The sequence below is a fragment of the Tachypleus tridentatus genome, chromosome 3 (genome assembly GCF_004210375.1).
Source record: "Tachypleus tridentatus isolate NWPU-2018 chromosome 3, ASM421037v1, whole genome shotgun sequence".
NCBI lineage: Eukaryota > Metazoa > Arthropoda > Merostomata > Xiphosura > Limulidae > Tachypleus > Tachypleus tridentatus.
In genome coordinates, this window is record NC_134827.1 from 76140073 (window position 1) to 76212161 (window position 72089).

At 33.7% G+C, this 72089-nt stretch overlaps 1 protein-coding gene and 1 long non-coding RNA gene across 3 annotated transcripts in view; one reads left to right on the forward strand and one right to left on the reverse strand.

Annotated features, from left to right (window-relative positions):
* Nucleotides 1-8595: 8595 nt before the first annotated feature.
* On the reverse strand, nt 8596-58168 carry LOC143247234 (S1 RNA-binding domain-containing protein 1-like). Its single transcript, XM_076494946.1, has 19 exons — nt 58108-58168; nt 55391-55565; nt 54917-55143; nt 52072-52189; nt 36666-36813; nt 36078-36174; nt 34556-34712; nt 32847-33052; nt 31884-32041; nt 17636-17723; nt 16686-16793; nt 15586-15677; nt 13865-13947; nt 12490-12596; nt 12064-12255; nt 11705-11845; nt 10823-10908; nt 10406-10504; nt 8596-8978 (listed from the first exon to the last, which is right to left on the reverse strand). The coding sequence occupies exons 2-19, from the start codon at nt 55544-55546 to the stop codon at nt 8722-8724; spliced, it is 2520 nt and encodes an 839-aa protein (XP_076351061.1). The 5' UTR covers nt 55547-55565; nt 58108-58168; the 3' UTR covers nt 8596-8721.
* Nucleotides 58169-63999: 5831 nt separating this feature from the next.
* LOC143247235 (uncharacterized) overlaps nt 64000-72089 on the forward strand; it is a 12376-nt gene continuing 4286 nt past the window's right edge. Inside the window, exons 1-4 of one of the 2 annotated variants that reach the window (XR_013026444.1) lie at nt 64000-64295; nt 64977-65163; nt 66112-66177; nt 67621-72089. The exon at nt 67621-72089 is cut by the window's right edge and continues 4286 nt beyond it. This is a non-coding gene — a long non-coding RNA (uncharacterized LOC143247235). Of the gene's footprint in view, nt 64296-64407; nt 64637-64976; nt 65164-66111; nt 66178-67620 lie in introns of those variants that run through there. The other variant, XR_013026445.1, reaches the window with a different exon arrangement.

Here is a 72089-nt window from a genome sequence, read left to right on the forward strand (position 1 = left end):
TGAGGGATGCGCGACCCCTAAATGCTTCGCGATTGAAATGAAACTTTGTCTATGTTCTTTTCTCATGCAGTCGCACAACTGAGCAAAAAAATTGGGACATTTTACTTTTTATCTTTTATCCGCTGACGCACCCTACTATGCAGATATAGAAGTTGGAACACAAGGGTGCGTAATCTAGATTATTGCAGTTAAAAAAAATGGTATTATCTAATCCTTGACTTTGCACTACATAATAGTGCATATGGTCAAAGCTTTTGGTTACTTTAAATAATATATATTATTCTTATCTTTCAATTACAGATGGACTGTTTGGAAGTCCTCTATTAATAGGTCTGGCATGGCCAAGCGCGTAAGGCGTGCGACTCGTAATCCGAGGGTCGCGGGTTCGCGCCCTCGTCGCGCTAAACATGCTCGCCCTCCCAGCCGTGGGGGTGTATAATGTGACGATCAATCCCACTATTCGTTGGTAAAAGAGTAGCCCAAGAGTTGGCGGTGGGTGGTGATGACTAGCTGCCTTCCCTCTAGTCTTACACTGCTAAATTAGGGACGGCTAGCACAGATAGCCCTCGTGTAGCTTTGTGCGAAATTCCAAAACAACAAAAACAACAGCCTCTATTAATATTAGTATAGTTTGTTTGTTTGTTTTTGAATTTCGCGCAAAGCTACACGAGGGCTATCTGAATGCTGATAAGCCTGAAACTTTTCTAAGATAAACGAATAAAGATTCTTTATTTCTTTGTAACTTTTTAATATTACTTTATTAAGAACTAGGATGTTGAGTACATATGTCCAACCGATCAACTTGTGCACAGTATGATATTATTATCATAAAGTGTTAAATTAGTTGAGAATCGATTGACGCTTCATCATTTCTCTTCAGATTTGTTAGATTGATTGCAGTTAAAAATACTACGAATTAACTTCTAAACAACTCCTACCTCAACACTATTTCACTGCAGGTATTTATATCAACTCCCACAAAGCTGACACATTCTACTACAACTTCGTCCAGTGCCGACTTAAGCAAGGCCTCCGTAATGTCGTGCTGTGGATGAAACAGGAGCATATAAGAAAACAGGGTAAACAAAGCATCCTCTTGGAGTAAACCTTTAAACTTTCATCTTCAGGTCCAAAGAGCAAAATGTACATGATTCACATATTATTCACTTTTTTACAAAATTACGTTTTGGGTTTTTGTTTTGAATTTCGTGCAAAGCTACTCGAGGGCTATCTGCGCCAGCCGTTCCTAATGTAGCAGTGTAAGACTAGAGGGAAGGCAGCTAATCATCACCACCCACCGCCAACTCTTTTACCAACAAATAGTGGGATTGATCGTAACATTATTATGTTTACACGGGTGAAAGGGCGAGTATGTTTGGTGCAACGGGGATTCGAACCCGCGACCCTCAGATCACGAGTCGAACTCCTCAAACCACCTGGCCTTGCTGGGCCCAAAGGTATAGTAGCAGATTAATGAAACTGAAAGAAACTACAATGGATAGTTAAGCCTCGAGTTGAATCTTCAGGAGATGAGCCAACATCATACAGATAGATAAGAACACTGAAATGGATGGCAGCTTGGTGTAGAGGATGATGTTTGAAAGTCTTCACGTCCCCTGAAGAAGGAAGAGTTTTGAAACATTGTCTTTACACTTGTATTGTTTCTAGCAATCACCACCCATTCCACGAATAGTCTGCCCATAAAATCTATCATAGAAATCATATGAATGTATTTTTTTTGCAGTTTGGCATCATGAAAATGTAGAGCTAACCTCTAAGGACTTTGATATTACAAAATATTTATCAAATGATGCAGTACAAACCCTTCTTTGGTATAGAAAAATGGTTTAGAAGGTACAAGGACAAGCTCTGAATATATTAAATGATGTAGTACAAACCCTTCTTTGGTATAGAGAAATGGTTTAGAAAGTACAAGGACAAGCTCTGAACATATTAAACAATGTAGTACAAACCCTTCTTTTGTATAGAGAAATGGTTTAGAAGGTACAAGGACAAGCTCTGAATATATTAAATGATGTAGTACAAACCCTTCTTTGGTATAGAGAAATGGTTTAAAAGGTACAAGGACAAGCTCTGAATATATTAAATGATGTAGTACAAACCCTTCTCTGGTATAGAAAAATGGTTTAGAAGGTACAAGGACAAGCTCTAAATACATTAAATGATGTAGTACAAACCCTTCTTTGGTATAGAGAAATGGTTTAGAAGGTTTGTTTGTAGTGTAAGACTAGAGGGCAGCTAGTCATCACCACCCACTGCCAACTCTTGGGCTACTCTTTTACCAACGTAAAGTGGGATTGACCTTCAAGTTATAACGCCCCCCACGGCTGAAAGGGCGAGCATGTTTGGCGCGACGAGGATGCAAACCCTCAGCCCTGAGAGTACCAGTCGCATACCTTAACATGCTTGGTCATGCCGGGCCTGGTTTAGAAGGTACAAGGACAAGCTCTTAATATATTAAATAATGTAGTACAAATCCTTCTTTGGTATAGAGGAATGGTTTAGAAGGTACAAGGACAAGCTCTGACTATATTAAATGGTGTAGTCCAAAACCTTTTCTGGTATAGAGAAATGATTTAGAAGGTACAAGGACAAGCTCTGACAATATTAAATGGTGTAGGGCAAACCCTTTCCTGGTATACAGAAATGGTTTCTGGATGTACAATGACAAGTTCTGAATATCCAGTGCAAGAATTAACAGGTGTTCCAGAATTATCATTACGTCTGAAGAACCAATCATTGCTGGAAAGTAACAGTTCAAAGACTGTTTTCTCATGTTACAGTGTATTGTATTTTAATGAAAGTTGAGAGAGAAATTTGAGTTATTATGGGATATATCAATTTTTGGATTCCTATGTGACATTGAAGTAAATAACAAAATGAACTAGAAAAATCATGCAGGACTTTAGTTGTAGTGCAGTCTAGCATTGAAATGAAATCCTGTTTTTTAGCACTGTAAGTCTGTAAAATTATTGCTTCCACACTGGACTTATTTCTTGGTAAAAGTTTCAATATAACCATCTTATGACAATAGTACTGTGAAGAATATTGCATAAAATTGTGCTTTTCTACCTTTAGATGTTTATTTAGCTTTACTTGTCAAGCTTTACTTGTGCAGTTTCTTTACAACAATTTCATATTTGTAAAACAAAGTAGTAGTTCTAGTCATGTGTCAACCTGAGAACCTGGAGCGTCATTCGATTGAATTTGAGACTACCACAGTTATAACTGTATGAAAATAATAATTGTGACAAACCTACTTTTGTCTAATATTATAAACTTATGTATGAAGTTTACCAAATAAGTTGGTTTTACTTATTGTTCAGTAGTCAAATAATACATTTCCACACATTTGATTTTGTTCAATATATGCACATAACAAATTGAGTATCATATCTATGCTATAGCCATCCCCCATTTTGAGCTGATGAACTAGATGAAAGGCAGTTAAGTCAACTTCATCAGGCAGCTCCTGCACTACTTCTTACTAACAAATAATGTGATTGAACAATTTGTTCTAACACTCTTCCAGCTTAAAAGCAAGCACACTAACCCTTCAATGTGTTTGGTTTTCTTATTTCAAAGCCACATCCAGCTATCTGCTGTGTCCACTGAGGGTTTTCGAACCCTTGATTTTAGCATTGTAAATCCATAGACTTACAGCTGTCCCAATGAGGGACACTAACCCTAAGCCTTGCACAGTTGACAGATCAGAGGTTTACTATCCTTAAGAATTTAATTACAACAAAATGATAATATCCTTTTGATACAGTAGAAACTGTTCAAAAATCAGTTTATCATCTGTTATTTTAGTAAACTACATTGTAAAACAAACAAAAACGTTCACTTTTTGAACTAGTAAACAGTTATTGATGTCTTTGTTTTTTCCCTTTCAAAGGTGTACAAGTTTTCTTCTTTGAATGCAGTCTTGAAGCAAATATCTGTGTTGTTGCATAAAAAAATACATAATCTAACCCTTAACTATATTACTTCAAGTAATATTAATATTGACCAAAAGTTTTCAAAACAAAATTGCATTAAGTATAATTTCCAGAGCTAACAAGTCAGTGAATTTGTAAATGGTTCAAACCTTGCAATACAAGAAAGACAAATACACTGGTTTACAAAGAACAAAGAATTCTTGATTTATGGGTTAAACTTTAATCCCAGTTGGTAGAGTGTTTGGATAAATTAAGAGATTGTGGATAATGAAACAAAAGTACCACAAAATAAATGTTAAATGCACTTTGTTTCTCAAATGGTCAGTAAACTAATTTTTAAGAAATAAGAAAAGTTGCTAGTATCTATTGGTAATAAAATTAATAACCTTTGTCATCTTGTGTGCCAGCCAATAAAACAGAAATAAGCACAAGTTAACACTATTTTCATTAGTAACACACTGAATCAGTCATTAAATTAGCTAACCTCTGGACATGACCATAGAATAAAATTAGCATGACCACCACTGTCTGCTGAATGTTTGGATTACTGTATCAGAGATGCCAACTATTTAAAATGACTGAGTATAATGATTGTAGACAGAGCCCTTTGTGGCTACTAGGCCTGACCAATGTCTCTAAGCTGTTTATAATTATATTATTATTATTATGACTGTTATTATTTATTACTGCTATAGATTGCTCATTTATGACTGTGTTTTGTGTATTTAATAAATAAATTTAAAAAAAAATATTTTTAAATTATGTCTTTTATTTAGTTCAGAGTAACAAACATACTGGTAAAACAACATTGAACATGCATAAACAGTAAGCAGAAAAAGCTTTTGTGTAAGGACTAGTTTATATCATGTTTACGACACTTATTGTAATAGTTTTGCAGCCTTTGCTTTCATGAGAATGTTTCTGGATGGTTGGGAGTTATAACAACATTGTCCATTTGACTGCATACACATCTTGTGCATCATAATACTGCTCAAAACTGAGATGCTCAAGTTAGGTCTGAACTTGCTTTTTTTTTTAGTCACTAAACTAAATATCTTTTCAGTATCAGCATTAGAATGGAAGATTATAAGAATTCCAAGCATAACCCTACACAGAATGTCATACTTCTGGTTGCCATTTCCATCCTTAACTGTAGACAGCTGAACCCAAAACTTGTCAACATTCAACTGAAGGACAGTTTCTGAGAAAGTATCAACTTAACAGTTCAAATATTGCCCTTCCAACTTGTCAATAGTGTTGTGTTCATGTGTATTGACAAGGACAGGATACCTGCCTGTGAAAAAGTGTAGAGAAGAGAAATCTTTGCTGACTTTCAGTTTTGGATCAGCAACCTCTGTGTGAATCAGAAGTTCATCATTTAGAGGGAAATGTTTCATCATGTAATTTGTAGCTGCAATAAAGTGTTTCTTGACACTGGTGTAGAAGCTGATCAGGTCCAGGTCCTTTATATATTTAACAATGTATTCTTTGGCAGCATTTCCAGTAGAAACTGCCTCATCAGATTTGTGTAAGGATTCATTGTTGTAGTCAAGTTCAGTAATATTGCCTTCAAGATATTCTAGCTTTTTGTGTCTGACAAGTATATTTTTAACTTGTGTAACCAGAGTTCTATGCATAATGTGTATGCAAGGTTCTTCTCTTTGCAATATCAAGTTGGCTTGCTCAAATAGAGGTATTGCAGACTGAAGAAAAAGACAAAATAACAAGTTCATTTTGTTGTCCAAGAAAACTGTTAACTTATCTAACTTGCTCTGCTCATAACGTTTCTTGGTTACTTCCTTGCTAGCTTTTGTTTTCTTCTCTTTTTTCATTGATTGTCTCTTCTTTAGTTTAAGGTTCAGACTGCCTAAACATATATTCAGTTATATTAAATGTTTCTTTTTCTGCTTTCGGAGACTGTTGTCTTGTGTCCCTTTGTGGCTGAGAGAATATCCTTACTGTTAAAGTCTTGCTGCCTGACTGAGCTGCACATTTAGATCCTTTTGAATCTACTTTTTCCTTTTCACAGTGAAAATACTCCTTCAATGGCTTCCACATGTCCAATATTCTGTTGAGGCACACCCCAAGTGATAGTCATCTTGTGTTAACAACTTGTAGAATTTTTCTTGTTTCTTTGTCATACAATCCTTGAAACTCTTTGAAATGTTTTCTGCCAGCACTTTTGTCCAGAAAATAGTAGATATCTATCAATATATCAGAAACTGAGCAGGGCAGTTCTCTGGAAGTTTTCTGGGCAGCAATATTCATGAGGTGACAAACACAGCCCATGAAGTAAATGCTAGGTTGTCGTCTTGAGATGTGTCCCGTCACACCTTTACCTATACCGTACATAACTGAGGCATTGTCTGAAGAAAAACTAAGACAGTTTTCCCATGGAATTTTCCTCTTTGTCAGTTTGTGGTCCAAAAGCTTGAAAATATTCTCTCCCATTGAAGCTTCTTTCCATTCCACCATTGTTAAAAGAAAACAATTTTTCCAAGCAAAGGGTCAAGATATCGTACAACCACTGAATACAGTTCTGAGTCATTCATGTCTGTGGATCCATCTGTGGCTAAACTGTAAACACTGTTAATAAGTATGCTTGAAATCATTTTGTCATCTTCACAACCCAACATTTGTACAATGGCTGTAGTTTTGGTTCTAGCACAGCCATATTTTTTCGCTATATCAGAGTCTGGGAACATTTTTCTGAATAGATGTCCTGCATGATTGGCTACAGCTAGGGATAAATTATGAGCAATGATGAATTGCATGAACATCACTTCTGCATTTATGGTTTCATATTCTGAATTCTTACTCATAAATGTCGTTATCTACATCGTTTTTGTCTTTGCTTCAGCCTTTTGTTGGTGAGATGCCGATTTTGTATGTCTGGAACAATCATTTATCCTGCCATGCACCACAAATGCCTTTTAAGATCATATTTCTAAGTGTGTAAAAGAAGTATTACCAAACCTGCACTAAATAAACCTGATAGAGGTAACTATGTTTTCATAGTAAATATATGTAATTATGTTAGAAAGGTCTTCATTATTATAAAGAATCTGAGTAGTTTACACTAACAGAGGTCCACATAGTTATTATAGTTACATTTCACAAGTCAAACAGTGGTATATAGTTAGGGATCATTTTTTTGGGGGGGTAGCTTTGATACAGCATCTTTACACACAGCCTTGTGTCATTTGTGGTATACCTCAACCAACAACGTGGATATAATGAATTCACATTAGAAAAGCAAGTGAATTCAGATCTCCCATTTTCAGACACTAAAATCAGGAATGGTAAATGTTTGAAGTTGACTTTTATCACAAAAATATCTTAAACAGTTTATATTTTAATTCTGAAGTGTTTGTTCTAATTATGTTTAAAAATATCTTAGGCTTCATTCTAATTTCCACAGGGTTTTTTAGGTGTACAGTAATGTTGTGTGCTATCAAAATGAATTCATGAAAACCAAAGTGGTATTGCTGAAAAATGGCTTTCCATAAATAGTGTAATAAGGAAATAAAGTACCAATGTTGTACTTTATAACAGTGTTTACCTTCCTTTGTTCTACTGTACCTAGAAAGAAATACCAGTAACTTAAAGAAAAGTGTATAAAAATGTCATCCACAAGTGGATATAAGAATTATTTTAAACCCACAACTAAGAATACAGGATAGAATTCCTTCTCTTGAAAAACACGTTTCCTATGTGTATTACTGTTCTTAATGTATGGAATGTAGGTACAACTGCTTGAACCTTTGAAACATAAAACTACTGGATAGATAATGGTAAACTGTTTTGTCCATCTAAATTCTAAGGTTTATGTAATTTTAGTGGTCAACCAACACTTCAAAATAATGGAATGTAATAGAAATGAGGAAAAATTTAGAATAAAGGAGTCATTATACAGTAAACTGTCAATCAAGTCTTAATATAAACCAGGGTGTTGTGCTGTTAAATTTGAAATTGCAAGTCATTATTTTAAAATTTTGAATGAGATTTATGAAGTCCATACTGTAAATGAAAAAATCTCTATTTTGCAAATACCACACTAAACTGAAGATACTGTCAGCCTGAAGAGTTGATTATGTAATACACTGGATAACCAGACCCTTAAGATTTAGGCATAAGCATCCATCATTTACAACTGCTGACTGGAGAAAAGTCGAACATTTATCACCACCACCCACTACCTGCATGGACCATCTCAAATTCCTAACTGTTGACCAGAGGGAAGTCAGTCAGTTACCACTGCATCTCAAAATGGCTGTTATGGGTTTTAGAACTTTTATTAAAATAAAGTACAGAACAACATTTCAATATTCTTAAGTTAATCTGTTAACCTGAAGATGATCAAAGAAGGTTGAAACTTTGTTCTCTACTTTATTTTAATGTCGCTTAGAGATACATTTTTACTTCAAGTGGATTTCTGGTCATCACAAATCAGTTACAATTACCCACTGCTCATATTATTACCCTTAACAGCAGAATTGACTACCACTTTCAGAATGCCATCACAATAGCCCGTAACACTACCCACTGGGATAAGCCAACTTTTAACATAAAGAATAAAAATAAATCTACTTTAATAAAGACAAAATCAGAATAAAATGAGCATCACAATAAATGTGGATAATATAATTTTATAAAAACAATATCTTACAACAAACTCAACAGAATAACTATTGTACAATAAGGCATGTGTCACAAAATTAAAACTGAAAATATTCACTAAGTTGGTCAAAAAACAGGATCAACATGGTTGAGTGAGCACTAAACCTATCCTTCCTTTCTTAATGTCAAGATTCACAACCTTAACAGTCACCCGATCTCCTAGAGCAACATTTTTATTACGTAGGTTACTGACATGAATCATACCATCTTTCCCCACACCCAAATCTACAAAGGCTCCAAAGTGAGTGACACTCTTAACACGACCAGTCAGTACCTGACCAGTCTGAAGTTGATCCAAGGACATGACACCTCTTCTGAACACCGGCTTTTCAAATTCTGAAAAAGAAAAGCATATTTGTAAGTGCAGTTTTCTAGTCAGTAAACAGAAATGAAAAATCCTATAACGACAGTGTTACAAATGTGAACACTGTAAACACTTTTAACTGTTTTGGAAAACCATATTAACTGAAAAATTTCAATGTCTTTAATAATAATAATAATAAAAAAAACTACCCAACAAGCTATCTACCTTCTACTCGATACACTTATTGAAGCCAAATGTTTAGTGTTATAAGCCTTTAGTCTTACCACTGAACCACCAGAGGGAAAATTGTAAACATTTTCGTTTAAATCTTAACTGTTTTTATTTTATTTAATATCAAAGATTACTACTCCATATAATTTTATCATACAATGTATTAGATTATGGTTGAAAATGTATTTAATAGTAAAGGAATGTAGATGGTATTTAAATCATTTCGAATAATAGATTGTAGTTTTTTCTGTGCATGACATACATGTAACTTGTTATTTATGTAACTGGTAACTATTTTTCTCTGGGTGTTGTTGACATTACTTTTAATTTAACAACTGTGTTTTTGTCATTTTCCAAAAACAGAATTAAAATCACAAATTAATAATTTTTGCTGGTGAAGTACAACTTATAATCAGGTGTGTTTGTCATGAGACAGTAAGTAGTCTTAAATATGGTATATTTAAATATTACATTTTTTGAAATGGTCTGGTGGTAATGTTACTTGACTTGTAATTCATACATTGTAGGTTCGAATCCAATCATCAAACATGAACATACTTTCAGCCATGAAACATTAGCATGTCATGGTCAGTGTCACAATCCATTGGTACAGTAGTGGATGTTGTTGTCTAGCCAGCTTCCTTCTAGTCTTATCACTTCATAATAAAGACAGCTATCACAAATAACCATCTCTAGTCTTATCACTTCATAATAAAGACAGCTATTACAAATAACCATCTCTAGTCTTATCACTTCATAATAAAGACAGCTATCACAAATAACCATCTCTAGTCTTATCACTTCATAATAAAGACAGCTATCACAAATAACCATCTCTAGTCTTATCACTTCATAATAAAGACAGCTATCACAAATAACAATCAAGCAGCTTTCCATAAAATTCCACAAAACAAATTTTTTTTTATTCAGTCCTTTACAGTTTTTAAGAAAATTACAGTAAAACAAAAACCCAACCACACTACGTCTATCATATCCATTGATGATAGTACTAATACACCTTGGTTTATGAGGCTGGCTAGGATATCTCAACCAAAGTAATGGACACGATAGATACAGTGTAGTTGAAATACCACTGTATGGCCTTCTTTTCAGAGAATTATAAAGAACCGATTAAATAATGTAGTGTTTTAATATATAAAACGCTAATAATATTGTCTAATGACATCTATAACTGATTGTAAAAGTTAATCTTATTTTCACAACTTACCTGATCTTATATCATACTCAGGAGGTTGTTTTAAAGCTTCAGTTATTAACTGCATTGTTGGAACAGGAACTCCAATTTCTTCAGCTAAGCAGTTAATCCCTAGATTGAAAAAAAATAATATCAGAATCAGATTAAAGTCTCTAAGCCTTTTTAACATTAAATTATTTGGTAAACTCCAAGTTGATGATATCATAATTGTTACAAGCAAAGAATGAGAGTGAATAAAGTGTTTTCTAATAACATACACAAAGTATAGGAGTAAATAAAGTGTTTTTTATTAATATACACAAAGTATTATTTTGTTCTAAACAGGTCCTGTAAAATGTGAGATAAACACATTCATATGTTATAAAACAAATATAATTAATTCTTCATTAACTCTACACCAGCTACAGTCAATAGTTTAATTTTTTTTACCTTTATTTTTAAGAGACTGCTCCACTTTGGTAACTAAATTATTTTGTCCAATTTCATCTTTTGTTGCAGAAATTGATACTAAAAACCTTCAAAGAAAAATCACAGTTTTACATATGGTATCACTATTAAATGTAACTAGACTCAACAAATCAACTGTTTTTGAAAGATCTACTGCTCGACATACAACATTTTCATTTACATTCATAACTTTTAGTAAAAACTGGATTTTAGAATTATATTAACACAACTGTCGAAAAAGCAAATAAGAAAACAACCAAACTTCTTATGAAGCAATAAACAGAAAAAAGTTAACAAACATGATTAGCTGAAAAATAATAAAAACAGATATGAGAGATATCCTTGATATATATATAGTTAGTGAAAGAAACAGTTGTGGGGATATCTTTGATTTATATAGTTAGTGAAAACAACAGATATGGAAGATGCCCTTGATCTATATAGTTAGTGAAAGAAACAGTTGTGGGGATATCCTTAATACATATAGTTAGTGAAAACAACAGATTTGGGGGATGTACTTGATACATATAGTTAGTAAAGAAAACGTTGTATGCAAAATACAACAATGTCCAACTAATCAGAGGTTGTGATCAATAATCTAGTGCTTGAATTTGATTTGATGTGTTTGTGGGGTAGAATGGGATTCCCTCACAAAAAACCCTAAGCAGGCACCAAATTGGGTTGGCACTATGCCCAAGAGGGGATCTGATAAGGGAAAGCTTGTAAAAGGTACAATGGCTAGAGTTGGCTACAAAACTACATAAAACCTACAGATGTTTTTAATTTGTTACCCAAATATCTGTAGTAAAAACAATTATTTTTTTACAGTAACCTTTTATAAAGGTCAAATGTAGTACATTTTACCTCTCAGTTTCAGCATATGATTCTGGATGGATTACAGTTGAATCCAGTGGGTTTGGTTCACACATAACATCTACCTTAGATTTCTTGTTACATTTCTTTGTGCCACCTGCGAGTTTTCTTTTCTTTGAGGTGCCTACAGCTCTGAAATATACAAGTTTTAAAACTGAAATTTTAGTGAAGTTTGCAAGCTGTGAGCATAATTTTAATTCTTTTTTTAAATAACTAACTGAAAAACGAATACTTTGAATTATAGAATAACACTGTTTTCATCTATTTCAAATTCACCATAACTCACTCTTAACTTTTAGTTATTTAGAATAACCCAAATTTCTTTGAAAAGTACCATATTTGTAACTTACTCAGGTTCTTCTTTCAAACAGGAATCTATTGATGTCTGAGGCATGATCTTAACAAAACCTGCACACTGTTCAAATGATTTGGGACCAAAACCTTTCACCAGTGTTAACTGCTGCCGGTTCTGGAAAGGGCCATTTTTTTCCCGCCATTCTATAATGTTACGAGCTTTGGATGTTGATAAGCCTGAAACTTTTCTAAGACAAAAGAAGAAAGATTCTTTATTTCTTTGTAATATTTTAATATTACTTTATTAAGAACTGGTATGTTGAGTACATATATCCAACTGATCAACTTGTACACAGTATGATATTATTATCATAAAGTGTTAAATAAGTCAAGAATTGATACACGCTTCACCATTTCTCTTCAGATTTGTTAGATTGATTGCAGTTAAAAGTATTACAAATTAACTTCTAAACAACTCCTACCTCAACACTATTTCACTGCAGGTATTTATATCAACTCCCACAAAGCTGACGCATTCTACTACAACTTCGTCCAGTGCCGACTTAAGCAAGGCCTCCGTAATGTCGTGCTGTGGATGAAACAGGAGCGTATAAGAAAACAGGGTAAACAAAGCATCCTCTTGGAGTAAACCTTTAAACTTTCATCTTCAGGTCCAAAGAGCAAAATGTACATGATTCATACATTAATCACTTTTTGGGTTTTTGTTTTGAATTTCGTGCAAAGCTACTTGAGGGCTATCTGCATTAGCCGTCCTTAATTTAGCAGTGTAAGACAGCTAATCATCATAACTTACTGCCAACTCTTGGGCTACTCTTTTATCAATGAAGAGTGGGATTGAGCACCATGGCTGAAAGGGTGATCATGTTAATTGTGATGAGGATTTGAACCTGGGCCACTCAGATTACGAGTCGGGCGCCTTAACCACCTGGCCATGCCGGGCCTCACGTTTTGAGAAAATTTTTTTTTTTTTATAAATGTAAAAAATATTTCTGGGTGAACTATACAGTATCCAATATATATTGTTTTACTTTACTTTCAAGATGCATTTTTTAATAATTACTACACATCTTTTTACAATTCTAAATAATGAATGTATGTACTTTTTTATATAACATTAAGTGACTGATACTTCAAGGAGACACCCATGTGCATCTACTGTGTTATTTATACTGTGTCAGAGATGTAAAAACTTCTCGTAAAAATGTAGTTATTTTTTGTGTTTTTGCTTATTTATACGTAATTTTAAGGAACATAGGAAGAGGAGGGAAGGATGCTGATCCAATAAATATTTTAAAATAAGGGAAATGCACTATGATAAATGATGTTTTGGCTAAATGCATTTCAAAAACAAGAAGAGGTTTTTTTCAAAGTACATTCTGGTAATTCTATTTCACATTTAACACCAACAATAAAATTTATTATACACATCATAATTAAAAATTAACTAATAGGATTATAAATTCTAGTCTAGTTCAATAAATAGGCATAACTCATGGGTTATTCCAAAATTAAGAAATCTTAACATATTTAATCAAACTAAGCTGTGCAAAAAGATTAAAACTATAACTTCTTTGACAGATGGTAAACATTAAAAGTCTACATGTTTTGGTAGCTATATGATGCTATCACTAGAAGTAAACATGTACACGAGAAGCAGGTACTTCTATAGAGGGAGGTTTAATTTACTGTGAACTTTAAGGGTGGCATTAATATTATACTGGCCAATCCCAAGATACCTAAAACTAACAAACCTGATACTGGCCAATTGCAAAACAGTTCTAACACTGACAAACATGATACTGGCCAATCACAAGATGGCTAACACTAAAAAAAAACCTGATATTGGCCAATCCCAAGATGCTTTGGTTCAACCTTCACATACTCAAGCAGTGGATCTTGCAGTCTTCTAGCAATAGCAACTACAAAGAAAAAAGTTCAAATTAATGTATGCAAAAAGAAATATAAAAGGAGGAAGATAATTTAAAAATATACAAAAAAAAAGAACCACATATCTGTAATTGAATATATTTCATTTTATTTAAAAAATGATTAAATCATTCCCTACTCTGTAAAGTTTTCTTTTGGAGATGAGTTCCAAAATATATCAGAATTTTTTTTTCTGTGTTTGATAGTCTGTGCTTATAGATTAATAAAACAAAATTGCTTTTATCATCTGTTATATTTCTGCACAAAATATACTCAATGGATAAATGTTACCTATCTAGATTTATACGTGATATATACATTTTTCCAATAAGACTACAGTAAACAACAGGAATGCTTCTCTCCAGTATTGATCAAACATAATTCAGAATAAATTCGATAGATCAGCACAAACTGTATTCCCAGTGCCATCTATAATACATGATAACACAAAGAAATTTGGGCAGATAATTAAAAATATAAGAAATAGTTTGAAATCCGGAGGGCATCCAAGTTATCTCAGGCAAATCATGAAGAGGGTTACACAAGCTTCTGACAAAAAGTATAAAACTTATTTAATAATAATAATTAAAAGCTTAAACTGTTTTACACTCAGCATATTAGGAATTTATATATGTTATTACTTAAAGAAACATATTTATAGCTCTTGTTCTTCAAAGTCTCAAAAGAGAAGAAGCATACCTGACAAGCAGGTCTTCCCTTCCAAATGGCTAACTTTAATTGATGCATAAAGTTATCTCACTTACTGCTGTAGCAACTACATGTATAAGTACATGCCCAATGGTCACAGACTTCCAAATCAAGTCTGCAAACACTTGTAGAACAAGCCAATTTTAAAAAGGAGTGTTCCTGGAGTCTATTAAAAACAGCTAGTAATATATCCTATGTAAACTTTATACAAAGGACATAACATTCCATGGTTGAAACTCTGTTTTTTAACTGAAAGAAAGGTCCTATTCTAACAGTAGGCTTAAATGCACACCAATTTCTGAGTTGTGGTTACATGAATATTAAATTTAATTAAATATTTTCCTTTTGTAATTTCTCGAATAATACTAATGTAAGGAACCAATGTCCACCATAGATTTTAGTGCTGTAGGTCTATAAACTTATTACTGACCCCCCTTATTACTGATTAAAGATAATTACTCTCGTTAAGAAGAAAAACAACATAACCAGCTATCTGTGCTCTGCCCACTCTATGTATAAAAACCCAATTGTTTAACATTATAAATCTTTAGACTTACCACTTAATCACTGGAGAACAATTTGGAGAGTCAAATTTATGGAGTTTTTTTACTTTTCAAATTTGAAATAAAAACTCACTAATTATGCTGGAATAAACTTTATAACTACAGGGAACACTGTAACAACTGCTGACCAAATATTTGGTAACATCAGTTCTAAGTAATAAGTTGAACATTATAACATCCATGAGCTGTTTTATTCAGAAACAACAATTCTAAATAATACAGTGAACATGTTTATTCTATTTTACTTACTTTATAATCAAATCTAAAGATTGCAATGAAATACTTTCTGAATCTTGTGTAGTTCATATAATTTTCAAAGAAAGAAGTTTATGACAATGAAACTAAACAAACTATACTTACCAGCACTCCTGAGGTTTGGATCGAGACTTGAAAACTCCATTTCAGCATCTTTGGTTACGCTGTAGATTGATACTCCACTTTCATTCACAATGCTGGAATATCACAATAATTTTACTTTATCTAAAATCTGAAAGGAGACAATATGTATTACTCTGTCAAGCAGGTGAAAGCAATGTTATTTAATATAAGTGTTAAGTTTATCATACGTCTTATAAAGCTGTGTTTTAATACAGATTCTTGTGTGGTAGAAGTAGCCAGTGGTACAGTTAACAAGCAGACTGACTCACAGGTGTGCCTAATTACATGTTGTACTGTTGTAACTATATCATAATTCATTTTAATGCCTTAAAACATTATACAAGTCACCTTGGATAAAGGCATTAGTCACACGACTAAATAACAACTTGTTATTACTTGTGGTCTTTACTTATTCAATCACTTTGAATTTTTTGTGCTGTTTAATATTAGATTTATTTTCTTAATATTTATTCGGCAAGATTGGTTATTTTAAAAGGTTGTATACAAATGTGATATCTTTATATCCAAATCCTACAACACTGTACATGCTAAAACTCTAACTATCACTCAAAAAAGAAGAAAGACATTCTAGATCTCAGTCACTAGTTAGATAAAACAGGAATAACAGTTATGTTGAATTCCAATTCTGATTAACTGACAGTATTCATTTTAATTTTAACATGGGATAAAAATGGGCATTTCTGGTGAAATGAAATGTTTCGTACTGGAATTAAAGAAAGCATCTCTTACAAACCTGTATTTTTAAAATGTGCATTTAAACTGTATGCTAGTCCACACTGACATGTTGAGTAATAAAGTATGGTTATTCTTACATTGGTTTGAACACAAATTCTAATAAAGAAGCATTCTAAATGTAACCCTAATTATTAGCAGCTGAGCACCAAAGGACTGAGTTTCTACACCTAATAAAACAACACTTCCTTACCCAAAGACATCTAGTTAGAAAAGAAAGCAGTTTTAGAATTCCTGTCTGTAATTCAAATTCATCAGAAAACAATAAGCTGAAACAAATTTCAAGTTAATTTAGATGTAATAATGAATGTGCCATCAATTTTACTTACCAGTACATTACATCTAAGGGAGCAAATACTCTGTTTTGAATTAATGAAGAAAGAAATTCTTCAGTTTCTCGACAAGCTGTGCCATTACCGAGAGCTATGGTTTCACACCTGGAATGTGACAAAAGAAAACCAGGTGAAGAATCTGAGATAAACCAATATAAATTATTAACATTTTCAGATAGCTGTGTTCAATTACAGGTGACCAAGGATTTAGTTAAATACATGTTCTATTATTAGGTTGGATCTTTTGGAATATTTGGTAAACATAATGCAAACTTCAGTCCACTTAATGATAACAAATTCATTTATTTCTTCAATAATGTTTGCTACAAGCTATACTTACTGGTAGGCCTTACTTCACAAACAACATTTCTACAGAAATTCCAAAACTAAAGCAGGCCTAACTTCTTTGCAAAAATTTCCTCACTAATGATTGATATTAAAATGGGGTAACCTAGCAAACCATTATCCTAAGGAAACAAGAATATTAGAGTTATAGCCCAAAATACTTAAGAAATACTGATTTTGCTACATTTAAGTAACACGCAATGAACTATTCTTGTCACACACACACATGCATATATCTTATCTGTTTGCACAGTTAAAGTCATAAACATTTGTGCTCTGTTCTCTTCCTACAGTTAAGTCAGTATCATCCCGTACATTTCCATGAAGCTACTTTTCAAACATAATACAATGGATAAAAGACAGGAAATATAAGAATAAACAAATGTTTATAATGATCATAAAATAATTCTTTTCAAATAATTAGTCAAGTACAAGGATATCCATTTATAAACCTAACAGATGAATTTTTCTATTTTTAACAAACTGTAATTTTGGGACTTTTTTTATTGAGTTTACTGAGTAAAAATAAAAGTACACACATTTCATAAATAATTTTACACTAACTATGAATTATATAAAATAATGTTTGAAAGAGCATATACCTATGAGTTAACAATATGTTCTGAAGTACTGTTTTACTTTCTTTTGCCGACCTTTGTGGATGGATAACATTTGTTTCTAAAAGATCTCCTAAAGCAAAAATCAGAAGAAAAAAAATTAAAATTGAAAATATTGTTTATACGTATGTAATATTAAATGGAATGAAAACTCAACACATTTTCTGTATAATTGAAAAACAGTATTGTTCATGACTCTTTACATGACATACTACCAAATTCTTAAATTTATTCAATTATATCACAAAAAATTAAGAAATACACAACAGGTTCTATTAAATTAAATATTAGGTTACAATATAATGATTCATTTAAATAGTTTATAAGAATTTTTTTCTATTTAAAAGAAAAAAGTGAAATAGTTTTCATAATTTTTTAAAAAAGTGTTAATGTTTTATGTATATGTATAATACTGGCAGGTCAACAAATGAAATCTGATGTTTTATGTATATGTATAATACTGGCAGGTCAGCAAATGAAATCTGATGTTTTTGTATATGTATAATACTGGCAGGTCAACAAATGAAATCTGATGTTTTATGTATATGTATAATACTGGCAGGTCAACAAATGAAATCTGATGTTTTATGTATATGTATAATACTGGCAGGTCACCAAATGAAATCTGATGTTTTATGTATATGTATAATACTGGCAGGTCAGCAAATGAAATCTGATGTTTTATGTATATGTATAATACTGGCAGGTCAACAAATGAAATCTGATGTTTTATGTATATGTATAATACTGGCAGGTCAGCAAATGAAATCTGATGTTTTATGTATATGTATAATACTGGCAGGTCAGCAAATGAAATCTGATGTTTTATGTATATGTATAATACTGGCAGGTCAGCAAATGAAATCTGATGTTTTATGTATATGTATAATACTGGCAGGTCAACAAATGAAATCTGATGTTTTATGTATATGTATAATACTGGCAGGTCACCAAATGAAATCTGATGTTTTTTCTATATGTATAATACTGGCAGGTCAGCAAATGAAATCTGATGTTTTATGTATATGTATAATACTGGCAGGTCAGCAAATGAAATCTGATGTTTTATGTATATGTATAATACTGGCAGGTCAGCAAATGAAATCTGATGTTTTTGTATATGTATAATACTGGCAGGTCAGCAAATGAAATCTGATGTTTTATGTATATGTATAATACTGGCAGGTCACCAAATGAAATCTGATGATTTATGTATATGTATAATACTGGCAGGTCAGGAAATGAAATCTGATGTTTTATGTATATGTATAATACTGGCAGGTCACCAAATGAAATCTGATGTTTTATGTATATGTATAATACTGGCAGGTCAGCAAATGAAATCTGATGTTTTATGTATATGTATAATACTGGCAGGTCAACAAATGAAATCTGATGTTTTATGTATATGTATAATACAGGCACGTCAACAAATGAAATCTGATGATTTGTGTATATGTATAATACTGGCAGGTCACCAAATGAAATCTGATGTTTTATGTATATGTATAATACTGGCAGGTCAACAAATGAAATCTGATGTTATATGTATATGTATAATACTGGCAGGTAAACAAATGAAATCTGATGTTTTATGTATATGTATAATACTGGCAGGTCAGCAAATGAAATCTGATGTTTTATGTATATGTATAATACTGGCAGGTCAGCAAATGAAATCTGATGTTTTATGTATATGTATAATACTGGCAGGTCAGCAAATGAAATCTGATGTTTTATGTATATGTATAATACTGGCAGGTCAACAAATGAAATCTGATGTTTTATGTATATGTATAATACTGGCAGGTCACCAAATGAAATCTGATGTTTTATGTATATGTATAATACTGGCAGGTCAACAAATGAAATCTGATGTTTTATGTATATGTATAATACTGGCAGGTCAACAAATGAAATCTGATGTTTTATGTATATGTATAATACTGGTAGGTCAGCAAATGAAATCTGATGTTTTATGTATATGTATAATACTGGCAGGTCAGTAAATGAAATCTGATGTTTTATGTATATGTATAATACTGGTAGGTCAGCAAATGAAATCTGATGTTTTATGTATATGTATAATACTGGCAGGTCACCAAATGAAATCTGATGTTTTATGTATATGTATAATACTGGCAGGTCACCAAATGAAATCTGATGTTTTATGTATATGTATAATACTGGCAGGTCACCAAATGAAATCTGATGTTTTATGTATATGTATAATACTGGCAGGTCACCAAATGAAATCTGATGTTTTATGTATATGTATAATACTGGCAGGTCAGCAAATGAAATCTGATGTTTTATGTATATGTATAATACTGGCAGGTCAGCAAATGAAATCTGATGTTTTATGTATATGTATAATACTGGCAGGTCAACAAATGAAATCTGATGTTTTATGTATATGTATAATACTGGCAGGTCAGCAAATGAAATCTGATGTTTTATGTATATGTATAATACTGGCAGGTCACCAAATGAAATCTGATGTTTTATGTATATGTATAATACTGGCAGGTCACCAAATGAAATCTGATGTTTTATGTATATGTATAATACTGGCAGGTCAACAAATGAAATCTGATGTTTTATGTATATGTATAATACTGGCAGGTCACCAAATGAAATCTGATGTTTTATGTATATGTATAATACTGGCAGGTCAACAAATGAAATCTGATGTTTTATGCATATGTATAATACTGGCAGGTCACCAAATGAAATCTGATGTTTTATGCATATGTATAATACTGGCAGGTCACCAAATGAAATCTGATGTTTTATGTATATGTGAAATCTGATGTTTTATGTATATGTATAATACTGGCAGGTCACCAAATGAAATCTGATGTTTTATGTATATGTATAATACTGGCAGGTCAACAAATGAAATCTGATGTTTTATGTATATGTATAATACTGGCAGGTCAACAAATGAAATCTGATGTTTTATGTATATGTATAATACTGGCAGGTCAACAAATGAAATCTGATGTTTTATGTATATGTATAATACTGGCAGGTCACCAAATGAAATCTGATGTTTTATGTATATGTATAATACTGGCAGGTCACCAAATGAAATCTGATGTTTTATGTATATGTATAATACTGGGAGGTCAGTAAATGAAATCTGATGTTTTATGTATATGTATAATACTGGCAGGTCACCAAATGAAATCTGATGTTTTATGTATATGTATAATACTGGCAGGTCAACAAATGAAATCTGATGTTTTATGTATATGTATAATACTGGCAGGTCACCAAATGAAATCTGATGTTTTATGTATATGTATAATACTGGCAGGTCACCAAATGAAATCTGATGTTTTATGTATATGTATAATACTGGCAGGTCAACAAATGAAATCTGATGTTTTATGTATATGTATAATACTGGCAGGTCAGCAAATGAAATCTGATGTTTTATGTATATGTATAATACTGGCAGGTCAGCAAATGAAATCTGATGTTTTATGTATATGTATAATACTGGCAGGTCAACAAATGAAATCTGATGTTTTATGTATATGTATAATACTGGCAGGTCAGCAAATGAAATCTGATGTTTTATGTATATGTATAATACTGGCAGGTCAGCAAATGAAATCTGATGTTTTATGTATATGTATAATACTGGCAGGTCAACAAATGAAATCTGATGTTTTATGTATATGTATAATACTGGCAGGTCAACAAATGAAATCTGATGTTTTATGTATATGTATAATACTGGCAGGTCAACAAATGAAATCTGATGTTTTATGTATATGTATAATACTGGCAGGTCAGCAAATGAAATCTGATGTTTTATGTATATGTATAATACTGGCAGGTCAACAAATGAAATCTGATGTTTTATGTATATATGTATAATACTGGCAGGTCAGCAAATGAAATCTGATGTTTTATGTATATGTATAATACTGGCAGGTCAGCAAATGAAATCTGATGTTTTATGTATATGTATAATACTGGCAGGTCAGCAAATGAAATCTGATGTTTTATGTATATGTATAATACTGGCAGGTCAACAAATGAAATCTGATGTTTTATGTATATGTATAATACTGGCAGGTCAGCAAATGAAATCTGATGTTTTATGTATATGTATAATACTGGCAGGTCAGCAAATGAAATCTGATGTTTTATGTATATGTATAATACTGGCAGGTCAGCAAATGAAATCTGATGTTTTATGTATATGTATAATACTGGCAGGTCAACAAATGAAATCTGATGTTTTATGTATATGTATAATACTGGCAGGTCAGCAAATGAAATCTGATGTTTTATGTATATGTATAATACTGGCAGGTCAGCAAATGAAATCTGATGTTTTATGTATATGTATAATACTGGCAGGTCAGCAAATGAAATCTGATGTTTTATGTATATGTATAATACTGGCAGGTCAACAAATGAAATCTGATGTTTTATGTATATGTATAATACTGGCAGGTCAGCAAATGAAATCTGATGTTTTATGTATATGTATAATACTGGCAGGTCAGCAAATGAAATCTGATGTTTTATGTATATGTATAATACTGGCAGGTCAGCAAATGAAATCTGATGTTTTATGTATATGTATAATACTGGCAGGTCAGCAAATGAAATCTGATGTTTTATGTATATGTATAATACTGGCAGGTCAGCAAATGAAATCTGATGTTTTATGTATATGTATAATACTGGCAGGTCAACAAATGAAATCTGATGTTTTATGTATATGTATAATACTGGCAGGTCAGCAAATGAAATCTGATGTTTTATGTATATGTATAATACTGGCAGGTCAACAAATGAAATCTGATGTTTTATGTATATGTATAATACTGGCAGGTCAGCAAATGAAATCTGATGTTTTATGTATATGTATAATACTGGCAGGTCAACAAATGAAATCTGATGTTTTATGTATATGTATAATACTGGCAGGTCAACAAATGAAATCTGATGTTTTATGTATATGTATAATACTGGCAGGTCAACAAATGAAATCTGATGTTTTATGTATATGTATAATACTGGCAGGTCAGCAAATGAAATCTGATGTTTTATGTATATGTATAATACTGGCAGGTCAGCAAATGAAATCTGATGTTTTATGTATATGTATAATACTGGCAGGTCAGCAAATGAAATCTGATGTTTTATGTATATGTATAATACTGGCAGGTCAGCAAATGAAATCTGATGTTTTATGTATATGTATAATACTGGCAGGTCAGCAAATGAAATCTGATGTTTTATGTATATGTATAATACTGGCAGGTCAACAAATGAAATCTGATGTTTTATGTATATGTATAATACTGGCAGGTCAGCAAATGAAATCTGATGTTTTATGTATATGTATAATACTGGCAGGTCAGCAAATGAAATCTGATGTTTTATGTATATGTATAATACTGGCAGGTCAGCAAATGAAATCTGATGTTTTATGTATATGTATAATACTGGCAGGTCAGCAAATGAAATCTGATGTTTTATGTATATGTATAATACTGGCAGGTCAGCAAATGAAATCTGATGTTTTATGTATATGTATAATACTGGCAGGTCAGCAAATGAAATCTGATGTTTTATGTATATGTATAATACTGGCAGGTCAGCAAATGAAATCTGATGTTTTATGTATATGTATAATATACTGGCATGTTTTATGTCAGGCAAATGAAATCTGATGTTTTATGTATATGTATAATACTGGCAGGTCAGCAAATGAAATCTGATGTTTTATGTATATGTATAATACTGGCAGGTCACCAAATGAAATCTGATGTTTTATGTATATGTATAATACTGGCAGGTCAGCAAATGAAATCTGATGTTTTATGTATATGTATAATACTGGCAGGTCAGGCAAATGAAATCTGATGTTTTATGTATATGTATAATACTGGCAGGTCAGCAAATGAAATCTGATGTTTTATGTATATGTATAATACTGGCAGGTCAGCAAATGAAATCTGATGTTTTATGTATATGTATAATACTGGCAGGTCAGCAAATGAAATCTGATGTTTTATGTATATGTATAATACTGGCAGGTCAGCAAATGAAATCTGATGTTTTATGTATATGTATAATACTGGCAGGTCAGCAAATGAAATCTGATGTTTTATGTATATGTATAATACTGGCAGGTCAACAAATGAAATCTGATGTTTTATGTATATGTATAATACTGGCAGGTCAACAAATGAAATCTGATGTTTTATGTATATGTATAATACTGGCAGGTCAGCAAATGAAATCTGATGTTTTATGTATATGTATAATACTGGCAGGTCAGCAAATGAAATCTGATGTTTTATGTATATGTATAATACTGGCAGGTCAGCAAATGAAATCTGATGTTTTATGTATATGTATAATACTGGCAGGTCAGCAAATGAAATCTGATGTTTTATGTATATGTATAATACTGGCAGGTCAGCAAATGAAATCTGATGTTTTATGTATATGTATAATACTGGCAGGTCATGAAATCAAATGAAATCTGATGTTTTATGTATATGTATAATACTGGCAGGTCAGCAAATGAAATCTGATGTTTTATGTATATGTATAATACTGGCAGGTCAGCAAATGAAATCTGATGTTTTATGTATATGTATAATACTGGCAGGTCAGCAAATGAAATCTGATGTTTTATGTATATGTATAATACTGGCAGGTCAGCAAATGAAATCTGATGTTTTATGTATATGTATAATACTGGCAGGTCAGCAAATGAAATCTGATGTTTTATGTATATGTATAATACTGGCAGGTCAGCAAATGAAATCTGATGTTTTATGTATATGTATAATACTGGCAGGTCAGCAAATGAAATCTGATGTTTTATGTATATGTATAATACTGGCAGGTCAACAAATGAAATCTGATGTTTTATGTATATGTATAATACTGGCAGGTCAGCAAATGAAATCTGATGTTTTATGTATATGTATAATACTGGCAGGTCAGCAAATGAAATCTGATGTTTTATGTATATGTATAATACTCAGGCAAATGAAATCTGATGTTTTATGTATATGTATAATACTGGCAGGTCAGCAAATGAAATCTGATGTTTTATGTATATGTATAATACTGGCAGGTCAACAAATGAAATCTGATGTTTTATGTATATGTATAATACTGGCAGGTCAACAAATGAAATCTGATGTTTTATGTATATGTATAATACTGGCAGGTCAACAAATGAAATCTGATGTTTTATGTATATGTATAATACTGGCAGGTCAGCAAATGAAATCTGATGTTTTATGTATATGTATAATACTGGCAGGTCAACAAATGAAATCTGATGTTTTATGTATATGTATAATACTGGCAGGTCAGCAAATGAAATCTGATGTTTTATGTATATGTATAATACTGGCAGGTCAGCAAATGAAATCTGATGTTTTATGTATATGTATAATACTGGCAGGTCAGCAAATGAAATCTGATGTTTTATGTATATGTATAATACTGGCAGGTCAGCAAATGAAATCTGATGTTTTATGTATATGTATAATACTGGCAGGTCAGCAAATGAAATCTGATGTTTTATGTATATGTATAATACTGGCAGGTCAGCAAATGAAATCTGATGTTTTATGTATATGTATAATACTGGCAGGTCAGCAAATGAAATCTGATGTTTTATGTATATGTATAATACTGGCAGGTCAGCAAATGAAATCTGATGTTTTATGTATATGTATAATACTGGCAGGTCAGCAAATGAAATCTGATGTTTTATGTATATGTATAATACTGGCAGGTCAGCAAATGAAATCTGATGTTTTATGTATATGTATAATACTGGCAGGTCAACAAATGAAATCTGATGTTTTATGTATATGTATAATACTGGCAGGTCAGCAAATGAAATCTGATGTTTTATGTATATGTATAATACTGGCAGGTCAGCAAATGAAATCTGATGTTTTATGTATATGTATAATACTGGCAGGTCAGCAAATGAAATCTGATGTTTTATGTAATGTATAATACTGGCAGGTCAGCAAATGAAATCTGATGTTTTATGTATATGTATAATACTGGCAGGTCAGCAAATGAAATCTGATGTTTTATGTATATGTATAATACTGGCAGGTCAGCAAATGAAATCTGATGTTTTATGTATATGTATAATACTGGCAGGTCAGCAAATGAAATCTGATGTTTTATGTATATGTATAATACTGGCAGGTCAGCAAATGAAATCTGATGTTTTATGTATATGTATAATACTGGCAGGTCAGCAAATGAAATCTGATGTTTTATGTATATGTATAATACTGGCAGGTCAGCAAATGAAATCTGATGTTTTATGTATATGTATAATACTGGCAGGTCAAGCAAATGAAATCTGATGTTTTATGTATATGTATAATACTGGCAGGTCAGCAAATGAAATCTGATGTTTTATGTATATGTATAATACTGGCAGGTCAGCAAATGAAATCTGATGTTTTATGTATATGTATAATACTGGCAGGTCAACAAATGAAATCTGATGTTTTATGTATATGTATAATACTGGCAGGTCAACAAATGAAATCTGATGTTTTATGTATATGTATAATACTGGCAGGTCAACAAATGAAATCTGATGTTTTATGTATATGTATAATACTGGCAGGTCAACAAATGAAATCTGATGTTTTATGTATATGTATAATACTGGCAGGTCAACAAATGAAATCTGATGTTTTATGTATATGTATAATACTGGCAGGTCAACAAATGAAATCTGATGTTTTATGTATATGTATAATACTGGCAGGTCAGCAAATGAAATCTGATGTTTTATGTATATGTATAATACTGGCAGGTCAGCAAATGAAATCTGATGTTTTATGTATATGTATAATACTGGCAGGTCAGCAAATGAAATCTGATGTTTTATGTATATGTATAATACTGGCAGGTCAGCAAATGAAATCTGATGTTTTATGTATATGTATAATACTGGCAGGTCAGCAAATGAAATCTGATGTTTTATGTATATGTATAATACTGGCAGGTCAGCAAATGAAATCTGATGTTTTATGTATATGTATAATACTGGCAGGTCAGCAAATGAAATCTGATGTTTTATGTATATGTATAATACTGGCAGGTCAGCAAATGAAATCTGATGTTTTATGTATATGTATAATACTGGCAGGTCAGCAAATGAAATCTGATGTTTTATGTATATGTATAATACTGGCAGGTCAGCAAATGAAATCTGATGTTTTATGTATATGTATAATACTGGCAGGTCAGCAAATGAAATCTGATGTTTTAAATCTGATGGCAGGTCAGCAAATGAAATCTGATGTTTTATGTATATGTATAATACTGGCAGGTCAGCAAATGAAATCTGATGTTTTATGTATATGTATAATACTGGCAGGTCAGCAAATGAAATCTGATGTTTTATGTATATGTATAATACTGGCAGGTCAGCAAATGAAATCTGATGTTTTATGTATATGTATAATACTGGCAGGTCAGCAAATGAAATCTGATGTTTTATGTATATGTATAATACTGGCAGGTCAGCAAATGAAATCTGATGTTTTATGTATATGTATAATACTGGCAGGTCAGCAAATGAAATCTGATGTTTTATGTATATGTATAATACTGGCAGGTCAGCAAATGAAATCTGATGTTTTATGTATATGTATAATACTGGCAGGTCAGCAAATGAAATCTGATGTTTTATGTATATGTATAATACTGGCAGGTCAGCAAATGAAATCTGATGTTTTATGTATATGTATAATACTGGCAGGTCAGCAAATGAAATCTGATGTTTTATGTATATGTATAATACTGGCAGGTCAGCAAATGAAATCTGATGTTTTATGTATATGTATAATACTGGCAGGTCAGCAAATGAAATCTGATGTTTTATGTATATGTATAATACTGGCAGGTCAGCAAATGAAATCTGATGTTTTATGTATATGTATAATACTGGCAGGTCAGCAAATGAAATCTGATGTTTTATGTATATGTATAATACTGGCAGGTCAGCAAATGAAATCTGATGTTTTATGTAATACTGGCAGGTATGTGATGTTTTATGTATATATAATACTGGCAGGTCAGCAAATGAAATCTGATGTTTTATGTATATGTATAATACTGGCAGGTCAGCAAATGAAATCTGATGTTTTATGTATATGTATAATACTGGCAGGTCAGCAAATGAAATCTGATGTTTTATGTATATGTATAATACTGGCAGGTCAGCAAATGAAATCTGATGTTTTATGTATATGTATAATACTGGCAGGTCAGCAAATGAAATCTGATGTTTTATGTATATGTATAATACTGGCAGGTCAGCAAATGAAATCTGATGTTTTATGTATATGTATAATACTGGCAGGTCAGCAAATGAAATCTGATGTTTTATGTATATGTATAATACTGGCAGGTCAGCAAATGAAATCTGATGTTTTATGTATATGTATAATACTGGCAGGTCAGCAAATGAAATCTGATGTTTTATGTATATGTATAATACTGGCAGGTCAGCAAATGAAATCTGATGTTTTATGTATATGTATAATACTGGCAGGTCAGCAAATGAAATCTGATGTTTTATGTATATGTATAATACTGGCAGGTCAGCAAATGAAATCTGATGTTTTATGTATATGTATAATACTGGCAGGTCAGCAAATGAAATCTGATGTTTTATGTATATGTATAATACTGGCAGGTCAGCAAATGAAATCTGATGTTTTATGTATATGTATAATACTGGCAGGTCAGCAAATGAAATCTGATGTTTTATGTATATGTATAATACTGGCAGGTCAGCAAATGAAATCTGATGTTTTATGTATATGTATAATACTGGCAGGTCAGCAAATGAAATCTGATGTTTTATGTATATGTATAATACTGGCAGGTCAGCAAATGAAATCTGATGTTTTATGTATATGTATAATACTGGCAGGTCAGCAAATGAAATCTGATGTTTTATGTATATGTATAATACTGGCAGGTCAACAAATGAAATCTGATGTTTTATGTATATGTATAATACTGGCAGGTCACAAATGAAATCTGATGTTTTATGTATATGTATAATACTGGCAGGTCAACAAATGAAATCTGATGTTTTATGTATATGTATAATACTGGCAGGTCAACAAATGAAATCTGATGTTTTATGTATATGTATAATACTGGGAGGTCAACAAATGAAATCTGATGTTTTATGTATATGTCAACAAATGAAATCTGATGTTTTATGTATATGTATAATACTGGGAGGTCAACAAATGAAATCTGATGTTTTATGTATATGTATAATACAGGCAGGTCAGGTCCAAATGAAATGAAATCTGATGTTTTATGTATATGTATAATACTGGCAGGTCACCAAATGAAATCTGATGTTTTATGTATATGTATAATACTGGCAGGTCACCAAATGAAATCTGATGTTTTATGTATATGTATAATACTGGCAGGTCACCAAATGAAATCTGATGTTTTATGTATATGTATAATACTGGCAGGTCACCAAATGAAATCTGATGTTTTATGTATATGTATAATACTGGCAGGTCACCAAATGAAATCTGATGTTTTATGTATATGTATAATACTGGCAGGTCAGCAAATGAAATCTGATGTTTTATGTATATGTATAATACTGGCAGGTCACCAAATGAAATCTGATGTTTTATGTATATGTATAATACTGGCAGGTCACCAAATGAAATCTGATGTTTTATGTATATGTATAATACTGGCAGGTCATGAAATCAAATGAAATCTGATCTGATGTTTTATGTATATGTATAATACTGGCAGGTCAGCAAATGAAATCTGATGTTTTATGTATATGTATAATACTGGCAGGTCAGCAAATGAAATCTGACGTTTTATGTATATGTATAATACTGGCAGGTCAGCAAATGAAATCTGACGTTTTATGTATATGTATAATACTGGCAGGTCAGCAAATGAAATCTGATGTTTTATGTATATGTATAATACTGGCAGGTCAGCAAATGAAATCTGATGTTTTATGTATATGTATAATACTGGCAGGTCAGCAAATGAAATCTGATGTTTTATGTATATGTATAATACTGGCAGGTCAGCAAATGAAATCTGATGTTTTATGTATATGTATAATACTGGCAGGTCAGCAAATGAAATCTGATGTTTTATGTATATGTATAATACTGGTAGGTCAGCAAATGAAATCTGATGTTTTATGTATATGTATAATACTGGCAGGTCAGCAAATGAAATCTGATGTTTTATGTATATGTATAATACTGGCAGGTCAACAAATGAAATCTGATGTTTTATGTATATGTATAATACTGGCAGGTCAGCAAATGAAATCTGATGTTTTATGTATATGTATAATACTGGCAGGTCAGCAAATGAAATCTGATGTTTTATGTATATGTATAATACTGGCAGGTCAGCAAATGAAATCTGATGTTTTATGTATATGTATAATACTGGCAGGTCAGCAAATGAAATCTGATGTTTTATGTATATGTATAATACTGGCAGGTCAGCAAATGAAATCTGATGTTTTATGTATATGTATAATACTGGCAGGTCAGCAAATGAAATCTGATGTTTTATGTATATGTATAATACTGGCAGGTCAGCAAATGAAATCTGATGTTTTATGTATATGTATAATACTGGCAGGTCAGCAAATGAAATCTGATGTTTTGTTGATATGTATAATACTGGCAGGTCAACAAATGAAATCTGATGTTTTATGTATATGTATAATACTGGCAGGTCAACAAATGAAATCTGATGTTTTATGTATATGTATAATACTGGCAGGTCAGCAAATGAAATCTGATGTTTTATGTATATGTATAATACTGGCAGGTCACCAAATGAAATCTGATGTTTTATGTATATGTATAATACTGGCAGGTCAGCAAATGAAATCTGATGTTTTATGTATATGTATAATACTGGCAGGTCACCAAATGAAATCTGATGTTTTATGTATATGTATAATACTGGCAGGTCAGCAAATGAAATCTGATGTTTTATGTATATGTATAATACTGGCAAATCAGCAAATGAAATCTGATGTTTTATGTATATGTATAATACTGGCAGGTCAGCAAATGAAATCTGATGTTTTATGTATATGTATAATAGTGGCAGGTCAGCAAATGAAATCTGATGTTTTATGTATATGTATAATACTGGCAGGTTAACAAATGAAATCTGATGTTTTATGTATATGTATAATACTGGCAGGTGAACAAATGAAATCTGATGTTTTATGTATATGTATAATACTGGCAGGTGAACAAATGAAATCTGATGTTTTATGTATATGTATAATACAGGCACGTCACCAAATGAAATCTGATGTTTTATGTATATGTATAATACTGGCAGGTCAGCAAATGAAATCTGATGTTTGATGTATATGTATAATACTGGCAGGTCAGCAAATGAAATCTGATGTTTTATGTATATGTATAATACTGGCAGGTCAGCAAATGAAATCTGATGTTTTATGTATATGTATAATACTGGCAGGTCAGCAAATGAAATCTGATGTTTTATGTATATGTATAATACTGGCAGGTCAACAAATGAAATCTGATGTTTTATGTATATGTATAATACTGGCAGGTCAGCAAATGAAATCTGATGTTTTATGTATATGTGTAATACTGGCAAGTCACGAAATGAAATCTGATGTTTTATGTATATGTATAATACTGGCAGGTCAGCAAATGAAATCTGATGTTTTATGTATATGTATAATACTGGCAGGTCAGCAAATGAAATCTGATGTTTTATGTATATGTATAATACTGGCAGGTCAACAAATGAAATCTGATGTTTTATGTATATGTATAATACTGGCAGGTCAGCAAATGAAATCTGATGTTTTATGTATATGTATAATACTGGCAGGTCAGCAAACGAAATCTGATGTTTTATGTATATGTATAATACTGGCAGGTCAGCAAATGAAATCTGATGTTTTATGTATATGTATAATACTGGCAGGTCAGCAAATGAAATCTGATGTTTGTATTTTCTAAGATTTATTTGGCTCTCTATTTTTCTAGGACCTTTGAACACATGATCATAATAACTTATTTAATGTATTTTTATACATTTTTTTCCTTTTATCAAAGCAACTGCAGATTATATGTTTGAGTTTGACATCTGATATATTTACCTGTTGATGAAATAAGGGCTAATTTACATCCATGTTTGAATCCTGGGTCAACCCCCAAAATTGTCCTTCCTCGAAGAGGAGGAATCAACAACAACCGTTTCAAGTTGGCACTAAAAACGTCAACAGATTCTTTTTCAGCCCTCTTTGTGAGTTCAGCTCTGTAACATAAAATAAAAAATCCCTTTGTTCCTTAGTTATTCCATTCACAAGCTTTCAGCTACAACAACAAAGCCCTCTACAGGCGTGTTTCTACATACAATATACAAAATGCTTTACTAACATAGTATTACCACATATGGGATGCTGAGAAATAATGGAAAGATTAGGGCATTCTCACATTTGAAACAATTACTACACAAACACTGTTGGATAAGCACTAGAAATTAAGGTTTTAAAAACCAACCTTGATATTAACATACTGGTAAAACAAAGTGCAATTACTATATTATTAGATATGGTAATTGCACTTTGCACAATTAAAAATAGTTCAATGATGTCACAAATTACATTTGTTTAAAAACAATTTCATTGCAAGATATTTAATAAAAATAATTTATATAAATATGATTGAACTTGTAAGATAACCATTTTCTTTTTCTGTACTTTGAAGTGTATTTTTATCCAGTATAAGTGTATTTTTATTTAGTACTCTGAAACTGTGAATTTAAACGAAAATGTTAATGGTCTACTATTACAGGCTTTTCTAAATCTCGGAATAATTACAGAATACAATCTTCTAATAACACCCATGAAACTGGAATAACATTATTAGCTACATATACACAGCTAGTACTTTGTTATAAATCAAACTTCATTGGTACAGTTAAACCCATAATATTACAGCCAAGTCATATCAAAAGAGTTATTTAACAATCATGACAGAAAACTTCAAGAAACACCAAAACAAAAATCTTTTAAACTGCACAAGTAGTGACTTCACACCCAAACAAATTATGGGACTACCTGATTTCTCGACAAATGTGGGGTTCCAACAAACGAGAATATGCATCTTGAATACTCTTCTCAATCAAGTCTGCCGTTTCTTTATCTCTACTAAGTACCCCCCACTTTCTACGACACAGCTCAAACGTTGCTAACTTAATGTAAATAGGAATAACAATTTTGGTTGTCAGGACTTTCTGGTTTTCTCCACGATTTATAGCAAGTATCTATAAACAGGTTTTGAATTAACATCAATGAAAGTCATTAATTAGTACCTATACAAATATATTAGTGTGTGAAAATTACATTTATATATCAGAAAATAATAACATATGTACTTACAGAACTGAGTTCTTAGATGTTTACAAAAGGAAATAAAGTTATTCTAACATTATTCACTGTCTAACTTTGTATAAACTTTCTTGTTTCTGCTCTATCCCTTTCAAACACTTTCAAACCATTTCAAATGAAAACCTATAGTGTAATTGAATACTATGCCTGAACAATGGTACTCATTAAATAAAACACCTCATGCTGATATTTTGTTCAGTTCACTAAGTAATAACTTTCTGTTAGTGTTACAAAACCTGTAGCAAATTAATGTCTATTACACTTACTTTTCTAAGTAACAAATCTTTAATAATTTTATATAAAAATCTTGCAATTTCTGTTCTGTTCCAACATGTAGAATGCTGAACCAGTTTAAAATATTATACACATCATATATTTTAATGTGCAAAATTTCAACAAAGAGTCACATACAACACACCAACAACACATGCAATATTTGTAACAAGTAGAATGTCCAACTGAAAGTGAGAGGGAAGACACCATATTCACCTGGTGGAGCATTTATATTTTCATTTTATAATGTACCGTGCTTCTTGTTAGTCCAAGCTTTCCGTTGAGCTTAGAGGGGTGGAGTTTGATAAAAAATGTATTACAGTGTTTTCTAATGTTTGTATTACAAGACTGGTTTTGTAACCCAATGGGGATTTTCACAAAACAGTAGCTTATAATTATATATGAAAAAAACGGCTCGTTTGGGTTGAAATATTTTCTCAACCCAAACGAGCCGTTTTTGCGTATATATTTCTCTACAAGTGGGTTTTCTCGACATCACTGAGTAGCTTATAATTATATTTTTTGTGGTCAGGACAGAGTGGAGTGACATGCTCTGCTACTGTGTGTCACGTAAATGTACATTCAACATTTAATACAGTGAGAAGTGTAGTTTTTATTATTAATACTATTCAAAAGTTAATCTTAACACAACACTTTATTTACTCTTTAGTAATATGTCATTAATAGATTTAACTTTCCCAGTCAACTTCTTAATGAGGCAGATGAACAAAATGCTTGACACACAAGGTTTACCAGTAACTGTAAACTAAATGCTTTGAAACATGCATCATTTTTTAGATTCTAAAGCTGGATCATTCTGTTCCAACAGTACTTGAGCTAACTGGACAAAAGGGAAGGCTCTTGTTACTGACTAACAGATTTTCAACCAACTTCAATCCTGATAAATTGCAGATATATTGTAAAGATACTCAACTAAAACATTTTACATATGATATGAAAAAAAAGTGTTAAATTTAAATCACTGGAACAAATAATCATTACATTCACAATAAAAAAAACCCAAAGTTTAAATATTTTCAGGTGATCAAAAACTGCTCTCAAATGAAAGGATAAAGCCAAAATTAAATAAACCATTTGTGGCTAACCTGATAAGATTTGATATCCTGGACAGAAACCTTGAAGTTAAAGTAATTTTCAAACTTGTAATTTGAGGTGTCACGACCTTCTACAAAGGCTTGTTTATCCAGCTTCTCAGCAGTCGAGGATTTTAAACTTGTTACTGTAACATCCATGGACTTGCATCTGTAAACAATTACATGATACTGAAACTATTCTTTGTTTTTACATTTGGCCAATTCTTTTTTTACCTTGATCATCTAGGAAGAAAATAATATTTTGCTACAATTACAAAAAATATTTCAACTTGAAAGATATGGGAAAAAATTAAAACTGAATAAAATGTTTCAACTTGAGAGTCAGAAAAGTACATTTCATTGAGCTAAAAGAAATGTCAAAGCTTTAAAAGACCTGGACAATAAACACCACTTTAAAACAAAAATAAGTTGTCTTTATGTATACAATTATAAGTTTGTTTTTCATAAAATGTGTAATTTTACACTAGCTTAATATCCACATAGAGTTATTTTTAAATTGATGAGATTCTTTGTCACTATCACAGGTATACTTACATCTGAAAACAGTCAAATGGTATTTTCAAGTTTTTATTATAAAGCTTAGTGACAAGACATCAACCTTTGACACAAGTAGTCTATTTAAGCTTAATTATTAGTAACATTTCTTATGGTCACTAATGTCTAGTTAGGTATTATGTATTGGGTGTTAATCTGGTGACATTTTCAGAAAAGTCCTGATATGGAGTACACAAAATTACAGATGTACATCTGGACCTTTCTGGTGAAAAAGTATTATACACTTTTTCAGGTTTCTCACTGTGCTAGGAGTTTATTTTACTAGCTGTCTGAATGTTTTCATCTGTAATGCTGGTTGGCTGTTTGTCTAATCAGACACTTGGATTAGAATGTTCTTCCCCTTTCTTCTTTGTGGTTTATATCCCATTATTTGTGTATCATTCTTGTTACTCTATGATCACTATGATGGGCTGTTGCTGATAAATCAGTACTATAGAAATTAAATGTAGAACTCAGAAGACCAAGAACCATTCTTTGTTTTCCATACAATTCACTGTAATGTTACTCATAAGGCATTAAGTTGAATACTTCCATCTGTTGAGTTTTGATGTACAAAAATACCATATTTTTATCTGTAACAAATTGAAATTTTTCAACAGGAAGAATTGAACACCCAGGTCACACATCTTCAAATATAGCAATCCCTACTTCTGACCACTAAGTAGACAGAAAGCCAGAAGTGTATCTTTGAATAAATTAAAGAGGGTTGACTGTCATATTTATAATGCATCAAATAGCTAAAAAAGTGGAACATGTGCAGCAACATCATGTATTAAACCCTACATCCTTTAATTTGCAAACTGACATGCTAACCACGAAGTCATACCTAGTCAGTACAACTGGAAAGATAAACTAATTCTTTAAACTGTGGTTACAAATTTAAGTTGCCATTCAGGTTATTATACTATTCCATACATATACTAAACAGTTTAATCAATTGTTACATATTTATACTTACTGTTTCCTAACAAAGTCCAGAATGTCTCTATTCTTAGCAATGGCATCAGCTATTATATGCTGCCATCCTGTCAATACCTCTTGTTCAGTAGACAAGCCTAATTAAAACAAGTTTAAGAAAGTTTTCAACAGTAGTATAAATATCAAAGAGACTTAGGTATCATTTTCAAATGCACTTGTGCTCTATCACAATTGTTACAGAAATGTCAGACATAAATCCTAAGATATTACTTGTAAGAGACACATACAAGGTAAATACTATGGTAGTACTTGTTACAGACACAAACAAGGTAATTCCTAAGGTATTACTTGTTACAGACACATACAAGGTAAATCCTAAGGCTTTACTTGTTACAGATATATATATATATATAAGGTAAATCCTAGGGTATTACTTGTTACAGGTAAATCCTAAGGTTTATCTTGCAGTATGCTAGAAGATGTAGCATTATAATATGTAATTGTATAAAACCTATGTTTATCTAGTACTATGATACAAACCTCTAGTTTAAGTGATGTTAGCCATGGTAAGGATTAATTATATGCTAGAAAACACTGAGGGAACATAAATAATTAACAGTGTTCTTACCTTTCACATCATTTTTGACAAAATTTCGTGGCAACATTGTCTGAAGAGAACCAAAATTTTCCAATATATGAAGTGCTGATTCTTCAAGCCCTAGAGCACGTGCTCGACCTGCTAATGTTTTCTGACCTCCACTTTTGTAAGGAGCATACTAATTTAGAAACAGTAAACAAATTATTTTGTAAACTATATGTCATTTTTTTAACCATAGAACAACTAAAGAGCAAAAAACAATAGAGAATGCTAAAGTAAAACAGTAAGAACAAGTTGTGTTTCAAATAATGTTTCTTAGAAGTTGTGTATACATTTCAGCCTGCACATTGAAAATAACAAGCTGCTGAGAATTAGTCATTTGGTGACAGCCTATTGTGGAAGACACTGGCCAACAATTTGAACAATACAATATCTAAAATACTACAGCATGAATACAGGAGTAAACAGCCATTAATTTAAACATGTAACATTCAACTGTTACAGAAGAATGGATTTAGGGGATTATGGAAACCAAAACTGTCTCTGAACAAAAATACCTACTCAGAGGAGACTGTGGTCTACCTAATACAAAGAAAAATTGTTTCAAGACTTGCTTAATGTTAGAAGTGTACGAGTTGTTTGTTTCTTTTTACACTTTTCTGAGTTTAATATTTAACATGTGAAATAAGACTTCAGTGAAATAAATAATTTATCATAATCAAGTAACAATTCAACTAATCATTGACTACCAGCCAAACACAGATAAACTATTAAAAAAATCCTTAAGAATCAAAATTTTCTTTATATCAATAACTCATAAAAAAAAAATATGAGTTTGCAAGTTCAAACTTCATAAAAGTTGTTTTGGTTTCAACAATAAATTGTCCATAATTCAGTTACACATATTTTGAAAATATTCATTTTTTTTCTCTATTATGTAAAAATACTTTTTTTAAATTGAGAAGAAAAAACTTGACCTTCTGTCAAACTTACAAGTGTAACAGATGATGTTTGGACCATTTGCGCAATCTGTTGATGCCATAGCAACAAATTAATAATAATTAAAAATATATATATATCAAAGTGCATGCACTAGCAAATAATATCTACAAATGATACATCACATGGCCTGTTAACCTTACATATACTAGTGGTGTGTTTCTTGTTTGTTCTAGAATAACTGATAAGACCCTTACATCACAATTGGTCTATAGAAACCTATGGTTTGTTGTTTAGTGTTCATTGGCACAAAGCAACTCGGCTGTCTGTGCCAAACAGCCAGTAAAAGTGTAAAATGTAAAATCAGTAAAATATGTAAAAAGGAATCAAGCTAAAACAGAACATAGTCCAATTTTTCAGATTAAAATCTTAAAGAGTTAAAAAGACCAATGGCCCTTAAAAATTATCATTTCACCCTCACCAACGATACTGACCAAAGTCAAAGGTGAACCCACCATAAAAATATATTTCAAATGGTGTCATTGTAATGACAGCATGACAGTAAGATGTGTGTTATTGAGACTTCAGTGCCACACAGGCCACACATTGGTATATCAGTACCACATAAAAGAAAGTGGCAAAAATTAAACTGTGACCAATGTGTAGCCTAGTCCGAACAAATTTCTCTTTCCGATCCTTATGGAAGCAAGATGACAAAAGAGCAATAGAAGGTTTGATTCAGAAAAGCTCATTATCACGTTGCTTACTTCAAGTTGACTGTCAACTGGCGTGGAGCTGAGCCTTGAATACAGGACTATAGTCCACATATGGAACAGATATGGCAGGGATAGTACCAGAGCAGACTGACTTAGCTGCAAAATCAGCAAGCTTGTTCCCACGAATACCAATATGGCCTGGTATCCAGAAAAACTGGACAGAAGTAGATGATAGAGATAAATGGACCAGTCAGTTTTGAATACCAATGAGAATAGGATGAAAACTGACGTGAAGCAATTCCAGGGCTAACAGAGAGCTAAGTGAATTGGTATAAATAGTACAGTTCATGTACTGCATAACTTCTATATGATTCACAGCAAGAGAAATGACATACAATTTAGCTATGAACACAGAAACTGTAGAGGGGATTCTGTATGCAACAACCAAATCACAGCAAACCATGGCAGAGCCTACACAGTTACCTGATTTTGACCTATCTGTATAAATGGGAATGGAAGGATGGTTTGAAAGATATTTGGCAAATAGATTGATTGATTGATTGATTTAGTGTTTTATGGCACAAAGCAGTGCGGCTATCTGCGCCAGACATTTGGTAATAATGTAAAAAAAAAAAAATGTAGTAATAGACATAAATGGAAATGAAGGTAAAACAAAAAAGTATAAAACCAATGTTGACACCTAGTCTACAATGTTAAGATAGAAGGCAGAGTATAAGAAGTTGTAAGGTATTTACTCTAGCAAAAAGGTAATGATCATAACCCGCCAGGAAGTCTAACAGGTAAGTTGAAGAACCACCGTCAGTCACCTGAAGTTGGTCTTTCCAGTCCTGGTTCTGGGTTATGTGTCATAGCAACCAGTATCAAAATGTAAAAGAATAGAAGTTTTAAAAGATACATAGCAAAATTGTAACAATGAGTAGCCAAATGTCCAGTAAAAAGATAAAGTCAAGTAAATGGAATAAAATTTGTAAAAGTAAATGAAGGTAAAAACAAAACAGCAATTAAAACAGAAAATGGTGTAAAAACCAATGATGACATCCAGTCTTTAAAGTTGTAAAATATTTACTCTAGCAAAATGGTAATGATCATAACCCGCCAGGAAGACTAACAGGTAAGTTCAAGAACCACCGTCAATCACCTGAAGTTGGCCTTTCCAGTCCTGGTTCCGGGTTATGTGTCATAGCAGCTATTATCAAAATGTAAAAGAATAAAAGTTTTAAAAGACACTCCGCAAAATCGTAATAATGAGTAGCCAAATGTCCAGTAAAAAGATAAAAGTCAAGTAAATGGAGTAAAATTTGTAAAAGTAATTGAAGATATAAGCAAAACGGCAATTAAAACAGAAAATGGCATAAAAAACCAATGTTGACATCCAGTCAACAAAGTTGTAAAGAACTACCTGAAGCAGAATGGTAATGATCATAACCCGCCAGGAAGACTAACAGGTAAGTATAAAAACCACCGTCAGTCACCTGAAGTTGGTCTTACCAGTCCTGGTTCCGGGTTATGAGTCAATATGGCCAGTACTAAAAAGTTAAGTAGTAAAAGTGTGAAATGATATGCAGCAAAAGTATAATAACAACTCGCCAAAACGACTAACGAGTGGTTCAAATGGATAGTTCAAACAGTAGCGTTAGTCACCTGAAGTTGGCCTTTCCAGTCCTGGTGTCGAGTTATTTAATGTTCTGGCCATTGTCCAATGTCAAATTGAAGGAGAGAGATTAAAACTGTAAAAAAGGAACCACAATTAAAAAGGTGTAATGAATAAATATGCAACACTTAAATGAGATTAAAAAGATTAATGGCCATTAAAAAATATTAAAAACATTATCAAGGTGGACAGAGTCACCATCACCAATAACTCTGTCCAATGTTACAGATTGACCCTGGGAAAAAATATGTTTAAAATATTGCCGTCGTAAGAATTGTAACGATGGCAAGAAAGTAAAACATGGCTGACAGTGATTTGAGTGTTACACAAACTACACATTGGTGCATCAGTTCCAGATAAAAGAAAATGATGAGTTAAAAAACTGTGACCAATGCATAGCCTAGTGAGAACAACTTCCTCCTTCCGAACTTTATGGAAGCTAGATGGCCAAAGTCAAATTTTGTGTTTGATTTGAAAAAGTTTGTTGTCACGTTGCTCACTCCAAGTGGACTGCCAGCTGGCATGGAGCCGAGCCTTGAAGACAACACCATAGTCCATGTACGAAATAGGCATAGGAGTGATGGTGCTGAAGCAGACATATTTAGCTGCCATGTCTGCAAGCTCGTTCCCGCAAATACCAACATGGCCTGGTATCCAGAAAAACTGGATTGAAGTAGCTGCTAATGAGAAATGGGCCAGTTGGTTTCGAATATCAGCGAGAATAAGATGTGAGCTAACGTGTAGCGATTCCAAGGCAAGTATAGAACTAAGCGAATCAGTATAAATAGTGCAGTTGGAGTACTGCTCAGCTGCAATATGATCCAGGGCAAGAGATATGGCATACAGTTCAGCAGTGAACACAGAAGCTGTAGAAGGGATTCTGCGCGCAACTACTGAACCACAGCAAACTATAGCAGAGCCCACTGAATTACCTGATTTGGAACCATCTGTATAAATGGGAACTGAATGATTGTTTGAAAGATATTCATTGAATAAAAGACAGTACTTCCAATCTGGAGTATCTGCCTTTTTTAGGTGACTGAAAGAAAGGTCACATTTGGGGGCTGAAAAAAGCCATGGTGGGATGGGCCAACCTGTGGAACCTGCAGTGTTATCCAAGGACAGACCCAATTCATCCAATTGCGCCCGAATGCGAAGGCCAAACGGAGCAATGACAGATCGTCTGTTCTGAAAAAGTACTGCCCACCAAGGAAGGAATGAAGTTTCGAAGTATATTGTAAAGATAGTTGCAAACGGCGAAGGTGTAGAGAAGGTTCATGAGATTCAATGTATATACTTTGAACTGGAGAGGTACGGAAAGCCCCAGTGCAGAGTCGAAGTCCTTGGTGATGAATGGGGTCCAGCATCTTTAAGGCCAAGGGTCTGGCAGAGCTATAGACCATTGATCCATAATCAAGTTTCGATCTAATAAAAGCACAATATACCTTTAACATTGAACAGCGATCTGCCCCCCAACTGGTAGAAGAGAGAACACGGAGGATGTTCAGTGCTCTTGTGCATTTGACCAGAAGCTGCTTTAAGTGTGGTATAAAGGTCAGTTTACGATCAAAGATAAGCCCCAAGAATATGGTCTCCGGGACCACTGGCAGCAAAACTTCACTGATATGAAGTTCAGGATTAGGGTGAATACCCCGTCGACGGCAAAAGAGCATGCATACAGTTTTGGAGAGAGAGAAATTAAAGCCGTTCGCCAGAGTCCACTTCTGTACACAATTGAGGGCGGTTTGTAGTTGCCGCTCAATATATCTCATGTTTGACGACTGACATGAGATGTGAAAGTCGTCGACATACAGCCCATTCGCAACAGTGAGAGGGAGTTGTTCAGTGATGGCATTTATCTTTATACTGAAGGGTGTAACACTCAATACACAGCCTTGAGGGACTCCAAGTTCCTGTACAAAAGAACGGGAAAGTGTCGAACCCACACGAACTTGGAATCTCCTGTCCATTAAAAAATTTTTAATAAACATGGGTAGATGGCCACGTAACCCATATGTATGGAGGTCTCGCAAAACGCCATACCTCCATGTTGTGTCGTAAGCCTTCTCTATGTCAAAGAATATTGATACAAGATGTTGGCGGTTGAGAAAGGCTTCTCTGATAGATGTTCCAAGACGAATTAGGTGGTCTGTGGTGGAGTGCTGTCGACGGAACCCACACTGGGTGGGCGATAGGAGGTTGTTTGATTCAAGTGACCAAACAAGACGAGTATTAACCATCCTTTCTAATGTCTTACAGAGACAGCTCGTCAAAGCAATTGGACGGTAGTTTGAAGGAATCTTGGGATCTTTCCCTGGCTTAGAGAAAGGTAAAATAATAGCCTGGCGCGCCAGGCATCAGGAAAAACATTCTCCTGCCAGATCCGGTTGAAAACAATCAGAAGGACATCAAGAGAAGCAGGAGATAGATGGTGCAGCATGTCATAATGAATATCATCAGGTCCAACAGACGCACTGGCAGACCAATGAAGGGCCATTTTTAGTTCCACCAGGGGTGAAGGGACAATTATATCCAAAGAAACAGTCAGTTTGAAAGGAAAGAGGTGATCGCTCTGCCCGAGTCTTGATGGCCAAGAAGGTGGAGGAACAAGCAGAAGTGCTAGATACCCGGCAAAAGCTTTCACCTAGAGTGTTAGCGATGTTCCGAACATCAGTCACCTCCTGACCATCAGAGAGTAAGATCGAGAGGGGGACAGAATTGTAGTGCCCATTAACCTTTCGAATCCTGTCCCATATGATCTTGGAACTGGTGGTAGAAGATATGCTGGTTGTGAACTTAATCCAAGATTCCTTCTGGCTTTGACGTCTTACCCACCTAGCATGTGCACGGGCCCGTTGGAAAGCAACCCGGTTTGAAAGTGTGGGATATCTACGAAAAGTATCCCAGGCCCGCTTTTAAGCCTTCCTTGCTAAGTGGCAAGCAGGATTCCACCACGGACAAGGATATCGTCGAAAACGTGTCGAGGTTTTAGGAATACACTGAGCAGCTGCATGTGTAATACAGTCAGTTACCACTGCTACACAGTCGTCTATTGATGGCTGAATTACGATGGCAGGATCAAGTTCTGCGAGAGCAGTGAAAGTGGACCAGTCTGCCTGATCCAGCTTCCACCGGGGCATGCGGGTAGGGTGGCATCGACCACGGCCAGTCTCTCTCAAAAGGATCGGAAAATGATCACTGCCTAGTGGATTACTGTCAACCCTCCATGAAAAATGGGAGAATAATGAAGGGGAGCAAACTGAGAGATCAATAACGGTAAAGGACTGACTAGGTGCATGAAAGTAAGTGGAAGAACCAGTATTGAAAAGAGAAAAATTGTGATCAGAGAGCATCCGCTCTACAGATCGGCCCCTCCCATCAATAATAGCACTTCCCCAGAGGGGATGATGTCCATTATAATCCCCTAGGATTAGAAATGGAGATGGCAATTGTTCAACGAGAGCATCAAGATCTGATTGATCATATGTCTCTCCAGGGGACAGGTACAGAGAACAAACAGTGATGGCATGACCCAAGGAAACACAGATGGCTACAGCCTCCAAGGGTGTGTTGAGTGACAAAGACAGGGTGGGCACGTGTTGATCAACCAACAGTGCCACCCCTCCATGTACTCGACCATCACACAACCTGTCATTTCTGTACAGAGAAAACTGCCGAATGGAGACTGTATCAGCAGTTTTGAGAAATGTTTCTTGTAAAGAAAGACAAACAGGATGGTAGGAAGCAATCAGCGTTTTGATATCATCCAGATTAGAACGAAAACCTCGACAGTTCCATTGTATCAAGGTGGCCATTTTTAAGAACGGGTAGGTGAAGTGGCTGGATAACCCTTCGGTTTACGACCACATCTTTTTTCTTTACTGTCTTTAGTCGGAGGAGGTCTATCAACCTCCATGGATCCTGCTCTGGGTTGGGTGGGCAGGTTTTTGTTATTGGAAGGGGAATCCAGTGACTGAGGATGCGAACGAATAATTGTTTTGTCTCTTGTGGTGGGAGAAAAAGATGTATCGGAAGAAATGCCTGTATTTGAAACTGAAGGACGTGGATCTTGAGGTTTGTTGGAAGGTATGGGAGGAACAGAGATGGGTGTGAAAGTCGATTCATCAACCTTTTTAACCACGGAGGTCAAAAGGCTTTTCATTTGTTTTGAAAACGATTCTCTTAGAAGCACAGAGAGATCTGTCTGCACTCCCACTGTAGTTGTGGAATGAAGTGCAGCAGCATATGTCCGAGATGGAGTTGTGGACAGCAATTTCCGAGCCTCAGGATAACTAATGTTATGTGTTGTTTTCAAACGCTGCACCTCTTTTTCCTCCGACCATTTTGGGCAAGAATGAAAATAAAAGGGGTGAGAACCATTGCAGTTTATGCAATGTGGGTTCATGTCAAAGTCATAGGCATTGTGGTCCTTGCCTCCACAACGAGCACATGTCAGGGAACCACGACAAGATGTCTTTGAGTGGCCGAATCTCTGACATTGGAAACATCGAAAAGGGTTTGGTATGTATGTCCGAACCCTGCAAATGAGATAACATGCCTTGATAGTGGCAGGTGCACGTGGTGAAGTAAATGTTAAAACGAGGGTATTTGTTGGCAGTGTAACTCCATCTTTGCAAGTGGAGATGCGCCTCACTGCAGAAACTCCTTGAGTGGAGAGACCAGCGAGAATCTCTGACTCGGGAACGTTCTTCAAATCCCTTTCAACAATAACTCCTCGTAAAGAATTCAAGGTAGCATGGGGTGTAACCTCAATAGGTATATCCCCAATTGCCTTTGAATTCAAGAGGAGTTCACTGTGTTGGGATGTGGATGTTTCAACCAATATGTTACCAGATCGAAGTTTCTTTAGTGACTTTGGAGAGCCAGCAAGTCCCTCTAGTCCCTTTTGAATAAAAAAAGGGGACATTTGCCCTAAAGGTTTTTTCGAAAGAGAATGTAATATAAGAAAATGAGGTACGTGTGTTACTGATGTTGAAGATTGCTGTTCTGAGTATTCAAGACATGGTCGCTTACCCATTTACTTTTTTTTTACAATTTTATTTAAATTTTTTAGAGGATCCATAGGAAAAAGAAAAAATTTCGGTACCCACTGACCCCACCCACCATGGAGCCCTACAAGGAGACGCACTACAAAGTCACGCAAGGACAATGCAGCAACGTCAGGGTTTCGTGAGCACTATACCCAAACACCAGCATCAGGCACAATGTCCACAACACCCATTGAGAACTTCCAACACTGGTACTTGGTTGACTCTAGCCCAAGTGGACCAGCCGATTGACCCAAGGGGGGTCACCCAAAGGCCACCCGTCTACAGGAATTCGAGGCCAAAGTGGTGTGTTAGGGTTGGAACCCTTCAACCACCAGGATCCTCTCCTCCCCTTCAAGGGTCACCATGCACGGCAAACACGTGGGTAGATGTTTAGATCCCAGAGAAGGTAACCAGATAGAACAGAACCTTCCCTAGGAGGTCCCCTCACCACGTACAGGAATCCACACCGAGGGGGGCAAATAGAAGGCAATACTTCCAATTAAGAGTATCTACCTTCTTCAGATGACTCAAAAAAAAGGTCACGTTTGGGGATAGTAATTAGCCACGGTGGGATGACCTGACCTGTGGATACCAGTATATCATCCAAAGGTAGACCCAATTCATCCAACTGCACCTGGATACGAAGACTAAAAGAAACAATGAAAAAGTGCAGCCCACTAAAGAAGGAGAACACAACCCCATGTGGGATGTTGTGGTAAAGATCAAAGTTTTGAAGCATACATTAAAGAAAGTTACAAACGACAAAGATACAGAGGGGGATCGTTGGATTCTGTGTGCAAACTCTTGACTGGAGAAGTGTGGAAGGCCCCTGTGCAGAGCCAAAGCCCCTGATGGTGAACAGGGTCCAACATTTTCAAGGCCAAGGTCTTGACAGAACCATAGACCAGAGACCCATAGCCCAGTTTTGATTGAATAAGGGCACAATAGATTTGTAGCATGAAATATTGACCCACCCCCCAAGAGATGGAAGAGAGGAATGGAGAATGTTCAGTGCCCTTGTACACTTGACAAGCAGCTGCTTGATGTATGTAATAAAGGTCAGCTTATGGTCAAAGATGTGCCCAAAATAACTTTGTTTCAGGAACCATAGGTAGCACAATTTCATCAATACAGATTTTGGGATAAGGATGAATACCCTGTTGATGACAAAAGTGCATGCTAACAGTTTTAGAGAGAGAAAGGTTGAAACCATTTGTTGTGGTCCACCTCAGTAAATGATTGAGGACAGTCTGTAGCTGCCACTTAGTATACCTCATGTTTGATGACTGACACATAATGTGGAAGTCATCGATAAAGAGACCATTTGCAACTGTAGTCATGGTTGTCCACTTATGGCATTAATCTTTATAATGAAAAGTGTGACACTCTCAAAACATAGCCCTTAGGGACTCCAAGTTCTTGTGGAAAAGAATGGGAAAGTGTCAAACCCATACAGATCTGGAATCACCAGTTCATTAAAAAATGTTTAATAAAAACCAGTAAACTGCCATGCAGCCCATGTGAGTGGACGTCTTGCAAGACGCCAAACTTCCATGTTGTATCACAAGCTTTCTCAAGCTAAAAAAAAATACAGAAACAAGATGTTGTTGCTTGAGAAAGGCTTCCCTGATTGATGCTTTAAGTTAAATCATGTGGTCCATGGTGGAGCACTGTCAATGGAACCCACACTGAGTGGGTGAGAGATTGTTTGATTCGAGGAACCAAATGAGACAAGCATTAACCATCTTCTTTAAGATCTTACAAAGACATCTTGTCAAAGCAATTGGATGGTAGTTCAAAGGAATCTTGGAATCCTTCCCAGGTTTAGGAAAAGAGAGTACAATAGCATGGTGCCAAGCATCAGGAAAAACATTCTCCTGCCAGATCCAATTAAAAACAACCAAAAAAATAGCAAGAGAGGAAGGAAAGATACAGCATAACATCTTGTAATGTATGCCAACAGGTCCAATTGATTATTGCCAAACCAACGAAGCGCAAGAGTGAGTTCCACCAGTGTAAGAGGGCAATTGTAATCATAGGGATGATCAGTCGAAAAGGAAAGAGGCAGATGTCCAACTCATGTTTTAACAGCTAAGAAGGGGATGAGTTTGAAGAGCTAGATACATGAGAGAAACATTCACCAAAAGTATTTGCAATGCTCTGAGCATCAGCAACTTCATGGCCATGGAATATTAAGATAGAGAGGGGGCAGAAGTATACTGTCCACTCACCTTCCAGGTCTTGTCCCATATGAATTTTGAACTGGTGGTTGAATAAATGCTAGAAGTAAATTTAATCCAAGATTCCTACTGGCTTTCACGTCTAACTCACCGAGCCTGCGTATGGGCTTGCTGAAATGCAATGTGGTTTGTAAGCGTGGGATATCTACAAAATTTATTCCAAGCATGTTTCTGAGCTTTTTGTGTTATAAAACAAGCAGAATTCCACCAAGGGCGGGGATGCTGTGGGAAAGATGTAGAGGTTTTTGGGATGCACTGAGAAGCTGCTTGGAAAATACAGTTAGTTACCACTACTACACAATCATCTATAGATGATTTACATTAGATGGCAGGATCAAGTTCTAAGAGAGCAGTTAAAGAGGGTCAGTTGGCCTTGTCCAACTTTCACTGAGGCACACAGGTCAGGTGGCACTGACTACAGCCAATCTCTCTTAATATGATAGGAAAATGATCATTATCCCATGGACTGATGTCAACCTCCCAAGAAAACAAGTGAAAAGCAAATGGGAGCAGATAGAAAGATCTATAGCAGTCTTACTGGATGTATGAAAATAAGTGTAAGAGCCAGTATTGAAGAGAGACAGGTTGTGATTCAAGAGCATATGCTCTATAGCACGACCCCTCACATCAATACTAGAACCACCCCAGAGGCAATTACGCCCATTAAGATCCTCTAAAGTTAGAAAGGGGGTTAGCAGTTGCTCAGTGAGGGCATCAAGGTCTGATGGATGATAATTTTGCCCAGGGGTAAGGTACAGAGAGCAAACAGTGATGGTACGACCCAAGGAGATACAGATGGCTACAGACTCCAAGGGAATATTCAATGACAAGAACTGGGTGGGCACAATGTGATCAACCAGCAGCATTACTCCCCATGTCCTTGTCCTACACATGACCTTTCACTTCGGTATAAGGAGTATTGTTGAATTGTGACTTTATTAGTAGGTTTTAAAAATGTTTTCTGTAAAGAAAGACATTTGGGATGATAAAACTCAAATCCTTGACGTCATTCACATTTGATTGAAAACCTCGACAGTTCCATTGGATTAGCATGGCCATTTTTATTTATTTTTAAGGATAATATGGCAAGGAGACTTTCTGCTTGTGACTGTTCTTTTTCTTTACTGGATGTGGGTAGGTTACTCTCTAGTGATCCTGCTCTGGATCAAGTAGACAGATCTGTGTTTGTAGACATACGTTTCAGTGGTTGAGAATGTGAAGGAATGGTTTGTTTAATTTTTGGGGTGTCAAAAGAGGAAGACCCCATGGAAACACCTGGGCTTGAACAAGGTGAAGTTGGGCAGTGACTAGAAGATGTTGTAGAAACAGAGATAAAAGTAGGTACTGAATATTTAACTTTGTTGATTTTGGAGGGTACTAGATTAAGATGCACTATGAAGAATTCTGTAGGAGGCATGGAAAGGTCTGTCTGAACTCCTACTGTAGTAGTGGAATAGATTACATCAGCATAAGTCCAAGATGGAATTGGAAATAGTAATTTCCAAGCCTCTGGGTAAGTAATATTGTGAACTGTCTTTAGACGTTGTACTTCTTTCTCTTATACCCATTCAGAGCAAGTAAAATAAGAAGGATGCGGACCATTACAGTTAATACAACGTGGTTCTAGTTGGCATTCAAAAGCATCATGGTCTTTAACAGCACAACAGGCACATGTCAAGGAACCACGGCAAGATGTTTTTGAATGACCAAAACGTTGAAAATGAAAACATCTAACAGGGTTAAGAATATAAGGCTGTACCTTACAATTCAGATATCCTACCTTGATTGTGGTAGGAGAACATGATGTTGTAAATGTTAATATTAGAACATTTGTCAGCTCCATAATCCCGTCTCTCGAGTAAAAATTTGGCAAACGACTGTAACACCTTGGCTGGTGAAACCTGGGAGAATCTCAGACTCAGGAATGGTCTTTAAATCCCTCTCAACTATAACTCCTCTGGAAGAATTTAAAGTAGAATGAGGAGTAACCTCAATGGGTAAACTGCAATGGCCTTTTATTTCAAGAGGAGTTTGGAATGTTGCAATAAAGATGTTTCCATTAAAATGTCCCCTGACTATAATTTTTTTACTCATTTAGGAGAGCCAGCAAGCCATTCTAAACCCTTCTGAATAAAAAATAGAGACACCTGCCCTGAGGGTTTTTCAGTTAAAGAATGTACAATTAAAAATTGTGGGACAGATTCAAGTCGCGAGTTTGACCGTACAGTCAAATGTGTGGTCATTTGCCAGTAGTCAGATTTTTCTCTATGCTGTCATGCTTGTTTGTTTTTTTTTATTTGAGGGGTATCCATAATAAAAAAAAGAATATTTCAGTGCCCACTGACCCCACCCACCCTGGAGCTTTATAAGGGGATGCACTACAGTGTCACATGAGGTCACTGCAGCAATGCCAAGGTTTTATGAGCACTAAACCTGAACACCAGTATCAGACATAATGTCCACTACACCTGTTGAGGACGTCCTATGCTGGTACTTGGTTGACAATAGCCAAATGGACCAGCCAAATGACCCTAGGGGGGCCACACCAAGGTTGACCATCTACAGAAATTCAAGCACAAAGTGGTGTGTTGAGGTTGGACCCTTCAACCACCAGCATCCTCTCCTCCCTTTCATGGGTCACCACGCACAGTAAACACATAGGTGGATGTTTAGATCCCAGAGGAGGTAAACTGAAAGCACAGAACCTTCTCTGGGAGGATCCCTCACCACATACAGGAATCCACACTAAGGGGAAAAATCTATGGTCAGTAATTGTTAACATTCCAAACATAACAAAATGTGACCCAATTTCAATGAAAATTTCCTTACATATCACTTTCAAATTCACTGCACAGGAATTAGTGTTGAACATTTAAAACTTTCAAGACATTAAAACCATGAAATTAAAAGAATATCACCATCATTATAACATATAACAATGTTTAGTGACAATAAAGGACCTATTGGTCCATCTTTGCTGTCCAATCCTGTAAGCCAAACTAAAAGTATTAATAAATTTAAAAAAAATTAAAGCCAGCCTTTACCATTAATTTGTCTATCAAGCTTTCTTTTAAACTTATTCAAATTTACTGCCTCCACAGCATCCAAAGACAAATGGATTCATTCCACTGTCCAACCACTCTACTTTAAAAATAAAATTGTCTTAGCTAAAGACAGTTTCTACCTTGCCTAAAACTATATTTCTGTTCCATAGTTCTGTAATTCTGACTGTTAAGTTTGAAAAATGTTGTTTTAATGTTATCAATTATTTTTACAATCTTAAACACTTCAATAAGATCCCCTCTGACTTCTTTTTCAAGAAAACAATTTCAAGGATCTTAATCTCTTTTCATATGACAACCTTTCCATTCAAGGTACCATTTTAGTAACCCTCTTTTGAACCCTTTCCAACAGCTCAATGTTCTTCCTGAAGTAAGGAGCCTACGACTGAACACAATACTCCAAATGTGGCACAATCAATGACCTATACAATAAAATTATAACCTACTTAGAATTGTATACAATATTTCTGTACATACAACCTGAACTCTTATTTTCCCTACCACTAAGAATAGCACACTGCTTGGATGGCTTTAGAACTGATGAACTATCACAGAAAGATCACTTTCTTTCATAACATTGTTAAGGTTATTCCTATCCACATTATAATTATAATTCAAATTATGATAACCCACATACATTATCTTACATTTATTATAATTAAAACCAAATTGCCACTTATTCACCCAACTCACTAAATGATCTAAATCCTTTTGTAAACTAGTAGCATCCTCTTCAGAGCCAGCAATATCCAATAAATTAATATTATCTGTTAATTTAAGTAATTTATTGACCATTCCTTCATCTATGCTACTGATGTGAATAAGAAACAACAACGGTCATAAGACTTAGCCCTGAGATACCTCACTTGTGACATTAATCCAGTTTGACTGAACTCTATAACCATCCTTTACTGTATTCCATTTAGCTACTCTTCTATCAAATTTACTAACTTATCCCCCCACCTATATAGATAAGTTTCTTTACAAATCTTTTTAGACACTTTGTCAAATGCTTTCTGAAAATCCAGATACACGAAATCTACACACTTATCTTTATCATGTAAATTTAGATAAATAATTTGACATCCTGAATACAATGTCTCTACTTGACTGCTTTCAAATCAGTGCCAAATAAAAAGGTATATAGTTAAACCTTGCAAATTGTTCTTAGCAAACCTTAAATCCTAGACCAAAAAACAAAATTCTACTGGGTAAGCTACCACCAGCATGGTTTTGTTTCAAACAAACAACTGTCTACCCTAACTATTACAATAACTTATATCCCCTAGCTGTTGGAACATACAACTCATTACCTAACTGTACTGTTAGTTCCTGATGACGAGAAACCCACTGAAAGCAAAATTTATCTCAAGATGACTGGCACGGGTATAAAAACTTTTGTTAAAATAAAGTACAGAACAACGTTTTGACTTTATTAGGTCATCTTTAGGTTAACAAAAAGATTACTTTTTTAACCTGAAGATGACCTAAGAAAGTCAAAACGTTCTGTTATTTATATAACAACTTTCAGAAAGTGAAACTTTTATTTTCATTCACCAATCTCTGTCTTGTTCAATCAAATTCCAAACTATGAACACATTTTATTCTCTAGGTTTGTTGAGCAACAGAATCAAGGGCCATTTTAATGCTAATCAAATACAATGTATCTTTGTAAGTAAAACTGCCATTTGGGGTTAAATCTGAGAGTTGCAAAAGAATTTTTAAGGCTAAGTTTAACATTAATTTGATGCCATACCAAATGTTCTATCTCTGGCAAGGTCTTGGCATTGCACAAAGCTCTCTTCAAAGCTGGTACAAGTTTTTGCTCTCTGGCTAATGTTTTGATCACATTTTCACTTTTCTTGATCACACTCCTAGTAAAATAAAAATACAGGTTCAGAAATATAAACAATTTACAGCAAGATATATTTATACTTTATACAAAGTGAAAATAGTCTTGCAATTAAAATTCATATAACCAAAACTGTGCCAATCCCAGTAAATGTAACCTGTAATAATAAGCAAAAAAGAAAATTAAATTCAACAAAAATTAAATCAAATCAAATAACATTCCACTAAAACATACACAAGAAGTTATATAGTCTGTCAGGAAAATGAAAAAAAGACACAAGCTTTGTAACAAAATGTCTTCTGTATTATTTTCAAACCTTCAGGAGATATCCTGTTCATCAGACCTATCAGCAACAACAAAAAAAATGCAGATAAAAACCAGACAGCTAGCAAGAAACATCAAACACAGACTAAATACTGGGTGCCATAACTTACAACATTTCAAAACCCACGAAACAATAAAAAATTCTAAATACTGTACTGGTATGATCACATTGAAAAATTTCAGTGTTCCATAAACTTGAAAAAAACACCGAGAAAATTCAAACTAGCAAAATTTATTTACGGTAAATTAAATCCATACATTTATTTCTGATTTTACTTTTGTTATTTCTTCATTACATAGTGTCATATTACATTCTTAAACAGTGTTCACTCTTATATCCAGTGTCAACGCAATATGTGGATACAAGCTACCAGTTTTATTTTAAACAGTGGGTATTTCTAGACCATCAACTCTACTGAACCATTAAATCACTTTGCAATGTTACTTGTTTATTTGGGTTTTACACCTATCAACTGCTAGAGTTATTGACGTCATCAACATGTTGATACTCCCCACTGTTATCCAGGTTGTGCACAGTTAGAATAATTAAGTATGCAGCATTTGACTGGTGGTTGTGTGGCCATGCAGCCTAGAGAGAACACTTCTTACAGCTAGCTGAAACAACATTTCAGGAAATTAGATTCACACAAAAAAATACAAGCAATTCAAACCAAAACACTACAACCACTGTATATCATACTCCTACCTCTATGAGGTATACATAGGATCATCAAACTTGTATTACATCTATGAGCACCATCCATTCACCCCTCCTTGGGGAATCAGACTAATGACAAAAGCAATAAGAGTTTCTAACAATTAATATACACAAATTATACATTAATAAAATGATTAGTAAATTTTTATGGCCTTTCAGCATTTATCAATAAGAATGTCACATTTTCATAAAATTAAACAAAAACAAATTACCTAAACATGGCTGACAAAATTACTTCTAAATTAGTCATAGAAGAGTAAAAGTTATGGCTAGTTCAGTCATTATATGAGTGATGTAGTGTGTAACTATCTTAACCTTTACAGGACATTAGCAATATTACTTACTCTTAACATTATAGAGGAAAACTGGAAGAGACGTAAATCATATAAAGTATGAGTATAGAAAGAAAGATAAAGTAATATATAAACCTTCAGGACCAACAAAGTTTTGTCCAGATTTTCAGAGAAGGTCAAATATTGGATCTATGGGTCTTTCTTTTGTTTGTGGTAGGTCATCGGACAAAGAGCAAGTGCTTGAGCACTGGATAGTTGTTAACATTATTCAGTATTCTAAAGAGTGCTGCAAGACCTGACCTAAAAATTATAGACCAGTCATCTTAACTCTATAAAGTCAAAAATTGTAATAAAAGAAACATTGCAAGATATATTAGTGAGGTATATATTAGTAGGGTCCAGTGAAACTGAACATGTTACAAGTGGAGTGTCTCAGGAGGTTACTTTCTGAGAATCTGTCTTATTACATTAATGATATAATTATTAATGTAGTAGTTTCTTGGTCACTTTAAACAAATGAGTAATTCTAACTACAAAATAACAAATTTTGAAGAAAAGAATCATGATAATTGAACAGTAGATAAATTGGTCAAGCCATTGAGACAGTAATCTACTGTTTGCACAGGGTGTATGGAAAGTCACTGTGCAGTTTTGTAATAACATACATATACATGTGCACAGTAAATTTCTGAACACCCTGTAGAACCAACAGAATTATAGGATGCATTTACAGACATGCTGAATAGAAATCAACAGTCACAATTTCCTCTTTAAACAAATTACTACTCAAGTCTCACTTGGAACAGTTTCAATCTGATTATTCAGCAAAAGGAATCAATATTTTTGTGAAGTTTCAGAGGGAAGGTACTAAAATGTTTCCAGAGATGGAAAGGTTATTTAACAGAGATGAGTTATTATTTTCACTTGGAAAAAGAAGGATAACAATACAATATTATTTAAAGTATCAATAGGATAAAGGCTTCTGATTTCTTTATGTTGTATTCTGAAAACAAGGGTAAAAGGTCTGGCAGAAACAAAAGACAGGCCAGAGTTCATTTGAGAGTTTCCTAACAGATTGATTAACGTATGTAATTAATTACAGTAAAAACCAACAATTTTCAAAAGCTTAAGATGGAAATCAATAATTTCCCAAAAAATGGAGAATGGATTTAATTTTTACTTTTCTTAGAAATAGATATGCATGGAAATCAAGTAGTTTACTACTGAAATGAAACCACATTAGCAAACACTAAAAGTTACAAAAAACAATAACATTTCTGTCATTGGGTAGAAACTATCAAATTTTTACAGATGCACACACAGACACACACACACACACACACATATATATATATATATATCTAATGTATTTTAATGATGCACTTATATGGATTTTTTTTCTTTTGCACCTTACCGGACTTCTTCGTAAGCTTGCTGAACTTCTCTTAACTTCTCCGCTTCCATACCTCCAGTTATCTGTTTTCTGTATCGAGCAATAAATGGAATTGTACATTCTTGATCAAACAAATCAAGGACCTTTTCAGCAACAGCTGTTGGAATGTTAGTTGCTTCTGCAACGACATCTTTTATTTCCCATTGTCGTTCCAGAACTTTTATGTCAGTTTCTAATTCACCATTATTCTTAAAAAAAAACCAACAGAAATGAATTATCAGAAAAATGTATGTGAAAATCAAATGTGAAATCATAATAATTACATGCAGTACAAATATTACCTCTTTAATTCCTGTATAACAATTTTGATAATATACAGAGATAAACTCATTTTAATGAAACAAAATACTTTCAATTTAAACACTAAACATACAATATTTCAAAGATTACAATCCACATATAAAGTTGAAAATAGTACAAATCTTTGATACACACCATCTGTTTTAAAGTGGGTGTATTTAGGGTCTTTTTCTGCTCAGTTTCTTTCTTCATTCTTCTCCGTGTCATCTGTTTAGTCAGCTGATTGCTTTTCTCCCCTTTTTTACAAGGCTGCCTCAAAGTTTTTGTTGGTTTATGCTTAGGATTCTCCATATTTATACAGTACAGCTTACTAAAGGGAAATAAAGAATTTTTTTCAGAAGTACATTTATGAAAGCACAGAAGATTTTAAAAAAAAATTTGTGGGCCAAATTGCTCCTGGAAAAACTTGCAGAGTGAGATCACAAACATACATGTGAAAAACGAGATATTTTCGCAAAATGAACAAATAAGATGTACTGTAGATGACACATACACGTCACTTTATTATGTAACATAGATAACAAGGAATTGGTCCTTCATGGCCATCTTTGGACATTAAACTTCAAGAAAAATAAACACTGATGCTAATCCTTTATTGACTTCCCCCTTAAAATTTTGTAAAGTGAGAGGTACAATAGCTCCCCCTGGTGAAAACAGTCTGTATCACTCATCATCAGGATGTGTTGATTCAAACAACATTTAGTTTCTCATCAGAGTTATATATTATTTTAACATATTAATGTAAAAGGACATTTCTAGCTTAAAGTAGTTTATTTTAACATTATGTATAATTATCCTTAATTATTTCATCCACCAGAAAATAATGGCTTTCACATTATTAACAGAGCCACAATAAAGTTAAATAAAGAAAATTTTTATTAGTTATGTCTGTTGAGATAATGTCACTTTCATAGGAGAATTCTGATTCAATACAAGTTATAAACAATACTCATTAGGAAGTACTGATTATAATCTTGTACCCACATGTTTCACTGTAGCTTGTACGCTGCTTGATCAGCAAACAATGGCCAGTTCTTCATTATCACATTGCTTTAAGTCTAATGCTCATTTCAGCCTTTTTAATTGATTACCTTTCCTAAGCAATGGTATCTAAAGAACTACATATCCACTGAGACTGTTATATACCAATTACTATCTTATTGTGATATTCACACCTACATTTACAACTCAGTCAACAGAAAGTTCTATACTTAATTATCTTGTTTCACAAAGAGAACACAAAAGTATTCATAGTGAAAAGTTTGATTTCTATGTCTTTTCATGTAGTTTTCCTGTCCTAGAAGCTTCAAGTTCATCTGCCACACTACTGCTATGAAGAGTATACACTGTCTATAATCTTATAGTTAGGAAAAACATAAAACAACAACTGAAAATTATTCTTCAGTAATACAACTTGAACTAAAAGATAACGAGAAATGAATTAAAACTTATAAGTTTCCAAACTGACAGAGGGCTAAATCAAGAAAAGAATACATGAAATTATTCATATATTTTTGTTTTGTCTCTACAGAAGAACCATTAATTAATTAGGCTTAAAAGTTTTTAATCCTTTATTATGTTCATAAGACATGGTCTTACTGATTGGAAGACAGTCACTGACATTATTAAAATGTGACTGTACTCTGGTGCAGTCCATTTTCATATGGATGTGAAACAATTCCTCAAAATTTGGATCTCATACCCATTTGATTCACCCTTCATTTCCAATGCTGCTTAGAGGGGTATGGATGTTCTTATTAAAGTCCACAAGACTCTAGTGTATAAAATAACTTGTACAAATAGTGTTCTGAGGTCTACTGAATTTGTTGTACCCCTGAAGTGCTCTGGATTGATGTAAATGGGTTTTCAGCAATGAATATGACAAATATATTGTGGTTGGAATACTATCATACTGTCTTCTAATTCTTGAAAATCCTCAAGGGAACTATACAAAGAAATAGTAGTGTTTACTAATGTAATAGGTCTAATAGTAACGTATTACTGACCATTACAGTTATTACCTGGACAACTGATAACATAAACCTCCAATTTCTTTGTGTTGTATTCCAGTACTAATATGACAAGAGAACAGATTAACATTTGGAAAAGACACACTAGGCACCAGTTAAAGCTGTTTTATTTTTCTAACAGGATAAGTAACTCAAGGAATTTGTTTCCATCAGACAGAGTGAAGGTCAGAACACTGCATGTACAGATATTTCAGAATTTATGATTTCCTGAAAAGGTGAGTTTAATGTTTTATTTTTTGCAGAAATAGGAATCAGGAATTGTAGCCTTATTTCAACAATACTGAAAAATGTAAACAGTTTAAAAAATCTGATAATGACGATAAAATATCAAAAAGTACAAAAACATGAAAATAAACAATCGAAAGACAATTAATTACAAGTATAACTGCTGTTCACTGAAAAGTCGAATAAGCAAGAAAGAATAATCTTATCACTGTTCCACCAAAAGCAATTTTATATAACTACTAAAGTACTTCATCATAATATTGGTTTTAGACTGGTAGCAGTAATGGCAGATTACGTTTACCATTGTTATTAAACTGTACAGTTATAATTACATTTATATAGGAATTAGTAACAGTATCTGAGAAGTAACAGTAACACCAACAATCATTGAATTAATAGTTAATGAACTAGTACTGATAGCAGTTGGAATCATTATGCCTAACTCGGGCTAAACACAAAATACCTTACTAAAATGACTTCCTACCATTTATTTCTAAGAAATAAAGCGCGGAACTTCAATACACCCAAAGATATTTCCCTGCAGATTAAAAATGCAAACGGTATACGAATATCCTAAATTACCGCCATCGCACTTACTATGTTATCGCCGGATAGATGTCGCTGTAAGAGCAGAAAAAAGAAAAAACATCAAAAGCAATTATTTCTGAAATAAACGCAGTGGCATCGGGTCCATAGGGCAGGAGTGAGCACTCCCCTTCAAAAACAAAACAAAACAAACCTTCCTTAAGCTGTTTTAATAATCCCAAATCCATGTATAAAAAGTTCATTAAGTATGTTCAAAATATTTATTTGTAGTGGAAATCAATACGTAATGCTATAATATTATATTATAACGCCCCTACGGCTGAAAGGGCGAGCATGTTTAGTGTAATAGGGGTTCCAACCCGCGACCTTCTGATTACCAGTCGATCGCTCTAACCAGCTGGCCATACCGGACCTTCTTTGTTTGAAGTTAAGTACAAAGATACACAATGAGCTATCTGTGTTTTGCTTACCACGGCTACTGAAACCAGATTTCTAGCGTTGTAAATTAGCAGACATACAGCTGTCCCACTAGGGGGCTTGTTCGCTGGGGAGCTGCAGAATTTAGAGGATAAAATTAAGTTCAGGAAGTTAAGCCTAAAAGTTAAAACGTCTGCAAAACTCAAACTTCTAAGGATGTGACGGTAAAGTTTTGATTTTCGAAGATAGATTATATAACAATATTCCGTGAACAACAAGTGTGAAATATGGGTTGAATTAAGATAGTAAATAAAGAGGGCGGAATAACCATGGTGTAACAATGCAGTTTACGCTAATTGTATCTTTATTTATTAGTTTATAATTTTCAAAACGTAAAAAAAGTATGAACTTTGACTTTACAGATTTCTAACTGATAGTAAATAAATATATTGATTTGCTTGTCATCCACCTGTGAAATGAGTTAACATAAGATAACGAATTGCAACATGTCGGTTATTCAACACTTTAAACTCACTTTGAAAAAAAATCATTAAAGTCAGCCTGCATAATTCATATACTTTTGAAACTTTCTTTTAAACTAATTTAAATTTACTGCTTCTACAACACCTGAAGGCAACACGTTCCAAAGACCAACCATCCTGTTAGGAAAAAAAGTGTCTTAGATGAAGGTTACGGTTACCTTACAAAATTTATACTTATATCCCCTAGTCTAATTCTGAGTGATAAAGGTGTAAAAATACAATATGCCAAACTATCTATTCTCTTCACAATCCCAAACACCAGAATCAGATCCACTCCAACTCATTTTCTTTCAAGAGCAAGCAGTTTGAAATATTTCAATTAATCATGCACCCGCTAAATCTTATTTCTTACAAAAATAAACAATTTTAGAAATCAAAACCGCACCTCAAATGACATTCCTATATATTAAATACCACTCTAGTAATCTTCCTGTGAAACCATTCAAACAATTCATTGTTTTTTTCTAATATTAGGAACACAAGACTGAACACAATACAACAAATTTAAACTTACTACTGACCCAACAAAACTGAATTACATCTGTAGACTTGTATTCAATATTTCAACAGATACAACCGAAAACATTACAATAGATGACAACTGTAAATTATTTCGCGAGTTAACTGACAAGTTACTGAACAATATTTCCTAGAAACAACAAAAATAAATTTATATTTTAAGAAACAGAGTCAAGCTACAATGTTAATAAATAAACCTTAAGGAAATATAGGCAACATCTATTAACTTATTATTAACAAGGGAATTAATTTTATGAGATAACACCCTACCACTACTACACACTCTCGTTTGTTTATTACTTATAAGAGTTTATAATTTTTCAATCTCTTTTTTTTTTTAAGGTAAAAATTTACAATTTAGCAAGAATACATCACAGAGAAGTGAAAGGATTCTAATGGGTTCGACGGGAACAATTTAAAGAAGCCCGAACGAAATCAGCGGTCTGCGTTCCAATATCTCTCTAACTCAAAGTAAAGTATTGATTGTGGTCATACAATTAGAGTTAGAGGACAATCGTGTCTTTTGGATCTGTCACTTATTTAAAGATTTACTTAGCAGTGGGGTTTAATTGAGTTTTGTGGAATTGTATGCTATTTACACTGAAAGAAATTGTCGAGTTATCAAAAAACGTGTATATTTCCTAACATATAAAATCTCTGCAAGCAAATAGATTTCAACACACTTTCCTTCTAACTCAGTAGTTCTTAACCTTGTTGGAGGTACTGAACCCCGGAAGTTTCGTACTTTCATTCACTGAACCCTTCGTAGTTGGAGAAATAAAATGTGATTTTTCAAATTCAAACATAAGTAGATATTTTATTAGTGCACAAAATGATCCATGCATCAGTTGCACCCAATATCACTGTGTTCAAAGAACAAAACATGAATTTCACACAAAAACAAAAACATAACTCAATGAATATTTACTGCAAATCAATGTGACTTTTGCTGTTGCCTTTCAGAGACAAGTTCAGAAATGCGCGGCTTCACCTTGGCAAGTGCCACTCTCATATCATTTTCGCAACAAAGTCTGTTCCTTTTCTTCGTTTTTATGTCTACCATCCTCGAAAAGGATTGCTCGCAAAGATACGTTGTAACAAACAGTACGAATATCTTAAGGGATTTCTTAGCAATAAGAGGGTACTCTACGATTTGGTGACACCAAAACGTTAAGAGCGTTGTTGTTCTGAAGAGTTGCTGTTTAACCTGGCTCTGCTGAAGTTCAATGATTTCGTCGAGGTATTCATCATTGACACCTGCTGTCGCAATAGTAAACGTGAATGGCTGTCTCACCCATGCTAGATATGACTCTCTGGTAAGTAAAGTATCCGTCGAGAGAATTTTTGAGCTCATCTAAGAGCATGGAAAATGCTTGCTTCAATTCCCTGAGTACAGAAATGTCTCTAATCTCAGACACATCTTCGATCTTACTTACACAGTCGTCCTGCAGGGGAAAGTTTACGAAGTTATCATTCTCTGTTCGTCGTTTCCATAACGGTAGCTTTTTTTGAAAAACCTTCAGGTTTTCTTCCGCTTCGATGATGTTGACTCCACCGCCCTGCATCTGTTGATTGAGAGCATTGAAGATATCGGCCATGTACGCCAAAATGAGAATGAACATAGATTTTTCAAAGCAATCTGCATGACAATGTCGGTGCTCTCGCAAAAACAGGGCTAATTCCACACGCATGGCAAGAACACGATTCAGCAACTTTCCCCGGGATAACCACCGAACGTTAGAATGGTACAGAAGTACCTCGAATTCAGAGCCCATTTCATTACACAGCGTTTTGAAGATGCAGTGCTTCAGGGCATTATTTCGCACAAAGTTCACACATTCCACTACAAGTTTTAATACTTCTGTCAATTTTGAAGGCAAGGTTTTTGTTGCCAATGCATGCCTGTGAAAAACACAGTGCGTTACAATGATGTGTGGTGCATCGGCTTTCACCAGCGCACCAAAACCAGAGTTTCGTCCTGGCATGAGGAACAAACTGCAGAAACCATATCCCACGAAAGATCGTTGTCTCTGAAGAAGTCATCCACAAGTTTCTTCACGTCTGGTGCCTTAGTTGTTGTTGTAAGAGACTTAGAAAATAAAAAAAAATCTTCTTTTATCTCGTCGTTCTTTACAAAGCGCACGAATATAACAAGCTGGCTCAGATTGGAAACGTCGGTAATCTCGTCGAGTTGAAGGCTGAATGTTGCTGGGCTTGAAATCAGATCTGCAACTACTTGAGCCAAGATGTCATCGCTCATGCCATCTATTCTGCTGCTGATGGTGTCATTTGAAAGAGGAATTTAGGATAACTTATTTTCAGCAACTTTTCCCAGCATGATATTCGCCATCTTCAATGCAGCTGGTTTTACGAGTGCTTCACCAATGGTGTGTGGTTTGCCCTGCTTTGCGATCAAGTACGCAACTTCGTACAATGCTGTGAGGATCGGTTTGTCGATGGGTACAAAGCCGAGAACAGGCAAAGTAGCCTTTTCATCGAACCTGGCTCTCTTTACCTTGAATTCAGCAAGCGTTGTGCTCTTGTATTTCTCATCTCCATGCAGCTTTAGGGAGTGTTCTCTTAGTTTTGTCAGTGCTAGTTTTGCTTGGCATTGCAAATCATGCATTGAGGACGCTGACTACCATCATGTTCCATTATACACGTGAATCCATATTGCACGTATTCGTCTGACCACTTTCTGTTTTTACTCGACATAGTTAGTATGAAGAGATTGAAAGATTAGGAAAAAAAATTACAAATGACGCACGATTACTACAGTCACAAGTTGACTGCTAAGCACACGAAGTTCCCTGCAGCACAGATATTAAGGCCAAGTGATGTGACGTGATCAGCCGTAGCCAATGATGGCCAAGTGGACCTTGACGTCACGAATCATACAAGTGGGGTGAACGGAACGAACACACACACAGTGTGTGTGTCTTGACCTCTGTGGATCCCCTGAGACTGACTCACCGAACCCCTGGGGTTCGATTGAACCCAGGTTAAGAACCACTGTTCTAACTTATTTGCTTGTTATCAAACATAAATATTAGACATGTGATATTTTGTATTGCAGCATTCTGTTTGTTTGTTTTGGAATTTCGCACAAAGCTACTCGAGGGCTATCTGTGCTAGCCGTCCCTAATTTAGCAGTGTAAGACTAGAGGGAAGGCAGCTAGTCATCACCACCCACCGCCAACTCTTGGGCTACTCTTTTACTAACGAATAGTGGGATTGACCGTCACATTATAACGTCCCCACGGCTGGGAGGGCGAGCATGTTTGACGCGACTCGGGCGCGAACCCGCGACCCTCAGATTACGAAGTGCACGCCTTAACGCGCTAGGCGATGCCAGGCCTGCTGCATTCTGTATCTGGTTCGTTCGGGATTTTGAAAAATTGAAAGAAGCGTTTTGCTTAACCCAGAGCTCACCAGGCCAGATGAAGTTTAATACCGCTCGGAACACTATTTACGAGAAGAAATGTTACATCTTTTGGAAGCGAGTTACGAATGAATATAATTAAAGAAACGTACGTATTACAAATGCTGACAATAGATTACAATAATGTTTCAAACAAGGCGATCGTACATCACTCAAGGTGCAATATATAACGCAAACAATTTTCAGGACCAGCCGACCCATATCCATAAATTTTGTGCCCCACACTCTTTCACATAAACTCGGCTCAAACGAATTAACTTAAGGATTCGTTCAAGTGGATATTAATGGTGTTAATAGTTAATTCAATACAAAACACACACGTGGAGGGGATCAAACGCGGGACCTTTCACATACAAAACGAACACTCTACCACTGTGCCACACCCCCTCATATCTTTCTTACTTACAACAGTTTTAAATTTCCGAATATCCTTTTCTTTTTCTTTTGTTTTTAAGGATAATTTTCACTACATAAAAACTGATAAAACCTCACATTTTCAGTTATGTCGTTACCAACTTTTTTTATCCAGTATTAGTTTAACGTCTGAGTAAACGAAATTTCGTTTTCATTGTGATAGTAACTAACTTTTCATTTCTAAATGTATCCAAGAGAATCAAGTAATATATAGAATAGTGCAGAGTGAAACGTTTTATTTACAGTCTCTTTAGTTCAAATCATAATCTATCGCGAAATCTTCCTTCTTTATGAAATTCGTGTGGATATCCGAACGTACTTCGATCGGGGTAGACGGAAGACAGCTGGTCGACACCAGCCACAACCATCTCTCGTGTCTCACCGAATAGTGGGCTCAGCAGAAAGCCTGATGTAGCTTTGCTATAGGAAAAAACACCCAAACACTCACCGAATAGTAAGATTTCACTGGCACTCTTATCATAATCACATGAACCCAGAGTGCAAACAACGTGTTTTCGGGGTTAACGAAACGGAAACGTTCGACACACAAATCCATGTTTCGTCACGCTAATTGCTCAACCACGTTTGGTCTCCTCGTTTTCGTAAAAACTAATAATAATTCTTAAGATAGAACTCTGAAAAAGATAAACTAACATGTACACTTACCGCGATATCTCCTGGTAGATAAACACTTTCATTCATATTATTGTTAGCAAAAGATTGTGTAGAAATGTTGCATTTCAACTACGTTGTGCATGGTACTTACTTTCATAGAAAGCTTTTTTTGAAACCCGGTACATCAAGCACTTAAACCAGTTCATGCGTTTTGTCTCCAAATGCCCATTACGTTCCTAGACTGAATTATTTGGTAGCCGAGGAAACGATAAATGAAATTTATTGCAACTGTGAGTTCTTGACGAGATTTCATAAAACTGCACTATATTTATAAATCATATTGTTTATTTAGAAGTTTATTGTTAATAAAACAACAATAACGACTGAGAGGCAAACACTGTAAATTATTTGGCGACGTTAACATTTCTATAAAGATAGTGAATAAATTTAAAGTGTATGAAACAGAGTCAGGTTATATCAATTTTAGTAATGACGTAAAATAGAACATTCAGGAAGAATCTACAGGAACTGGCGATTGAGATTATGGCGGAGAGATAGGTATCGTTGGATGTAACTTGAAATAACTTCATTTCGTATTTTCTACCTACATATAGACAGATGAGTATATTAGGTATTATAACTCATCTGGTGGTATTTTATGTATATATATATATAATTTTTGTCACAGATTTAACCAACGCAGTATTATTTCTGATATAAATGATCACTGATTAATCTTTGTTTTATTCCTCTAAAATGTTTTCCATAGAGTGAGGACGACATTCTATCCGTAAGGTTTTACACAGAATATTTCAATAATGATTTCAGCCCAAGATTCTTTAAGTTTCTTATCGAATAGTGTTGACAAAATTGAAAGGCAAACTTATTTTTCAGGCTAATAATTATTGTATTTGTTTGATTATAAGTCGAAAGTGTAACACGAAGACTATTTTTTTATTTTGACGTATCAGCAGCCCAAATGTTTTGGTCTATTCGAGATTCGATGCTTATTTGCAATAAATTACAATATTTTGTGTCTACGAAAATGAAAATTGTAGCGTATGTCCACCCGTCAGTGTTTGCATGCAGAATGACTTCATCTACACCGTGGTCTTGCACTTAGGTGTTTGTTTGAAAGAGATTTACATTAATATCTGTGTAAGTACTAAATATAATAATAGCATTATTCTCCTATGGTTTACGTGAAAATGTGTAAATTAAAAAATCTATTTCACTGGTATAATGAAATACTTCTGTTGATAGTTACCTATATGAGTCCTTTAATATGTATACCCAGACATAAATATTTACATATATCCAGATTTGAGTGTATAGAACAGTACATTGCTAGGATTGTTAAATTTACTCAATCATTTACAGGTCAGTGAACTTAGCTTTGATATAAATAACATGGTACAAAATGTATGATAATCAACACCTAACAGTGTTTAATGTTATCTTGTAATAAGTTCTCTAGAAATTATGAAAGTTCTACATAAAGTAAGAAATCAGTAAATATTATCAACATGTTTTAGTACATACAGACACTGGAAAGGTTACATGTTGAAAGGTGAATGTAGCTGGATAAAGGAACTGTATCAGTAGATTTGTTATATTGAACAGGAAAGTTATCTCTGTAATATTACATGATCTGTGTCTGACATATTTAAGCTGAAAATATTTAACATTTGATAAAGATGTATACTTTTGGAAAGTTTAACATTATGTGTTTTTATGTAGGAAACATTAACAGTTTTAAATCAAACTATCATTACTTGAAATTTATGAGCAGCTTTTAATATATGTTACTGTAAATAATGAGAGTACCAGTTGTGTAGTTCTGATATAGTTTATAAAATACAGATATATATATATATATATATATATATATATATATGTGTGTATGAGTGTATTGTAGGAATTATTCATCTATAAAAGGTAATGTTTATAAGGGGTGTTACTGTATCTGAATTATTAAGATAACAGAAATTGTAATTATTTTAGCCATAATGAATGATACATTTTAAGTATATTAAACATTAATGAGAGAGTCTTCAAAAGAAGTTGTTGTATTTGTGACTGTATACTTTGTTTTTTATTCTTTAGTCATCAGCTGTACATCTCTAGGAAGCATACAGAATGTTTGATGGTATCTTTCTTGGTTCTCTACAAGTAAGTGTATAAACTATGTAGACAAAACATAATTCTGATCTAATATGATAAAGATGTTATACATCCATTGTTGGTTACTTAAATATCAGGAAGCTCTCCAGGATGTTAAGAAAAACAAGTTCACATTGGGTTAACATTTCTGTTACTTGTTGCTGGTGGAGATGTGTAATAATTACTTTTAAATTTTGAACACAACTTTGCAATATATGTTGATTTCTGATAATGTTAATTTCTCTGGTTGTAAACATGTTTTTATAAATGTTTGTTCATTTATGTTACTTTTTGGTTCTTCAATTTCTTTTGCATTTCAAATTACTCATTCTAATTTCCATTGTTAGGTAAGCTTCATGCAATGAGCCATTATATGTGTGTAGTTTTTATTAACATTAGAAAATTAAGAGTAATTGATTATATTATGTAACAGTAAGAGTATTTTTAAACCAGTATTGAAACACCCAAACACACCTATATTATAGTTGAATCTGTCAGGTTGTCAAATGATCTTTTCTTTAACAGTATTCCCAGTAGATATTTATACTTACTAATAATTGTGATGTGATATGAATAATGAGTAAAATCTGTAAACAAGACTGAGAACCAGAGTCAGTTTACCATTTTAAGTTTAATTAACACAATATCTGTGAGAACTGTAATCAGGTGTTTTCAGTTACTCTGAGTTGGTTTTATTTCATTGTTTCAGTTTCACATGCTTGTTACCAGAAACTTAATGTATAATAAACTGACTACATCATAAAAAGATATCATAAAATAACTTTACTAAATTCATTTAACAATACATGTTAGATTTATCAATTCAACACACTAACTACTTATTTTCAGCTAATACTGATTACATAGTTTTGTATACAGGAAATGATAAAAAACAATAGATAGTGTGGGTATTTACAATGGAACTAAGATAATAGTCATAAATCACTGTAACTGTTGTGTGTTTTAAGAAAAGTAAGTGAAATTTAAAGATTTATTTATAAATAGTAATAATATATATACATGTGTAATGTATTAGAACTGAATGTGATTGTATTATACAAAATACTGGTCCCCTAAAACAAAGGAAAAAGCTGTACTTATTAAAGGTCAGTTTTATACTGTTTTATATCAGCTGTAGTTACATATAACTCACTGATTAGAAAATTTTGAAATTGAATTTAATAAAATATTCTGGCATATTTTTTAAAACATGGTTCAAAAACGTAGCTTATGAATATCTTGCATGTACACATCTGTTTATTCTTTTTTTCATGTTTATCATTATACATACATGAATTTCTGGTGTAACTGGATGTGAATATCATGTTTTCTGTTGATTTTAGGTGCTTTTTTTGTTTTGAAGTTCCATTTTTATATCTGGATATTGCAATAGATCAGTAACCTATAAACTTGTTTGTTTGTAAACCATTTTAATTTTGTTTTCTTTCTCAGGAACCTTTCATACTTTTCTTCCATTAACCACCTGAATGGAGCTTGAGAATCAAAGATTGAGAATTTGCAATAGATGACAGAGTGAAAAATTTTATAGTTTAAAAAACAACACTCAAAACTGAGGTTCTTCAATACTTGGTTTTTAATTATATTTTAGTTCTAGAGAGTCTTCTGTCTTTTGTGATAATATAACTGTAGATCTTTGTGTTTATAGGACATGCACTTTTCTTGACCAATTGTCAGGATTTCCTGTTTATGGATCCATCGAAAAACTTCATTTATGTATTTACAATCGAATCATACAACTGAACCGCTATCACACAGGATGTAAACCTGTTTAACTTTTTCCAGGTCATGAAAAGCCAGGTGATTAATGTTGCATCTAAAGTATTGTCCACGACAAAGAACTAGATACAGAAAGATTGACTTGAGATAAATGTGGGGTAGAAAGTAGATCTTTAAAGAACTATTGATACAGTTCCTTCTTTACTTGTGTGTAACTTCTTGTAATACAAACTAAGAAACAACTTTATTCCTAATATGGTGGTGATAAGCTAGAATTCCAAATTCTCCAAAAGTTCTCAATTTATAAATGTATTCATATGCCTATAACTTGGATTCATAGAGAAAGTTGACTATCTAACTAATTGATTGATGGTTAATTGTGGATTTAGACCTTTGGTAGAAAAAGGTGTTTTTAATCCAGTGCTAACTTAGTGTGTTTGTCGCCACAAAATATTTAGAATCAGCATCATACGGGCCATCATTACTAGTGGTCTTCGAATCATTTTGTCCCCCCCCCCCACTCTAGTTGGCAGGCTTACAATGCTAAAATCGAATTTCACTATAAATTGTGCAGCTGTACGCCAAACAATCGACTGACCAACCAATCGAATCATTTTATGAATACGAAGTTGCAGTTCTAACTTGTTTTTGGTCGTTCTGTAACAAGGTTCTTGTGTGTTCTGTGCTGTATTTTTAAAATTCGATCTGAACAAACAGAAAAATAGTTTAAGTCCTGTGTTGTAATGAATTTTGCATTCTTACATAAGTTATAAGATTTTCTAATATATACACAAAGTTAAAATGAAGTTGGCTGTTCTTTGTAAATTTGAAGAAAGAGTACTGGAATGTAAATATTTCATATTATTATGGGTAATATTAGTATAGGATGGAGGCTAAGAGGAGTTAAGTGAGCTAATTATAAAGTTAATACGCAAAGCGCCATAAAGTTTAGTTGTGGATAAGTGCATATGCTATACACATGCATATTATTCATGGTGTACTCATGCTAAAATTGCCAGCCTTAAATAATTACTTTTAAAGTAGTTAAACTAGCTCCAGTACTACACGGGTAACTTGATAATGATTTAAAACTATGTAATCAGGACTCTAGCTGACATGTAGTTTGACAATGTTATGAAGTTTTAATGAACAGCTGTGTTTTTTAAGGGTTTTGTTTATGTCAACATGTTTGAATATTTTTCAGGGGGTGTGCAATCAGTAGTTAGGTGTTCACTCAGCAACCACTTCTCTTGGTTATCCAAACTTTTAATTTGACTTGTAGGTAGGGTAACAAAAATGGCATCAACTCTTTTGGATTTTCACATAGGTTTCGATGACGAAGGTACATCTTTCAACCCTAGTAGAATTAATATTCATGATGTTCTCTGATGACATAGCAGTATGTCGAGATTTAAATCTCTAAGATCAGGGGCTCAATTCCCGTCACTAGAAACAGCAGATAACCAAATATTCATAATAATTTCATTCTCCGAAAGAAAATACTTTTGTTGCATTACGAATATGTTTGTAACTACGTCAGTCACAACAACTGTCCGACAGCCCTTTGTATAGGTTGTCGATCAACTGGAGGGCCAGGATTTGATTGCATATTGCACGTATATAACAGGAGTATAATAGTGTTACGTGTAGCAACCACATTATTTTAAAAAGTCAGCCTTGTACCTTGTTCTACCAACAGCAACACAACCAATTGGCATTATTCAGTTTAGAGGCTGATTTATACGAGACAAGATAATTACTCACTTCATCCTTGAGTATGAACAATTTAAACCTTTAACTAAGCATCATTAATGTGTTGCTATTGGTGCAAATAATACAAAGATTTTTACTCGAAAAATAAATGTTTCATTTTTGTTTGTGGTTTCATAACCAGTATAAAATACCCACACTTGTCGTGGGACTCTAAGATCCACAGAGGTCTTAACGTACCTGCAAGGGTTGGAAGACTCAAGTGATGTTGTTGTAAGTATATGCAATAGTCAGGGTTGGAAGAGTCAACTGATGTTCTTGTTAGTACATATAACAGTGAGCAGTTGGATGAGTCAAGTGCTGTTGTTGTAAGTACATACAACAGTGAGTAGTGAAAAGAGTCAAGTGATGTAAATGTATACAACAGTGAGTAGTGAAAAGAGTCAAGTGATGTAAATGTATACAACAGTGAGTAGTTGGAAGATTCAAGTGATGTTGCTGTATGTATATACAACAGTAAGTGTTGGAAGAGTCAAGTGATGTTGTAAGAACATAACAGTGAGTAGTTGGAAGAGTCAAGTGCTGTTGTTGTAAGTACATACAACAGTGATTAGGGGAAAGAGTCAAGTGATGTTGTTAGTTTATACAACAGTGAGTAGTGGGAAGAGTTGTGGTGTTGTTGTAAGTATATAAAACAGTGAGCTGTTGGAATAGTCAAGTGATGTTATTTTTAGTATATTCAGCAATAAGGGTTGGAAGAGTGAAGTGTTGTTTTTGTAAGTATATACAACAGTGAGTGGTTAGAAGTGTCAAGTTATGTTGTACAAGTAAAGAATATTCCAACATTTGACTTTACTACATTATTCTCCACAATTCTATTAAAAGCTTCAATTTCTGTTATAAATTCATTAATTGAACGTGTATATTTCCATATTATCGGAAGAAAGAAAATTTAGCTCTAAAAGCATAAATGATATATTAAGTTTTGGTGTGTATAATAATTATATAATTTTCTTAGTAACCAAGGTTTTAAACAAGTAGTAGGAGTTCCATTTGGTGCTGTCTATCCTACTTGTATTGCAAATTTATTTATTTATTTTTATGAGAAAAGGTTTATTGAACAATACATAAATCCAGGTATTTTTGCTTTAACTTGCAGATATTTGGATAATTTAATTAATTTAAAAAATTCTGAGATAAATAATGTTATTAAAACTATTCATGCAGTAGAATAGAAATTGAAAATACTTCAATATCTAATGTACAGACACATTATTTTAGATTTAAGAATTAAAATAATTGATAATAATATGAATTTAAAATATTTTGCTCTTCACAATTATTCAGATTTCATAAAATTTGTAATGAATTACATTTTATTATTAATGTTGAATTATTGATCCAAAAATTAATATTTAATGAATTAAATAAAGAAATTAAATAAAGGTATTAAGATATTCTGTGATGAATATAAGAATGTATTAAATAAATATAAAGAAGTAAAAATTAAGGAAAGTTTACTGAAACTTTGTTATAAATAAGTACCTTCAGTTATTAATAAGGTCACTGAAACAACTTGGGCCTACTTTTATGCAGATGAACACCTTATAACATACAAATGCTTGTTTAGAGTATGAAAATTGGTAGTTACAGTGGACTTAATGGATGGTGGTTGAAAGTTATACTAGTTATTTTGGGTCTAGTTATAAAGGGTCCCTTTATACTAGTATAACTTGTTTACTAGGCCACTAATTAGCTCCTTACCATTATATTGGGGGCTGGAATGCCAATTTCAGGAAGTGTGTTTGTCTTACTGACCCCTAGTGGTGGTATCTTATTTTTTTTCTTCTTTACCTTGGAGAGCAGTCACTTTCCCAGAACTATTTGCAGGTAGTGAGAGATTATATAGATGTGGGACATTATGGGCTTGAATACCCACATCTCACTCTTCTAATTTCAATTTATTTTGATATTTTTACTGTTTATTAATTTCTTCATGTGAGACTGATGAGAAGAGGTTAAGACTGACAGACAGTGTTTCCCCACCACAATGTGGGTTCTACATCCTCAGTCACCTTCAAAATCTAGGGTACATTTTATATACCTCATTATAGCCTGTACCCTGGGGATCCTTTTAATTGGTGCAACGTCTTTGATTTTTGTTCGGACTAATTTTTGTTTGTTACAAATATATGTAATATATAACAAATAACATACAATATATTAATTATAGAAATGTAAACTAATGTGTTATCGGTAATTGCTATACATATAAAACATTATAAAAGTAAAACTATGCCATGTAAATTAAATAGAGAACTGTTTATTTTTTGTTTAAAGTACACAATGGGCTATCTGTGGCTGCTCATCACGTCTATCTAAATGTATTTTCTAACATTGTAAGTCCACAGAAATACAGAAGTGAAAGCCATAATCATATCATATTACATATTAAATGTATTAGTAACACAATC

Coding starts and splice junctions, on each gene's coding strand:
- LOC143247234 (XM_076494946.1), bottom strand. CDS start 55,546: ATGGAGAATCCTAAGCATAAACCAACAAAAACTTTGAGGCAGCCTTGT. Junction 52,190..54,916: donor CAAGCTTACGAAGAAGTCCG/GTAAGGTGCAAA, acceptor TTATTTTACTAG/GAGTGTGATCAAGAAAAGTG. Junction 8,979..10,405: donor TGAGTATGATATAAGATCAG/GTAAGTTGTGAA, acceptor TTTCTTTTTCAG/AATTTGAAAAGCCGGTGTTC.